Source organism: Haliotis rufescens, unplaced genomic scaffold (assembly GCF_023055435.1).
Source record: "Haliotis rufescens isolate VD_foot unplaced genomic scaffold, xgHalRufe1.0.p SCAF_11, whole genome shotgun sequence".
Taxonomy (NCBI): Eukaryota; Metazoa; Mollusca; class Gastropoda; order Lepetellida; family Haliotidae; genus Haliotis; species Haliotis rufescens.
Genome location: NW_025963791.1, coordinates 27408018 through 27480106, shown reverse-complemented (window position 1 = coordinate 27480106; position 72089 = coordinate 27408018). Strand labels below are relative to the sequence as shown.

Below are 72089 nucleotides of genomic sequence, written 5' to 3'. Positions count from 1 at the left end.
GTCAAAAGACGACTATGACGTCATACCTCGACACAGCGGGAACTATAGAACTATTTCTGTACTGTACATTGGCGGAATGTGACGTGAAGTGACGCGGGTTGCGTTGATGAGGAAACGTGCCAGTTCATCTGTTTCTTTTGTAACTGTTTTTAGTCGAGGGATTGTGCACAGGGGAGCGACACTGTGTGGAATATGTTCATTGCGTTGACTGAATCTGAACAACAGCCAGTTACCTGCCTCCACACAATACCAATCACGCTTATCTCAGTTTCTATGACAACGCCCTTTCGACCGTCAATGTCGGCTGTAGAGGAAAACGCCGGACCTGTGCCCAGCGCGCTGCAGTCGACGAGGAAAATAATGAAACAACCGACATTGACTGATAACCGAAGACATATTTTATTAGTGTCATTATTAGATAATGAGGTGTAATGCCGATTGATTATATCTCGAGTTACCTCCCTGAATGGCTGTTGTTTTTGTTTGTTCGAGGCACATGTTCACATTTGATTTCGCCTTAAGTTGTGCAGTTTGATGAAATAGTTGTCTTAAACACTGTGAATGAATAAAATTTCAACTGAGGTATGGAACAACCTATTGTATAGTATTGTTCCAACTGATAATAGAGTTACAGTATCGTCATGATTGCATCAATAACATTGTTAAAACTCCTTCAATGACATGACGAACATTGTTATAACCGCATATAATAGCATTCTAACTCAGTCAATAACACTGTTCTAAATGATACAACACCATCCCTGTGACTGCGTCGGGTAACATTGTTATAACTTCTTCAATTACATTGTGTGTTTGTTTGACGCCGCACCCAGCAATATTATGACGGCGGTCTGTAAATAATTGGGTCTGGACCAGACAATCCAGTGATTGATGCCATGAACATCGATCCACGCAACAGGGATACCAACCAAGTCAGCGAGCCTGACCTCCCGATCCCGTTAGTCGCCTTTTACGACAAGCATAGTCGCCTTTTATGGCAAGCATGGGTTCTACCCCGGATCTTCACAGGGGGTAAAGTGCATTGATATAACCGTGTCAATAACATTGTTCTAACATCGTCATTAACATTGTTTCAATCGCTAGAATAGTATTATTATGACTGCGTCAATAACATTGTAAAGCTCGCTGACTTGGTTGAATCATGTCATCGTATCCCAGTTGCGTAGATCGATGCTCATGATGTCAATCACTGGAGTCTGGTCCAGACTCGATTATTTACAAACCGCCGTCATATAGCTGGAATATTGCTGAGTGCGGCGTTAAACAACAGAAAAACAATAACATTGTAAAGATCATTGTTCTAACTCCGTCAATAACATTGTACAGAACAGTGTTCTAACTCCGTCAATAACATTGTACAGAACATTGTTCTAACTCCGTCAATAACATTGTACAGAACAATGTCAATGTTCTAACTTTTGTCAATAGATTTTTCAGCTGTCTGATAGATAACACAATATATATAATAATATACATATATTGTGTTATCTACATATAACTAAGTGAATCTCAATGTTTTTCATACTTTAGTTTCTGCAGAGTTGGTGGGGTCGGTCGGTTTAGTAGGGGAAAATGTACCCTAATTATGTTAAAAGGACAGGATGTTTAATAGTTTTGCAGTAACAGATGCATGTATCTAAAGCCAGATATATATATCTATATATATTGAAGGTTAACGGTTATCTTTTGTTAATTTTCTATGTAGTGCAGGGGTAATCGGGCAAATAGAAATAATCCTAAAGTCTTTTAGGTTTATTTTCTGATTGTGTATTTTGACTCCAGTCGGTTCTTATCCGTACAGCAAAAACGAAACTGGCCTACGTTTTGTTTCACCCGGATCAGCGTTGTTGATCTTACTTCCCATCAATAGTTACGTTTGTTGTAAAAGTACTGATGCAGTGTTGTTTTTCACGTATTTTAAAATATTTGTATTACGTGTTTTGCGTAATCTGTTATTTGCACAGCGCACCTGCCATGGTGGGTGTTGTGTTGCCGTGTATCACTGTGTTTGTATGCTCATGGCGGTTATGAACCTGACATTTGCCGAATTTTGCAAGGCGATGGGACCATTCTGTTGCTCCTTCCCAGCGCGTTATATGATCGTTACACTCATCCTATGGTATAGAGAGCTCTGCGAACGGGCTATGGCTGTGAGGAGCTAGTGTTAGTCTGTGAAGAGTTGCGTCCCTTATTAGTATTGGGCTCTGCTGGTCCTGGGGTTCTTTCTAATGTGAGTTTGTTGTTTAACGCCACACTCAGCAATATTCCAGCTATATGACGGTGGTCTGTAAATAATTGAGTCTTGACCAGACAATCCAATGATTGATATCTTGTGCATCGACCCACGCAATTGGGATACGATGACATGCATCAACAATCGACCGTTTGCCGCCTCTTAAGGCAGGGTTTTCATAATCCCTGATTGCGAACACCCAGGTCCAGAGTTAAATACTGAAACAAACCGATTCTGGCTTATGGTGATTCCTTTTTAAAAATGTACATAATTATATTCGGTCGACTTAAAGATTTAGCGAATTCATGCTGGTGTGTCAAGTTATGTTTGTTGTTAATGCAACCGGGACTGCTTCACAACATGAAGAACAGACACAAGTTTTGTTCGCAATTATGGCCAAGTTTATTTCTGATAATCAAACACTGAACAATTGTAAATTATTTATTAGACAAATTATAAACATATGCTGTCTGTAATATCAAGATATATTTTAATAAATGTGACATTATACAAAATATTTTAAATGCTCAGAGATAAACTTACATTTACTTTGCATCAACACTTAATTACATCACAAACATACTTTAACTCACATATACCTACATATGCGTATCATATACACTACATGTGGAATAGCATAACCGTGACATGATACATTTACTATCATGTATTCATACAGTATATAAGAAATATATAGAAAAACTAGTAAACCCACCAAGTGTGTGGACCTGGGTTCATCAGTCCACACACTGACAACCTCACTAGCAAAACAGCTACATCTGCACGAAAACAAAAAATGCATATATACATACATACATACATACATACATACATACATACATACATACATACATACATACACACACACACACACACACACACACACACACACACACACACACACACACACACACACACACACACACACACACACATACTGTGCAGACCAATCAAATCACAGCAATATCAATACAAACTGATACATTGTGTTATTGTTGAGTAACTTCAAACATTTCTAATATATTATACTAAAACCCTGATTCATTTATACATAACCTAGCGTCACATGTTTCACAGTCCTACTTTCATACTTCACACTACCATACATCAGCTTTATATTACTTGAAGATTTAGTTTAATAATGACATATTAGGCCTGAAATTAACAGTTAATTATGAACTACCCAATATTTACAACATGACAAAACAGCCAGATTATCGAAAGCATAAACACAATATAACTACAAATCCTAGAAATACTTACAAACTGTATCATATCAGCATGAGACTAACCTTTAGAAACGAAACTGAAAGTCCATGAATAAAACTCAAAGACTTGTCCATATGTTCAACGCTGTCAAATACTATCTATGACATCTGACAGTGACCGCAAATGTGACATAGACTGAAGTGAAACTAAATCCTTTAGACAGTAGCCTGCAAAGTGTAAGACAAAGAGGTGCACTTGGGCGGGCTATTGTGTGATGGTGCACTAGGAGATTGTGGTTGTGGCAAATTACTCATATAGTAAGCTGAAACAGTGAGTGAGTGAGATTTTACGCCGCTTTTAGCAATATTCCAGCAATAACACGGCGGGGGTCACCAGAAATGAGCTTCACACATTGTACCAATGTCGGGAATCGAACCCGGGTCTTCGGCGTGACGAGCGACCGCTTTAACCACTAGGCTACCCGACCGCCCCTAAGCTGAAACAGAGAATGAGGCGTGCTGCAGTGAGAACTATAAAAAAATTAAAACATACTTTGCTGGATATTTAATTCAGTAAAAACTAAATAAATAAAACTCCCCAAATATATACAAATATTTAATTCTGACACACAAATAATACTGTTGACTGCAAGGATTGATAAATTAATCATCCTGTACTTTTGAAAAGGAAAGGACCGATTAAGCTTCTGGAGCTTTCTTCCAATACTATTGATTGTAGATCAAATGTTTGAGTCAAGCGAATATAATTGGCGACCCACTGACGGAATACCGTTTACAAAATAAACATGCCCTCGTTGCTGTATGTTGCCCACCCAACTCTCCGTCAAATGTAGTTCGCCGCCTGTCAGGCGGTTGGTCAGATGAAATGGCGCGTTTAAGATCATTGTACTTACATTGTGTATGCATGCGCGCGCGCGCGTGTGTGTGTGTGTACACTAGTCACACGACTCACAGTACACTGATTAGGAGGCTACCAGTCCTTGTTTATACCCCCTTAATGTCGAGCACCAGACAGGGTAAGATCAAGTACCATCTTTTACGTCTTTGTATTACGTATGACGCGACCGGGGATCAAACGACTGACCTACCGCTCTCCGGGCAGACTCGCTATCCACTAGACCACGGAGGCGGCCCTCTCTGTCAGGCGCTGTTCAGTTGATGTGTTTGAATGCCAGAAGAACATGTTCCAGTGTTGGCATTTCAACGTATTTGCAGTGTATCCGTGAAAGCAAATATAACACAAGAAGAGCCCTTCATTCAGTCAGTCGCGATTGTCATCAACAGATCGGCCGTTAATTCCCTTATAACAAACCTGATCTCACGTATCTGGTTGTCTTAAAGGGTGGGGGGGTGGGGGGGGTGGGGGGGGGGGGGGGGTGGGGGGGGGAGGGTGGGGGGGTGTCTCTCTGATATCTGATTCTTTGCTTATCTGGTTGTTTCTGCATGGTATCTGCTTGTCTGAAGTATCTAGTCATACCAAATAGCTGGTTGTTTCGGGTATTTGATCATCTCAAATGTCTAGTAGTTTCTGGTATCTGGTTGTCTCAAGTAACTAGTCATATCAAATAGCTGGTTGTAAATCTGGTTGTCTCAAACATCTGGTTGTAGCAAGTATCTGTCCATCTCACGAAAGTAGCTGGCCATCCAACGTCTTGTTTCAAGTACCTTCAAGTTTACCCTGTATTTTGTACAACAGACAGACAGATTGCTTATTTGAGTCTCACCTCACAAACATATTTACATATATACATATAACAGTGACATATTAGTGAGCCACCCGTTAAGGGTTACACGAGACTTAAAATATATCACAGTATATACAGCATAAATATATTAGTGTAAAAGGGGTATATAAAATATACTACCCGTCACTAGCCATATAAAATATTTTTTCTTCGTTGGAGAATTAAAAAGCAGGTTTTGGCTGTAAAATATACATAATATTTTAAAAGTAAAATAACTTTATCAGTATTACATAACTCTAGGAAGTTGGGATAGCTGACTGGCCTTTTCGTATAAACTTTCACGCAAATCCTCTTACTCAGGGCAATCCAGCAATAAATGACATTCACCCTCAATACCTTCCTTAAACTGAAAACACACTCTTTCATTCATATTCGTATATCCACCTGTTTCCAACTTTAGAGTAGCATTACCTGATCTAAATTTGGAAAAGGCAGGGCGGTAAAAACGAGCATATACATACCTACATAACTTTCACACCCATACACATATTTTCCACCTGGCTTGCATAACAGTTCGTTCCAATCAGACACATACTTTCCAATGCATATATCATGCACACGTACAACTACACTTTTCAGCTAACATTCTCAGAAATATTCAGACCCCATTTGTTCAGCTTTGCCCTCGCAAGAAAATTCCAGTTTTTCACACGTCCACCGGCATACCGTTCAGACCACATAAAAACATACTTATTTAATCTAAGGGACATTTTTGTAAAACGACAATACTGTCTAACAATATATAATAACACCAACCTCTCATCGGTTCGTTGACCATTTCCTGTTTGTGTAACATGTTCGTGGTTAACCACTGCTGATCAAACCAAACACTAGTAATGACGCGCTAATGTATTGTATTATGCAAAGTGTATTTGTATCGTAAATGTAACTAAATACTCGCTAAAGCGACAATGACCTACAGCAAATTGAACCGACAATACCAGCTCATGGGAAGCTGTTGAAATAGTCCCCGCAGAGTTATCGTTCTTGAATGGTTTGAAAAACGAATTTAGTTGCATTCGCAACCGCACGGTTGTGCTGGGCAATGTTTAATCGTGCTAAATATATTCAATGTAACGGTATGTTTTACGAGTCTTTTATAAGTGGAAGTCTCATGTTTCACTTAGAATAATAGTTACACATCCTGTTTTTAAGACTGGGTAAAGTCCACGGCAGAAGCGGATTACAGTATATCTGTCAAGGCGTACTACGTTGCATTGCAGTGTCCTCGATCATACCTTTCGAATTTGAATCTACCGTATGTCCTCCATTAAGTGCTCGAGCCATGTCTAATGCATGTATAATGCTTGAATGGTCTGTTTGTTTTGAACATGTGTACATGTGATCGTGTGGTATTGTAATTGTCCCACCTGTGTGAGTGACCTATACTTGACAGGTATAGATGGCGTGCGTTGAATTTACATAACATGAAGCAATGAAATATAGTTTTTATTCAGAGCGTTAGCCGAGAAGTATGTGCTTGCATATAGACAACCTGCTTGCACATAATGATAGTGAATGACATGTATAATCAGGAATATAGGATAAGTTACTGCACAGTCACACATAGTGATCTTACAGAGCTTACCGAGACGCTATATCGGCGCTGTCTGACGTGGGCTGACGTCAGTCGTATACGGGATACAACTGGTTAGTGAAACAATGGTGCTCCTTATCCAGCAAAGGGGTTTACAGGTGCTGAGACAGTTATATGACTATTACTTATCATTCACTGGATGTTTCATACCCATATGTGAACATATGCACTTGCGACCTCCCTTGTTGGAATCTGGACAATAAATTAAAACAATACATATTTTCAGCACACAAATGAACATTTGGGACCGTATTTTTACACATTCTCAAAGTGCTTGGCGTGATGGTGGGGTGATCAATCAACTTGTCTTCTTAGATTTGGAGGGTACGGGTGACCATGAGCGCCGCATTTTGCTGTGCAGAGTTGCGCCCCATGGGCGTGACAGAAGCCTCTGAATCTTGGGTTCGAATCCCGTATTAGCCATGATTATGATTCTTGGTTTGTCAGCACCATATCCGTGCTCGTGGGTCTCACCAAAGTGGTTAACGTATAAGAGCTGACAAATAGACACAGTTTAAGGATAAGAAATATATTTGACTGTAATGGCGACGTTTCGTTATCATATATATTCTGTATCATATTCATTGTTCAGCCTTGCTTGACAACGGTAAAAGGATCTCTACTGAAACGGTGCCATTACAGTAAAATATAGAAGTAGTTATCCATACACTGTGTCTATTTTGCCATCAGTCAACTAAACAAAAAATGCTTATAAGGGCATCATCATCAGCTCCGAACGCCCAACTATATTAAGTAGAGACCAACCCGTTGTGTTAGGGCTGGTGTGGGCCCGATGGCTCACGGGTATAAACAATTTCAAGAATAATGTGCTCTATCTAGCTGAGCGTGTTCCTTTTAGGGATATTTATTTTTGGATTTTGATCTTCACTCGATCCCGTCAAGAGTAATATTTCCAATCGAAGCGTTCGTACAATCATACCTACCCTCCCATTTAATGTCAGTTTTGGAACTACATTAACATATATTATACCTTGTTTCACGTAATATTTGTTTGGTTTGTTTGTTGTTTAACGCCGCACTCAGAAATAGTGCTTGCAACCAATGCTTACCGCGTAAAAGACGACTATACTTGTCAGAGGCGACTAACGGGATCGGGTGGTCAGGCTGACTTGGTTGATGCATGTCATCGTATCCCAATTGCGTGGATCGATGCTCATGATGTCAACCACTGGATTGTCTGGTCCAGACTCGATTATTAACAGACCGCCGTCATATAGCTGGGATATTGCTGAGTGTGGCGTTAAACAACAAACAAACAAACAAAGCACGAATAAACATCCAAGCAAAACAGAGGATGATGATTGATGAACTGAAAAACGTTACCATGCATATTTTAAAGTTGATTATCGCTTGTAAAACACTGTTCATTTTCAAAGTGAACTTTTACACTAATACTTTTCTTCTTTTCCAAACCTTTGTCAACAATTTCTGTCAAGTTCTGTCTTTTCTTGAATGTGAAGAACCGGGTTAGAACTGACTAACGGGGCCGGGTGGTCTGGCTCGCTGACCTGGATGAAGCATATCATCGTATCCCAATTGCATAGATCGATGGATTGTTTTGTCCCGACTCGATTGTGCTCAGACCGCCGTCATACACCTGGGACATTGCAGTGTAAACAAATGTTTGTTACACCACCGAACCCCAGTTTTGGTCCAGTTACCTCCCTTCCACCATTCTTGGTCGAAAACCTGATATTGTACAAAACCACATTTTCCTTTGTGGAATTTCCAATTAGCGGAAGTCAATAATCGAGCTACTCACTCATGTAACTTCCTTTGAAGTAGTCATTGTCAGAATCTTTCTGACTCTTATACACAATAACGAGTTTATTCGTGTATAGGAAGCTAAATGCTTTTTTGCAATGTATGTAGGTCTTAATTTGATAAAGGAATCACTTTGATCCATGTTCTTTCCCACCAAACTATTGGTAAGCATTCCTTTCATGTGTGGGCAATTTACCCCCAGTAATGTTAAAGCCTGAACAATTTATGAGCCAAGAGATCATCACCAAAAGCATGCTATTGACCTTTTTCACACTTCGCTACTTCCGGTTTGAAAGCGAGGCTTCGAGAGCAGAAGGTGAAGGCTGGATAGCACATGAAACACATGGCACGCAATCGGGACAAACTGTGACAATTTAACCATCCCGGTACATTTATCGTAAGTATTGAACATTGTTCTTATTCTTATCATTGACAAACTATTCAACTGTTATCTGGTCTCCTTATCGATATAAATTTGAGTCTGGCCGTTCTGTTGTGATTTCATTTTAAAATATCCATGACCACCTGGTAACTCCCAGTGCAGTTTATGGTAGCTGAACAGACTTAATACAAATGCTACTGAGATCTTGCAAAGAATAATTCATTGTTTACACACCATTAAGCCAAACTATTTATTGTGAGTTTAAATAACTTTGCGGGTTGTATTTGATGTCGAAATATTGACCTGTTGACCATATCTAGATATATGTCAGAAACTAACTAAATTGATATGTTGATATAATGTATCAAATTGTAACCTACTGAGAATTTACAATCGTAACAATTCAGAATTTTGCATCAGTTGCGTATTTGATGTAAATTGTAATGGACTCAAATGCATTCCAATAACATATTAGACCTCTAGATCTACTTGTGCTGTCGATATTGTGAAAGTTGTTATTTTGATTCTCAATGTTGACAGATTAGATACCATGAGATGTAATATTTCAACTGAATTATTACATAAGAGGTGTTTAAATATTTGAAGTAAAGTACAGTTTGATCTGCAATTTTGTAAACAATATTTCTACCAAAATGATATTTACTTTACTGTACCAAATTAATTATGTCATGAAATGAACAAAAACCCAAATAATTAATGGGCAGTAAATGTTCAATCTACATGTGATCTTTATATAATTTACACAAACAGATAACTCTTTAACAGTTTGTATTCAAATATTTCAAATGCATAAATTGATATTGACATTACTATAAACTTAAAGTATAAACAGAATTATTTTTAATTCCAATGCGTATTGCAATCATAACTCATTTATTCTCTTTGTTTAATTGTGAAACCCATCTGGCTTTATGTCCACAAACATGTTTTGAAACTTTAAAAACAAAATGATTTCTTTTGTGTAAGCAATTGCCATGTATTATTGATTATTAATCATATCAATTTATATGTAAGAATATAGTTGTGCTTACTGTGTCATTTTGCAATAATTATATTGTTATGACGAATATTTTACTATTGTTAACAATCTTTAGAACTTTAGTTTATTTTAATCAAGTCAAGTGGTGTGATAATTTTTATAATTCAATCAAAACGAGAAATATAAAAAAATATAAATACATGGAAGAAATTTGTTTTCCTTGTCAAATAACAATGATAGCATGAATTTATCTCATCTTGTGATGTGACAAAGTTAATATTTTCAAGTCAAGATATCAACTTTAGTAAACAAGAAGAGATAAACATTATATTTGACAAAATAAATTCAAGTGATATTTCACCTGATTTTAATAAAAATCTTATTTATTTCACTCTAGCGAAAGTATGTTTTCAGCATGGTTAGACTAAACAAAGTATGTCATGATTAAATACATACCGGTAATACAAATATCAAAACGTGTTTCATTAAAACAAGAGTAAATTTCTGTGTGACATTGATATAAAGAGCTGTAGTACACTGTCATTAAATTGATGCATCTGTTGAGTTTACTGTTTACACAGAATATACTGTTTGAGTTTTAGACATATCAGATGAATTGATGCCTTCAAGATTGTTCAAAAGTTGCATGTAATGTTACACACTGTGATTAATTTTCCTTAAATTTCTCAATTTGAGATGAATGTTGTTTTCTAAATAAGCGCTTTTTTGAGAGAAGGTGAATATGCCTTGTTTATAATTTTTTTTTTATTGAAGTAGAAATATTAATACAATATTATTGAATTATTCATTTCAGGCCAGCGAGTCAACACAATGAAGTACTAGTATCCGGTGATGGATGTCTGGAGGAGCTTTCTGCTGACAGTAACACACTGGTTACAATGTGCGTCCTGTCAAAGGACGAGGAAGTGAAGAGCCATTTTCTTTCAATCAACAAATGTGCTTCCTGTCACATTTCACTTAAATAGGACGAGGAAGTGAAAAACCTTATTCACTTACAAAACAACATGGCCAATATTTATCAGACACTAAAAAAGCACATTGTACCATTTGTTTACAAGCAAGAAAATTATTTTCTCCTGGAATTTAATTAGGTGCTTTTGACTGACAAAGACACCCGGTCCATGTTAAGTTTTGAAAACTTATATTGTGAGAAATAAAGACATGAAAATTTCGGTCTGTTTTTCTTTGTTAAATATAAGAAATCCAGATTGTTCCATCAACATAATTTGTACCGATAAATATATTTTATCTTGGCTTGATTACCAATTGAAGTTGATTCTTTTTTATCTTTTGTTATTTTAACTGTACTCATATCTGATCAAGACATTTTCAAAATATTCAGGATAAATGTAATAGTAGCTTCCTTTTGATATACAATTACCTATCATCATACAGGATTAGGTGAGGGTGTTCAAGAAGTTGGTGGTTGTATCAATTCTTATATTTCTTCAATTTCATGCATTATTTATATTTATCAATTTTTAGTTTCCTTTTAACTTATTTTAAACAGTTCACACATTATTACTTTTGTCGTGCACGGTACAATCTCAATCGGCAATAATCAGTTAGGTAAGTGATGTTTGAAGAACAAGTAAAGTATCATCTGTCATTGTACACACTGAATAGAGTTATCGCCCCTTCTGAATATTTATTTTGACACACAAATTATTTTGTGAACTAATTTCATTTACATCGTAATATGTTAAGATGAAACTCATAGCAGAAAAAGTGTCTTTTGTCAACTGGACTCATGGCAAAACGATAGTGCGTTGTGCAGCAAACACCACTATGAAACGTGAAATAAACATGATCTCGAGTTCGCCAAGCCACACACTGACTGAGCAAATTTGCAAAAGTACACTGACGTGTTTCATGTTATGCGGTTCATTTGCAATACAAAACTTCTGTCATTGAATGTACTGTCACATTGTACCTATATGCCGATGAGGTTATGATAAAACAATCTATTTCTGAAATACGTATCTCGAAATGCACCTTTCGATTCACATCCGGGATCCTGACAGCAAAATGCTAATTCCAGTGTATTACAGGCATATTTTAGTTGGACCTCATGATTAAATGTGAAATATTTTCTGTATTAGATACAGAGGATACCATTTTTTGTTTGTTTGAAATGTCCATCAGAGAAATGCACAACATGCTGTCTGTTCCCTATGACCTGATGCGACTCACACTGCATGGAGCTATGCTCTCCAAGCCTCGTTTTCGATCCAAGATGGCGAAAGTGTGAAAAAGGTCAATTGCTGTATGGAGACAACCATACGCTTAAGTTCTCCATAGACAGCAGGCGGTTACATACTATACATACGAATAGTGTATAATTTACAAAGTATAAATGAAACCTCATTGCATTAGTCTGCAGAATCCACCTGGTGAAGACAACGCACTTTGATAAGTTCACTGCGAGGGATAAGCGAGACCGCCCCCAAAGAAAAAAAACACACCAAAACCCAAAAACATACCACCAATGCCCTCACTGCGAAAGCGAGATCCCCCCATCCCAAAGAAAAAAAACACCAGAAAAAACACCAAAAAAAACCCCACCAATGCCCTGTTCACATGCACATTTACTCACATAATTTTGCACCTGTAACTACATACATCTGTATACGTAAATTTACTATGCGTTCACATGTAACTTAACTAAGGTCTGTAAATAAAGTATGTAAATGTTGTAAGGCACTCATTCATGAGTTCACACTTCCACAATGAAAGGCTGTTTTCCAATCGAAGTCGAATAAGAGTTACCTTACAACAATCATCACATGAACGAACATGTTTGATATAATTTGTACACAACTCCTCGACTTCCTTGAAGTTGAAACCCAAAGAAAACACTGTCCGCCCAGCTCTGATGTCTGCATAGTTGGTATTGCTGTGTACTGAATTGCGTCAACTTCAGAATACAAAACTGTTGTCAAGTCAACTGTAAAAATGTTCACCTTGCATTAGGCAGACATGATCTTAGTCACAAACTCGTTGGTTCAGGAAATGTAAATCAAAACTTCTTTGCTTTGACTATATGAATAATGTGTAGATAGATGTCTGTAAATAAAGTATGAGAGTACCCCACAATACGTAAGACATATCCACTAAAATGCAGATAATGCGTTGAGATATTGTTTTGGTTTCATACCATTCCAAAGTTGTGGACACCAAGTATGGCATCACACATTGTACTCATTTGGGGAACCAAAGCCAAGGTCTCATGATAGTATTATGCAAATCTTTGTGATCCAAACAAAACAGGAAAAGTACTATTCCTTCCATGTGTTACTGTTCAGAAGCAAGTGGTTCATTGAAACACAGATGGAAGCCAGAGCAGTGCTCATGAACATACACTCAAATCATCTACAGGGCTTTTAGCAATATTCCAGCAATATCACGGCGGGGGACACCAGAAATGGGCTTCACACATTGTACCCAAGTCGGGAATCGAACCCGGGTCTTCGGCGTGCTAAGAAAAAGACTACACTTAGCAAAACTGACCATTCTGCAGTCATGTTACAAACAACAAGTGCAAAATACTACATGAATTTTGTTGTTTTTTAATTTAAATTTCAACACAGAAATTTTACAATTATGAATACATGCATGATTTACAACAATGTCCTGACAATTGACAAAATAATGAAAAAGGTCAAAGTTTGTAAACATAGAAGTTAATAATAATAATAATAATAATAATAATAATAAAAATGGCTATACAAGGCAATAATTACAAGGTGCTTCAACTACAGAATTTGTACACAAAGCCTTAGTGTTCATATGGGTGCGATGTCCAGTGGGTCTGAGGCCTGTATGGCTCAGTCAACAAGACATGGAGTGGACACATGGCCCAGCAAGAATTGTCAATGCAATAGTGGAGTAGAGAACACACTTAGCCAGCAGTCCAGTCTTTCAATGTATGATCAATGAAAATAACTTCATTTTTACTCAAAATATCCATTCATTGCCTTGAATTAAAAGTTTTCAACTCAATTTCATGAAGACCAATGGAAGATGCATGAATACATGATAAATTTACTCAATTTCACCCTTTAGCATTCCTCAATAGCAGCCACAGGATTGCTAAGGGGTCAACACTGTGTAACTTAAATAATCAACAGAAATTGAACGTAAAAGAATTGTACACCCAAGAGGTAAATGACACATTGTACTCGGTGGTGCAAGAATTGGAGATTTATTGTCATGCACATAAACACCAGTCTCAAAGTTTTGACGAACATTCAAAGTTTGTAAAGGGTAATTTCAATGAAAAACTTTGATAAAAGTGCAACATCTAAACTTCAATGTTTAAAAGCACAACCACACAAATCTAATGGTAGCTGTGAGTTTCTGTATCAACATCTGTCTACAGGGAGAAGCACTGTGAAGATAAAAAAAATTGTTAAAAAGTCAACTCCTCCCTGTGTAAAATCTGAGCATGATAACTTGTGAAGGATCGGGTAGGAAGGACACATTGGTCGACAATAAAGGTGGAAAGTTAAATATTATGTTGCACCAATGTTCTCACACTGTGTCAATAATATGTGCTCTTTAGCTTCAGATTTCAACACTACACCAATAGATGATTGCGCTGCATCTTAACAACTAGTACATTTGTAATAAGTAAAGTGTTGAAAATGCAATGTTCCTGTGAAAATACTAAGGGAATATACATGAAAACAAACATCAACTATTGAGTTGTGCTTCATTAATGTACTTAGCAACAACAAACTAGTTTTCAATGCATTAACAGAAAAGGCCTCAAATACTTTCAGCAAACATGTGGAATTTGTACGTAACATTTGGGAGAATGTGAGCAAAAACAAGGGGATATGTGAAAACTTGTCTTGTAATGGTAGGAAAATATTTCTTCTTAAGATGGGAATGGGAAATATATTAATAAAGTTGTACATGTACACCACTGGAAGGTTAATACCAGCCTCATTTACATAACAACAAACAGTGCCAACATTCCTGGTGAAGCAGATTCGCCCTCCACGCAATCACGAGTAGGGATATGATTAGGTATCAAACACAAACAAAACAGTTTTGTTCTTTTCAAACAGATCTATCAGTCTGGTTTTTGTGTGTTGAGGATGCTGGTAACTGTTGTAGAAACAAGGTGTTAAGAATGTCCATCTAAGTGCAATAATAATTCAATACATCATCACATAGCAAAAATCCTCCATATTTATCATCATTGTGTTCAGTAGGAGTCTTGTAAACACATTTATGTCAGTCATCAAGGTGCCCTGGAAACGATGTTCTGATGGCTGATAGACATTGTACTCCTGTAGATCGACGAGTATCAAACCGGTATATCCAATAGATCCTTATGGCAGAAGGCGTTTACGTGGCTCAAGCTGACCTTGATCCAGCTTGAAGGAATGCAGCTGGTATCCTTCCTGCAGATCACTGTAGCACACACACCCATGTATGTAAGTACGTACATCATGTGCATGTGTTCATTATTATGTCTAGTGGCACTGACAATATCCAGGGAGCCAATCCGTTGGTCCTCGTCTACACAGGCCATCTGCCATAGGTCGGGCGGGCTGGCAGCTTCATCACACAGACTGACTCAGGATCAAGTCAAAAGAGTAGGAGGTTCAATCCTCACTTTGTGAAATCATAAGAACACATTTCCTTGTCACAAAAGTTAGTTCCTCTTGCACAATGTGGAGATTGCTGTCATCTCAGGTCTGCTTTCCTTCTCATCAGAAGCAGCAGTCATGACAGCTGGCTGGCTGGCTTCAGCCATTGTTTTCAATAATCCCAGTCACTGCTAGACAGAAAGCTGTCTAACTTAACAGAGGAGGGGTGGCTGGGCATAGGAGGGCAAGGGCGAGGGATGGACAGGTGTCATCGTCGTCAGGTGTTTAAGTCTGGGACTTGACTAGAATTGAGGGTCAAGAAAGTAAACAATATCAACAAAACAAGGACAACTTTCTTGGAGAAAGACATGACTTTTTTTTTTTAAACAGTAACAAAAATAAAACAGTAATATGTGTTCATATGGACAAGAACACATATTTGTCAACTCTCATACAGATAGGATCAATAACTTACAGCCATAGGTTGAGATCAAAAGTAACAGGTCTATCTACAGTTTGAAATGTGTACAGCCATAGATTTGATTTGTTAGGAAGCCAGCTTCCTGCGACGAGTGACTGGATTAACCCCCCTGATAGGAAAGGGCAATAGACCGGTGATTCAGTGGATAATCCAGCATATTATGCCTTTTCTTTGTTGTTTTGCTGGTTTACTGCATCCTTTCTAGGTGGCATCCTCTCATTTAGTTTGTCTAAGCATTTAGCCTCCTCGAAGCCGCTGATCTTGTGAGTTGGAGAGAAACCACTCAAAGCTGAAAGAGAATATAATCAGATTAAAGACAATGTGATTGAAGCTGTTCACATGATGAACTTGCATTGTCAAGTTGCAAAATAATTTTGGAAATGATACGTAAGGACATCAGGAAGAAAGTAGGCATGCCATTTGGAAACAAGCTGCTGCTTACTGTCAGTGTAAAAAGTCAAAATGTTCGAAAGATAATTCTAGCAACCATATACATTATCAGATGAATTGTTTTGATAGGTTAAAGTAAGTAAACATATGTCAAAGCCATCATATAGGTGGAATATTGCTGCGATGTTAAACAACAAACAAACAAAACATATGTCAAAAGAATCTTAGTGAAAAAAATGGATACCATATATCCCTTATAAGACACCAGACCTCAAATACACGCTAGCATCTAATCAACGTTGGGGGGCTGGGGCATACAATGTCCATCTAATAGAGTCCAGGGTGCTGTTGTACAAAGTGTTCTTAGCACAAAGGTGATCGGAACTCCATACCTTAACACAGACTTAAGACAGTCGTAGCGCTAAGGTTGTTTTGAACAATGGCACCCAGGTCTCTAATACTGTGATATGTTGGTGATTAACATGAACCCTTTGTAGGACTTAATTTTAGGATTCGTTAAGGCAGTGAGTTACCACTGTGCCTGCATTGAACAGGAAAGACGCCAGGTCAACAGCCTGCATGAAAGTATTACATGTACGGGTGTATAATAAAGAAAATTTGGTATGTTTAACAACCAAGACAAGTTACAGTACATACCACTTTTGAGAGTATCCTTTCCTCCAGACAACGCACCAAGAGGTAACAATCCATTTGGAGTGAGACCTTTGAGTTGAAGCACGCTTTCGCTCTCTTCTCTGCAAAAAAAAAGAAATAGAAAAAAAAAAGCTATTTTTTGAGACATGGAGTTTTTGTGTGTGTTCAATATCATGTTTTTATGCTTGTTGTGTAACGCTGCACTCAGCAATATTTAAGCTTTATGAAATCAATCATGAAATAATAGAGTCTGGACCAGTCAATCCAGCAATTGATATCATGCGCATCAATCTACATATATGGGACACAGTGACATGCATCAACCAAATCAGGGAGCCGAACCATCCGATCCTGGTGGTCACCTTGAGACAAGCATTAGTTGCTGAAGACTAATACTAGCCCAGATATTCACTGTGCCTCTATATTATTATACTGGGAAGCTGTGCTATATAAAAAAAAGGAATGGTGCAGCACAATATTCTAATGCACATGATTTCACACTTAAATTCTATCAAACTTCTTAATGACACAAGCAGAAATAGAGGAGTATTGTTGTAATCTGACATTTTTTAAATGGCTGCCTTTGTTTAATGTTTAATATTGGATCAAGAATTGTGGCATTGGACGCAATAAATGGGTCTCACATGCAAACTTCCAGCAGGCCTTGTGTTCTTATGACAGATGAAAGACATGTCAAGACAAAAGCTCACATATTTGGTACAGTCGAAGGACATACAATACTTTCAGCAGATATTGTCTAAGGGAAGTACATCTTACCTCAGAACTGTGAAGACTCTGGCCATTTTGCCAATTGCCCTGATTTTGTTGCGGATCACCTCCTTTCTGGCTGCCACTAAACCCGCTATAATAATAAACAGAACACCTTAGCCTGCATTCAGTAAAACACACAAAACACAACAGTGTGCATCAATCACAAGTGAATTGTGAACCTGCATCTATTGAATTAAGAATAGCATAGAGAGAATTAAAATGATATTTAGCATTTAAAAACTTCTATAAAAAGATTTACATAAAAGTTATAGATCACATTTAAACAAGAGTTTAAGAAAAACTGAAAAAAATATATTATCAAATAAAGGCTTAAAGAACATGGTGAATGGTATTCCCAGTGGATAGGAACTGGTGGATTTCGTTTTTCGATTTCGGGATTGTTTTCAAAATCCAATTTTCACTGTGCAATTTACTTATTTGATTTGTACCATTCATCATGTAGAATTGCCAAACACTCACAAAATAAGTGCCAGAAAATGGTGAAAGGTGCGATGCAATTGGATGTCATAATGAACGTACCAAGTTTGAAATCAATCCAACATTAGATGTTTTTGAGTTGGCAATGTCCAGGTAGGGGGGGAAGAAAAAACATGAAAGAAAAAAGAAACAACAAATACAGTAATGATAATCTTCCTGCAGGAGGAGGTTGAAGCTGTGGAGATGATGAGAAGGTCAATTAGTAATGTGTAATCCGTGACTGGTGTATGCATATTACCTTCATTCCTGATCCAGTATATTAAAGACATACGGACATACAGGTTATACTGTATTTAGGCATTCAGACAATTGCTGGCATTGTAAATTATACACTCATCAGCACAACTACAACTTCTGCTTTCATTATTAAAGCGCAATTTACACTTAATAATTATGCATCATAAACAGAAGAACATGAGCTTTTGCTCAGAAATGGTTGTAGCTGAAATACCAGTTAGTCAATACACTTATTTGTTTGACAAATAAACCAGAATCCAAATATACAGGTATGTTTATAATTGTACTGAAGTTCCAAGCGTGTGTATTTTTAATAACATGCAAGTACAAATTGTAAGTGATGTTTATGACAAAATGAGTAAATGAGAAAGTCATTCTAGTAGATTAGCATTAAACCTAGGCAGCAAACTTGAGTCAAATGAAATGACAATAATGAAACACAATTTTAGCTTAGAACATATTAAGGTTAATTGAGAGATACAAAGCAAGATGAAACACAAGAAACCTCTACTTCTATATCAGTAAATGATACATATATGCCTGTAGACATCATCATTAGGCAAAATATCAGGCGAAAAAAGTTATATATGCAATGTTATCAATACTTGTCAACCTGTACATAGAACAATGTGAAGTATTCCCAAGGGTATTAATCGTTGATTCAATCTAAGGATTTTCAAGAAATCAGATAATACTTGGAAACATCCTTAGATGATCGAGTCAACCATCCCTAGAGAGATGGTAGCAAAGTGATGATGTCCACAGCAAGCCGCTGACACAGGATTAATGGGGACTGAGAAAATGAAACAATTACAATCCTCCTACAAATAATCTTGCCTCATTACAGCTGAATAAGCAAGTAAATGGAATAAATCTCAAACAGCATTTGTTTAAAAACATGATTAATTTCCTGAAAAGCACCCGCAAATGAGTAAATGCAAATACAGGCTGGCCACTATAGATTGAAGTACTGCAAGTTGAGGTGTTTAATGCCATGACACACAAAAGCAGGTGGGTGGGTTGTTTGGTTTGCCTACAAGCTGAGCCTACAGCCATGGCCGACAGAACTGGTGAGCACAAGCAGCTGGTGCCAAGCCACCACAGCAAGTCTACATACAACGTTAGGATAAACTTGTGACATCAGTAGTGGAGAGAGGCTGGGACACTGGTGTCAACACACACACACACACACACATACACCCTCAGCATCTCTCCTCCACGTTTTGTCACAAGCCATCTTTTTTAACTTACCACTCCGCTGCACTTTTTAAGCATGCAGGGATAACAAAGGTGCAACACAGGTCACCAATAGCATATCGAGGGGAGAAGAGAGAAAGAGAGAAAAAAACAGTATGAAACACTGAGTATATATTACAAGGCTAATGCCTAATAAGTTTTTTACATTATACTTTAGTTTCATATGTCAACAACACCACATGCTTATTATTTACAAAAAGAGTATTCAGGAGCTAAATTCAAAGTGGATAACAATTTAGGAAATTTGTAATTTTTACAGGAGTAACAAAATTAATGACAATTACAAAAGATTACGCAGAACAGTATTTCTTTGCTCTGAGAACAATAGATGTTTTGTTTGATACAAAATATTACTTCAAAAGCATCAAAATTACACTAATATGCAGAAATGCAGCAAAATTGTTGCAGCTCAAAACTTTAATACATTGATTTACCTGTAGATGGTAAGGGAAAAGAAAAGTCTTAGCGACTCTGAAAAGTAAGCTCAATCAAAGACAGAAGAAGCATGATGCTTTGACATGTATGATGAAGCAGACAGAAATGTGCATCCTACAGGCTTCTATTTCATACATCCAACACCAATATCAGACATTACTGGGTGGGGTGGGGTGTGCGCACATGCCTGTCTGTATTTATCACAGTTTGTGATTTTTAGAAACAAACTGATGAAAATGCCTTTGTAGTATGACAAATCAATGTTCTTCTTGGAAGCTGTCCTTGCATGAAAATGAATGTATGAATTTCTGACCAATGAAAAAGTCATCCTCTTTCTGCCTTGTCCAATATCATTGTCAACAGAGATTAGAAGTAGCTACATAGCTCAGCTATAAAAATATTAATAAAAAAAAAGAAAACAGCTACAGTCACTAGCAAAGGTATGAATGTTTTCAGTGACAATCTATTTCTAACAGAAAAAGCTGACGGCAAGACGGAACAGTAGCTGCTCATGCTAGGTCTAGGATGACAACACTACTAATGTAATAGCCAGGGAAGCGGCTAGCACACACAAAGGGGAACATATGTGAAGTGAACACCTCACCTTCTAGGGAATCATCTCCTTCAGTCATAAGCTCATCATCTGAGCATATGTTGAGGATGTTGACAAGCATTTCTGTCACTGGAAAAACAAACATGCCAGTTTATGTATTTGCAGGGGACGTAGGCTGGAGGTCTTTTGGTGTTGACAGATTGTAGATGATCTGCTTGTCTTCTCACTTGCCAGCAACTCCTGACATGCCTAGCCATTTCTGCTTACTTTATTCCATCTTCATTTTTCAGGGGGCCACTTACTTAATCTGGTATAATTTTCATTCCATGGACAAAAATGTTTCTTGCAATGATAAGATCTATGATGTAAACTATAATTTTGGCTGAAGCAAATCAAAAGAGAAACTGATCTTATCAGGTACAAAAAATCATTGTTTTACACAGGCTAAAAAAAATGACTTCAAGATTACATGGGTTACTCCAATGGTTCTGCGAAAAATAACTGAAGATGATCCAACTATTCATAGGTCTTTATTAAATATGCAACTCCTTTCTCAGAAATGTTTTAATGTCCTTATATACACTGTACATGAGACTGTCCATGAAATGTTATGTAGTACTTGTACCTTTCTCCCCTACGAATGGAAGAGACCATGTGAACACATCCATGAAGTTTGGCAACCAGTACGGGTGCGGAGAGCAGTTGAACTGTCTGATGTTCATCACATTGTTTTCATACTTCAGTATGGCAGCTGAAACATTATTGACAGTTCATTGCAAAGTATACATACATTGTATAACTGTACAACAAAAGGAATGTTTCTATCATATGTATCATATCAGGGATGGAAATTAACACTAGCCCAGACAAGTTTTGTTAAAACTATATATACTATGGGCTAGTAGAACCCCAAACATTATTTTGGTATTGCCATGTTATCAGCATTCAGGCTAGTAAAGGTTCTTGGGTAATTTCCATGCCTGCATATGATATGCATAGATGATACATATAACACACTACTAAACTTCCATTACTGATTACTAACACAAAGTTAGTTTTCTGGGATACCAAGCATACTGTCATCTAAAAGGTACTAAATTCTTTCTTTAGATAGAAGAATGTTCTTTAAATTAAAAAGTAGATACATTCATGAAAATGTGACCAGAAAAATCACTGTACTAGCATGAAATACATTAATATTCCACACAGCTTCGCAAGATTGCATTCATAAGAAAAAAACAGATTGAATCTTAGTACTTAGCACATCGTATCTAGATTCTTTGCCTGTTGAAACGGGTTCAACAGCTTTCTAAATACATGTTCGATCTTTGATACCACACACTGGGAATTACATAACAAAATACAGTAAAATCCTATGAGTCAACAACCTGCTCGCACAAGTGCCAACAGTAGCGGCCTGCTTAGGATCTTATTATTTATTGCAATTTCCACAGGTCCAACATGATAAGGATAAAATTAACACATTCACCTGAGGAAGGAAAGCTCAAGAGGTACAGGTCATACTAATTCTGTGTAGAGTTAGGGTGACGCGGTGACACAAAGCTATGGTGGGCTACTGAATAATAGAATGGCCATATAATGCACTGGATAACAGAGGATGTAAACACCACTGCAGTAACTTACCTTTATTGTTGTAAACATCCAAATAGTTTGGTGCTGAGAATATTGTTATTAATGATGGAAAACCTGTTGTCTGACTTTTCCTATACATTCTGTACCTGGAACAGAAAAAGAATCACCTTGTCACAAAAATGCAATATCAACTTCTGGTTCAGCTACTGTTTACAATTAAAAACTGAATGTTTGTAGTGTATTTCACACAGAAGCACAAAAAAGCAAGATGGATAACTGATTTTATCTGTATTTCATAATTCGGTAGCTATAAAAACAAACATCAATGATATTTAATAACTTGAATAACTAAGACTGTCCACACTCAGAAAAGTGACCATACAGACTTGAAAAATCAAATTATTGCTTACCCAGCGTCCTGTGCCTCATGTGCTCTGATTATTGACAACAAGTTGTTTTGTTGCAAAAAATCACAACATGCTGCATAGCTAAAACAAAAAGTCATATTTGTATTTGTAACTTTAATATTGAACATATCAAAGAATCTTTTAGTAACATTTTCAAATAATTTTCACTACATAATAAAAAAGACCCCTGCTTCTTGCATGTCTGGCATATCAACAATTATGTGAGATGAATAGGGTTTAACACCATGTTCAAGATTATTGCAATGATATAGTGATGTGCACACACGTGTGTTTGTGTCTGCTTGTTGTAGTCTGGCATTTGAGTCTGGACTAATGCCATTTTGGCAGTGCTAGCACAGGGAGATACCATGCCGGATTTCAACATGATTACCCCTCTCAGACATTGCATAGACTCCAAGCCAACCAGTACTTGTCTTATTCCCTTAATGCTGAGCACTAGTCTGGGTTACAAGTACCATCTCTTAACATCTTTTAGAGTGACATGGCCAGGGATCAAACCACTGATATTTCTCTCTCCTGGCAAACACTATTCACTACATCTAGGAGGCAGTAGTATATCAATGAAATGATTTCAGTGAATGAAGATTATGGTAAATATATTTACCTGTAAAAATATGAGCAACCCCTAACTGTATTATGTGTGAAATGTTCTGTTGTTTTTTCATTTCCAAAATCTTCCAATGGATCTGACCACAATATATCACACATGGGACCGAATGCTGGAGGCTCCTTGAATCTGTCCAACTAGAAAACAAACAATTCAGTTTTAAACAAAAGAATAGCTATAAACTACAAAACCAAAGGTCCCAAATAAATATTTAAAAAAAGACTGGATAGGTTGATATATTAGGTGCACAGTTTGAAAATATACATAAAAATATTTCAATGGCAATTCTCAAGAATCAATTGCTTTATATGGAAGAAGTGTTAATGCTGAAACCAAACACTAGTTGCAAATAGACATTAATCTTGATAGTAAATGCATGAACAATATTCCACTTGCCTTTCGGATATCTTCCAAATTGTGAATTTCTGGTGAAAGCCCCCCATGGACACAGAGAAACTGCTGATTCATTAAAGCTGCTAGTGGCAGACAGTCAAAGGACTCCATGCAGGCATCATATACCCTTTCTGTGTACTTTATTTTACCTAGAATATAAGTTACCATGAAGTATGTTTAACATGCCATTACAAATGAATGTTTGGATAGTTTGAGATTTTGATCGTTACCGGAAAAATGTTATCACAATTGCACAGAGCAGATATTTCATGGAACATAGATCCGTTTAGATCAGTTTGCATGTAACCATGGTTAATATAATATTAACTTAATTTTTTTTGCCATTCACAAATTAAAATTTAACAATAAAATAAGGATATTGATCTACTTACATTCTTGTTTAAATGTGAAATACTCTGTTAGATGCCTACATTCGTGGTTTCCTCGTAAGAGGAAAAATGTGTTTGGATACAATATTTTCAAAGCCCACAGGTATAATACACACTGAAACAGAAAAAAATATCAAATTAATAACATACCAGCCAACAAAACATTTGGTAATCTTTACACTTCACAAAGAGCTTCTGCAAACACCAAAGTAGCTCTTTATGACTACACACGTCGCAGAACAGATCACATTGAATAGACAACTGGTCCACACCAACTAATCTACAGCTCATTTCAGACTAGCGGTTTATGAAACATAACTAGATTTTGGGAGAAAACAAATAACCCGTTAAGATTTTCACTTGTCTTGCTTGGTCTAGTGGCTAGGGCTGTAAAGACAGACAAAATGATACATCAAAACATGTGGAAATGAAAAGTAGCCCAACAGGACTCCAGACCTGTTTCATATTTAAGTTAGAGTTGTGATTTTACAATTGATGTTCATACCATGTCACCCTCATATACTTATTTTGTAACAGTACTTGACCTACCAGTAGGCTCTTGATTAGGTATGTTTGGGGCACTTTACGTGATGCACCAAATGTTCGGTTGATCATTACACCTCTACTAGTGGTCAATACCAACACAGAATACCACTTTTCAGTTCACATGTCACTATATTGCTGGGTTCATGCATATGCTTGTTTGTGAGAGATGCAGAAAAACTAAGTTTGTGATGAGGAAACAGATAATGACACTAAACATACAGATCTAATCACTCAATTATCAACATAACCCAACACCATATGGTCATATCCAAACATTTATCATTTATAATATGTGCAGTATGCAAAAATGGTAACAACTGTATAATTTATTAGTAATTAATTTCCTTGGTTACTGACTCGAAACACATTTTAATCACATTTAATAAACTGTTTGTGTTGCTGCAGTTTGTATTTTTCTAATGAAACGTGCTGAAATTAGATAATACAAAGCACATGATGAAATGAGAAAATGTCAACACATCAAATTACACAGCTAGTTAACAGTTATAAATAAAACAACTGTACCCTGACATTTGTTCAGATGAAATACTGAATACAGTTCTCGTTCTGCTTTGGCACTAACCATCACTGCCTCAGTTGATGTCCAAATTACAGCCATTACAATGCAAACATACTAAAAATTCATATGAAACCATATCAATACTAATTCAACATCTGTGCAAACTTTGTCCTGGGGACCTATTAAACAGATGATGAATTTTGTTCCGGAAATGAGTGAGTATTGTTTTATGCCGCTTTTAGCAATATTCCAGCAATATCACGGCGGGGTACACCAGAAATGGGCTTCACACATAGTACCCATGTCAGGAATCGAACCCGGGTCTTTGGCGGGACGGGCGAACGCTTTAACCACAAGGCTCCCCGACCGCCCTGTTCCGGAAATGAACAGATCAACACATATGGACAAATAATGTCCACCCCTCCCCAAACCCCCAAATTAATATGGGCAATAAATATACAAAATGAAAATGAGTTCTTTTCGTGAGAGTACTACTTTTTGCATTGCCATATTTCTGGGGGTATAATTGTAAGATTTCAGCATTCAATCACTCAGGGAGAGATAATATGCAATGTTAGAAATTGGCACTAGTCCTGTAAAAACTGCAAAACGGCCCAATAGTTCAGGTATCATAAGGACTAGTAGTTTTGTCTCTATGTTATCATCATAAGGACTAGTAGAGTAAAAATGTTAGTTTCTACAGCTGATCTGCAATTCCCTGTAGCTTGTTGGTATTTTCTTTAAATAGATAATGAAAATATCTGAACAATAGATTCCTTAAAGATTATGGTATGAGATAACATGGACAGGATACATCAATAACCGACATTCAATTGTGACCCACAAAATCCAACAATAAAGCCAAGGACAAGACATCAGTACAGCCAAGGAAAACATGGAGAAAAGCAGCTTAAATAGTGGCAGGACTGAATCATATCTATGGAAGCACTGCCAGAGAGCTAAGTATAGATTACAACTCCCACACTTCTGGCAGCACCTACTAATCAATGCTAATATTGACCTTGACAAGGGAAAATATCCTCTGCTGCACACAGAGCCTTGCTAGTGGCCATCTCATTAAATGCTGTTTTGTGTGCATCTTTTGCTTTTCTTGAAACATGATTAGTACCAATTCCAATAAACTGTCTTCTCTGCCAAGCCTTCAGACATTATCACTTTCCTTGCATTCAGGCCAACGCATAGTTAGCTCATGAAATGAGTGGGTTGCTGCATTCTGTGGATATCACCATGGGAAACCAGGACTACATAAACTGGTAGTTAACGGACTGCAGTGTGCTCAATCATTCACCAGAACACAGGAGTAAATACAAGGGCACCGACTCTACATGCATAAAGTCTATTTAATGAGTTTTTCATATACTTTTGGTATGTTTTTCAGAAGCTGATAATTTCAAACTGACAAGTGCGTAGTAGGTGAAGTTGGGAATCCGTATTTATATAGTCAGACATAGTCAGACTGACCCTACTGGCAATGTTCTGTTCATCCTGTTCTACTCTATGCCTGGAATGTAAAGTGTTTGCACAACATATGTACCAACAAAATGTTGCCAGTTACTGCCTGTCTTAACTTAATTGACGATATATTCAACTTTTGAGAATTATTGCTCACAATCTTTTGAAAATAAATCTTAATGCTATATACAAGGGTCTTTTGACAACAGTTGATCACTGTTGATAATAATCATCACATTCATGTTAGTGCAACACCTAAACTTCATTGTTTTAAGCCAAAAGCATCCCAGTACTGTTCATTTTTTTATTCTTAATGTTTTTAATCTACTACAGGATATACACAGCATACAAAGAATTCTTTTTCACATAAATACAAACAAAAATGCAAAATAAGAAAATTCTAAAATAAACTGATAAATGAGACCTGCGCGAGGAGATTTTATGTTTCTAACACAGTAGCTACCTAATTGTTCAGTTGTTCTGCAAAGGCTTCAGACTAGGGATGTCAAAAATTCAGAATTTTAGTGTTGATATATCGTCTCAAAATTATCATACTGATCTATAATAAAATTCTAAAATGTATATCTATGCACACTCAAAAGAATGTTCCATGATTCCCTGCACAAAATTTTCAGATTGATGTATGCTTAATTTTTTTTCATGAAATCTATATCTAAGAGTAAGACGTTATTAGTTTGTAACAAAATCATGTCTGATGTCTGATGTCTCTGATATGTTCACAACATGACAGCTTAATGTGGGAGGAAAGCCCAAAGTGATGCAGGTCTCAGATGTTACAACTGGTGAAACCTACGAGCATGGGTATGGCGCTGACAAAAGCTAGGAAATAAGGGAAACTGGGATCTAAACCCACACTCATAGGTTTCTGGCGCAAAGGATGCAACTCTGTACAGCAAACAGCAGTGCCTTAGATGAATGGGCCACCCATGCCCCCTTAAAGTTAAAGTAAATTGTTCCATATTGGCAAAGTGAACCATAGCAACATGCCATATCAAGGCATATATTTCTGCCTTGATTTAAAAAATTTAGGGATTTGTTTTGATCTTTCATTCCGTCTTTAACCCCAAACCACTCCCATGAAACTTGGGTGTAACGGTCAATCTGTAACACTTTTATGTGTGTGTTTCAGTCAGTCAGCATGAAGTAAAATAATAATGCTCAGAAATGAATTACTGAAAATGGATCCCTATGGATCATATTTCAATCTTTTTCGATCATTTTCTGTTCTATTGTCAGACAAAGTTGGCACTGTATACTTTAGCTATATGTATGGTCCCACATAATTGAACTGCTATATAGCATATACATAGAAAAGGGGAGCACATCTGAACATTGAGTAAATGAGTCTCAAAGACAGTCAAACTGAAGATTTTCAATGAAGAACCGATGAGAAAAGGATAAGATATGACAACAAATGACGGTTAGTCACAACTTCAAATATTCCTCTGTCTCTTTCCACCATGAAACATCAAGATCATAACACGTATATTATCAACAGGTTTGTCACTCCTTTCAAAGTGAGTGAGTTTGGTTTAAGATAGCATTTTACAGTAATTCAGTTATACCACAGCACATCATCTTCATGTGGGAGGAAAACCAAACCCAAGTTTTGCAGATGTTTACGACATTATGGTACATGATAACTAGGTTAGAGGTACAGCCACTTCTCAAAAGTACCATCCAAACCGTAGCCAGTTTGGTCACTCATCCCACATTTTAGCTGCATCCTAAAACAAGCACTTAGCAGTGGAGGTCTTTCTGGTTTCAGGTCTCTACTAAGGATATGAAGACATATACAAAAAGCTGGAAAAGGTACCGGTATAATCACTCTCATGTATAACCCAAAATGAAACTAATATATTTTTTTTTTATGAAATGAATTGTAAGACATAATATTTATAAGAAATATAAAAATAAATGACCAGTGATGGAATCTGTTGAGATTAAATAAAAAACACATCTAAAATAATGTTGTACTCCACTGATAGACTTCTACCATAGTCAATTAGCAACTTTTTAAAGTTAAAGGATTATGTTTGACTTATTTATGAAACATTTTGGCCCTGAAGATTTTCTTGGCAATTCAACTGTAATCATTTCCCAACCAACCATTTAGAATTCTTATTATTAATTGCCAGACTGACATTGTCCATTCAAACATCAACTATTGTCAGAACATCACTATATGCCTTTCCATTTCTAGCAAAAAGAACCTCGAGAGCCCATGTTCCCATATAGACGACTTGCGTTAATTCAATTTACTACAAAAATATGGCCAATTTTATGTTAGTCCATCGCTGTTTTGTCCTTAAATCTAGTTATGTCACTACTGCACAAGTCTTAAATGAGCTGTGAACTAGTATGCAACCCGTGTTCTTATGGATTCCTGGTTGAATCTTTAATCGAGAACCAAGAATTCTATCCATATAGACTGATGATTTGGGAATAAAAAATTCAACTGTTAAAAACATGTGAAGTTATATCAAACACAATTCATAAATATATTGCCATATGGCAATTCATTTTAAAGCTATCTTTGGTGTGCACAGATCTTCTGATGATGTCCAACTGTGTATTGTCAATTCATGAACTTATAATAAAGATTTACATCAATTCTTATTCAAATATTGTACTGATATAACAGTCTGACTTTAGCCACTAGGTCGAAGCCTGAGCCTAGTGAAAAGTCTTTTGGTCTAGTATGATCACCTTTTTTCTAGTCTACATGGTAAGGCTAAATTTTACTGACAAAGCCAAAATACATATTCAGACAAGATGACTCAAATAGCACAGACAGTATAATGTATAGCAGTATAGGCTCAAGCACTGACATGTACTGATGTTGAGAAAACTGTTGTAACAACTAACAACAAAACTTGACCTAAAAAGACATTTTAGAAGCAATACTAACCTCTATGCTAAAATATCCTCTGTCTACATAGTCTCCTAGGAAGAGGTAGCGTGTTGTTGCTGGTGGGCCACCCACTTCAAATAATTTCATAAGGTCATAAAATTGACCATGTATGTCCCCGCACACTGAAAAAAGAAAATGAAAGAAACATTACTTGACAATTACAATGTACAATACATAACAAGATTTTACTTGACACATAATATTGCATCCCATCTGCTTAAAGTATGCATGTAACCCGATTCAAGCCTTATGCAAAAGAGTATGGGTGTTTGAATGACTGAAACTCATTAAAACCAATCAATGTTCAACTGTTTTCACTTAACCACTAGGTTATGATACCCACAAAGAATACCCAACTATAACAAGCATGAAATACGCATAACCCCCCGCCAATATGACATGTCTGGTTGTGTGCAAGGCATCCGCCCCTGTGAACTATGTTCACTGGACCTTTTTGTAAATGGCATAATTGGAAGCACTTAAAAAGTGATTACTGGTGTTTCTTGCCATCTGCAGTTATGAAAGAACATGAAACTGTGTCTGTAATGAGTTGTGTTATTACTTAAACAATAATCAGAAACTAACATTTTTGGTCCACTAGTCCTTATAAAGATAATATACAGCAAAACCCTTAAAAATGGCAAATTTCTATTAGTCCTTATGATACCTCAACTATTGGGCAGTTTGGCAAGGACTATAGGACTAGTGCCAATTTCTAACCCTGACCAATCATCTTATGATTTGAGTAGTCTGGATGCCACAGCACTTGTATGATCAGTAAACAACAAGTCTAGTGTAGCTCCAAGACAGTGAATTGGAGAGGGAATGAGTTGTCATTTTCTGCACATTAAAGATATCTTCATGTTTCAATTTTTCACTCAGATCATAGTTGAAATCCCGAGTAACTAGGACATGTTCACATTCATGCTGCTCGGAGAGATCCTGACGTTTCTGCATGAAATCAGTAAGCGAATGTGACAAACATGTCCAAGACACTTTTGGAGGTACATATACACAAGCAATGAAGAACTTGCCAACAAGAAAGGAAATATATTCAATACTGCAAGATGACATTACATCACATAGCTGGACAATGTTCTTGAAACTTGTCGAAACATACATGACAATACCATGTGTAATGTCTCCTGTATAGACTTGATATCCTTGGAGGACTCTTTCACTGTAATCACTGATGTGTTTCTTTGAAACACAAAACATGAACCACACCAGAAAACTTATGATTCTTCACATCTTCAAAATGAGCATTGAGTGATCGAACATTCCCGTGAGCCTCCTTAAGTCCATCACCATGACTGCTCTCTACATGGTGCATCCAGGTGAACAGTCTTTCATTCATTCTAGTCATCTCATCCAATGCTTTTTGTTTACAATTTCGTGTTCATAAGGGCTTTCCTTGATTTGACCCTACTGAGCATTGTACACACTTAACAAGGCTAGGCTTTAAATTTACTTCCTTGTGTAATTGTCATGTTCCCAATGATCTGCTTGTAGGAGCTACTTTGAGACTTGTTGACTGAGACCCCATTCTGGATACTGTTTTCTTTCAACCATGACAGATTTAGCATTGTCAGACACAGAGAATGAGGCTGTTACAGCAGCAATTGGTACTGCGTGTTTCAAATTGACAGGACTTCACTTTCTTGCTTCAAGACAAACCTTTGAAACATCAAACAGGACAAAGATTGTTCCCTTCAGTGGTCTGGTGATGTCGATTTCTATGTGAACGATAGTTCCTGTAGCACCATTAACCAGTATGTCTGATATGTCAGTATTTTTGGTTTGCTGATACCATGTATACCTGGCACCTACAGTAAGATGATTTTCAGTAATTCACCTGTTCTTTAGGGTTCATGCGTATCACAAGTACAGAGGCTCGTCTTGTGGTCAGGTCCTTCTGAGAATCAACAGCTGTAACCTGAATGATGGCATTGTCTACTTATTAAAGTTAAATGTTGTTGTAATCATCAACTTGTGTATTGGTGAAGAAAAGGGAAAGTCACGAGGAAGTAAACTTGGGGAACCTTCAGCAATTTGATGTCTCTTGAAGTGATCTCCAACTCAGTCTCTGCAATAGGCGTATTATCTGTTTGAGTTCATAGAGGAGAAAAGATCCTGCCATTAAGAGCTCTTTAGTTCCCATAACCTGTTGCAAAAACTGGTCAATCTCATAAGTAATGCAGGATAGGCAAACCTGTGTTGTCCATTGGAAAATGTAATCATGAACTTCTCTCTGTTCTGCATTTAAGTCCCTACGTGGCTGTGTTGCAGTTATAACACCTTTCTCTTCCTCAATGCCAGTTTCTATGTCAGGATTCAGTACACCTCTTGCAATGGGTTCATTGTCATCCCCCCTCTGCCATGTTTAACTTCTGGTGCTAAATGATCCCAGATTTCATGACCTACCTTGTCTTGATCAAAATTTTCAACTACATCTTCAACTTTTTCAATATATGGCTCAAATAATTTCATTTCCAATTCCACTTGGGTAAAGGTTTCCTCATAACTACCTTCTGAGGAAAGTTTATGTGCTAGGTTTGGTGAAGGCATTTTGTATGTTTTTCAAGATCTGCTCCAGAAACGAGCACTACTGTCTTTTTCAGTCTCAAAGTCAATGCCATGGAAAAATATTTTTTTTAAATATCCCAATGTTTCAAAAGGCACCAGTTCACCACTGAACATGTCTATGTGCCAAGTTTGGTTAAGATATCTCTCATGGATTTTGAGTTCTGCTCTGGAAGAACTAATGGAAGGACAGCACCCATTCCCAAAACCCCCTTCCACTTTGCTCTTCACGATATGGCTGAAATATTGACGTAAAGCATTAACTCACCCTTCCACTTCGTGACAGGGGATAAATAAGCATAAAGAATCATACATACTGTATTTAAATTGCTGTCTACAATTGCATTAAAAACATTGGTCATGGAAATGTAGAATTATCTTTCTCCTCTCCTCCCCTTAACTCCCCCAAACCCCCAAGATTTTATTTCAGAGATCATTTATAAGTAAGTCCAATACCAAACATGGATTTTATCACTATTCTTTCAGTTGATCGAGTATATGCAATTCAAAGACATTCTGACACTTGATTCTTGAGATGATTATTGGAAAGAATATCCAATTCACTTGGATCATCATGGCATATCCAGAGAACTTTTGATTCTTGAACAAATTTGTTATCAGTATTTTAGGGATTCTCCAGATGAACAAGTCCAGCAGTATTCAAAACACAGACATACATTATTTTGCTGATGAGAGGAGCTATTTTATTGCATACACTTGTCATATCCATCAGTGTTTCCTCCCATTCATGTGACAGCATTGGTTGAGCTAGAGGCTGGCACCAGCTTTCCAAATGAAGGTAGGCAGCTCCACCAGACAAGATCAATAACTAGGTCAGATGCCTTTCCCTCGTCACTGAGGCTGTCACAACAGAACTAGCCACTTTGGGTGAAATCTTTGCCTAACCATGAAACATTCTCCAGCTTACACAACATTCCACTGAAAATGTAGTTTAACTTCTCTATCGGCAGTAGTTGTTAATAACTCTTCCTTTGTACCAACAGAAACCATCCGCTAAACTTTGAACAAGATTAATGCGTTCATAAAAAAAAGCTTCCATCGTCTTGACAAAAAGGTGTCTTCTACAGACAAGGCAGTACTTCCTGTATCAGCAGGTCTGTCATGAATTTCAGTTCAAAACACCAACATTATGGAAGTCAACAAGGATGTTCCACACCAATTTGAAGGCCTCAACAATGCATATTTGGGTTTGATGATAACTAAAATGCACTGATTTGCAAAGGTTAAGGTATCCTTCCACAAAGGAAGACAACAGAATATTTGACAGGTCTTGTTAAAAGTTAACACATAAATAGCAGTACTAATATTAAGAGGATAGAACTTAAAACTACATGTAGTTCCAAAACCAGCAAACAAGACAAAAAAGTGCAAACATAAAAAATATCCCCAATTTATGTTATTATACTCTTTGTGTCCTTTGTATTACACTGATAACTTATAAAGAGGAGGCTTTACTGGTTTGTTTCCTCTTCATTGCAATTAATGTAATGGTAACTACAATAGGAAATGGGAACTATAAAACAAACAAAAAACACAAATAATGGACTTTTTCCTATTTGGAATCCTAAATACATCCATGACAGGGTCCAGGGGACTGTTAGTAATACATTTGGGGGATCCAACATGGGGTGGGTTACAGACTGGCGACTTGGCATGCTTCATTTCCAGGAATGTTAATGATGTCATATTGCAGATGCTCAGAAGCTTATAGATGGGGATGTCAGATTGAAGAAAATCAAACTTTCAGTATATCTCTTGCAAAAATAGAAACATCAGTTGTCTACAGGGTGTCTTTTTTACATATTATGTACTGCTGCTGAAGATCATGCAGTAAGGGTGTATAAATACATATAATAACTCATCCCCGACCTACAATTAAGTTCCCTGCAAAGATACCTCAAGACAAACTACTCAGAAATTCCTGAGATAAAACAAGTCTTAGGTATTTCATAAGCAAACGTGACCAGCAATAAATGATACCACTTCTTGTTAGAACCTTATGATGAACTTTACCTTTGACAGACATGCCACATACATAAGTTATGAGGTAGGTCATGCCAAGATACATGCTGAGCATTGTAATCATTCTCACAAGAGAGCCTCTGACAACTGCAGTGGAACACAAGATGTGTGTTCATTCTAAAGCCTACCATGTCTATTTCAATTATTATGCAACTTTCCATCTACAAGCAGCAGATGGGCACATGGTTTTAAATGCAACTGTAATCTCATTTCGAAAACATACCACACACTTGTAATAAAGCCATTCAATTTGCTGGAAAGGAGCAGTATGTACAAGACATCCCATTGCTGATTGCAGGTATCTCATGTGCAACAGGCTTTCTGATTGGCGCATAGAAAAATTGACAAAGCTCATGTCTGATAATCAACAGCTTAGTTAATAGTAGTGGCAAGAGTTTAACAACACTTTTGAGTAAACAAGTTAAGCAAAATATTGTTGAGTGCCAGTCAAGTCAATGATTTCCATTCATAATTCTGAAAACCAGCAGTCCTGTTTGTTGTGCAACACCGCACTATATTCCAGTTATACCATGGCCTCTTGTACACAATCTAATCTTGACCATACAATCCACTGATTAATATCGCAAGCAATGATGATCCACACCATCAGGGTATAATGATACCAAGTCGCCAAGCCTGACCACCCCGATCATTTAACATGATTTAATCGCCTCTCACTTTTTACAACCAGCACAGTATGCTGGGGACCTATTCTTACCCGAAAGACCCATGGGGGATCAGTACATCTATACAAACAGAAGCAGCCAATGACAGCTATGCTGACACTATGAATCTGACTTTATCTCGGACTGGCGGTTTCAAGAATGTCCTTGTCTTTTGCAACCTCTCTGTCACATTTTTAGCAACTGGAATGAATGCACAAAAAATCTGTCTCTGACTAGTAAACTCCAGGAACGACTAGTGACATTTCTTTTGCCATTAAGTATATGTCAACTCGTGAGGATCATTTTGCGGACTAGAGGAATTACAAAATATTCCTAACCTTGCAATAATTAGACATTGACAGTGACCTTTATAATCTTGATCAAAAACATTTCAATTTCAAGCCTTGGTCCCATTCTAGATGAGGCACATACATATGCTGTGTTTGAAAGGCATTAATATTTCCTTAGCAAGTGTAACCGCAAACCTTTAACAGAACACTTCTTAATCATGTAGAATCCTTGAAATTTGACAAGACATATGTGCAAAAACAATTATTTGATGGAAGAAGACCAAGAAAGAATACCCTCTAGAGTCAATCCGTAGACCCCCCATGGCCCTATTAAGTTGGCTTAATATTAATGTATTTTTACAGTTATCAAGCCATGTGCCATGTTATATGCGCACAAGAAATGATATTCTCAAAATCAGAAAACTTGTTGAAATAAAATCCACCTTATTTGAATTGCCAACAAACAAATTCTTACTTAACAGATGATAGACTTTTTAAAACTTCCTTTACCTGTGACGGGTGCTTCTATGTCTATCATGGTCTTTTCTTGCCTGAGCAAGGCAGCACCTTCGTTGATAATCCGTAAAGCTACATCTTCAGTCACTCTTCCTTCCAGGATGAAATGTTGTTTCAGGACATCTGGTTTTGGTTTGCCTTTTGCATCAAACACTTCACTCATTGTAAGCCTATGACTGGGCGGAAAGGGCACACCTGAAAAAACACATTATCAATACAATCTAGGTATGTCTACTTCAAGTACTTGTCTGATTTTGTGTTTTATGTCACCATCCGACATATTTCAAGTCAACCTATCACTGTTTCAATGTAAAACTGCTTTAAAACAACCATCAAATGTTCAAATACATAAACAAGTAAGAGAATACAAACAAATTCAACAAAACTGCACCAATAGTGCACAATTAAATAGCGCCACAACCTTCATTTAGCATAATATTGTAACACTCAATTGTAACTTATTCTGCCATTACATGACAAAATAGCACTTTAATGATGTCATTTATTGATTCAATACATTTAGCACGGCTAGATCGGAAAATATAAAAAATGAACTCATATACTTTCAATGATTTGATTGTGCAACATTGTTGACATGAAGTAGATTATGTCACTCAGTGGCATCTTTTTCTCCTTATTAGCCACTGGATAAAATAACAGAACATCATTTTCAATTAAACTTAACTGCTGCAACTAGTGGACAGGCAAAATCATCTAGACGTTTTTGAGAGAGAATTGCACATAGTATCACTCAATAGTTTTCATAAAGGGCTTACATTTTTGCACATGCTACATGTATATGAATCGGGTATTATCCTAATTTTCTATCCTTCAGATAAGCATCATAACCAACAGCAGCACAGAAAACCACACATCTAAAGCAGGGAAGTGTATCCCCAAGTAGTATTATTAAAGGATTGTGTTGAGGTGTAATGTGGGCAAGATGTGTTGACGACTAATGGTTCATCAAACTATCCTTTTTTCTGCATGTGAATTGCTGACCACAGTTTGGTTAGAAACATACATGTTTTATTCAAATCTGTTCAAGAAGTCTTCCATTTTGTAGTGGGTGAACCTGAGACTTTATATTCACAACTACTGTTTGTATTGTCCCAAGTGCCAATTCATACTAACAAGTTAACTTTTACTCACGATTTGGTCACCAATCACTTCTAATGTAAGCATTTATGGCAAACAAGGGGTACTGAGAAACAATTCCATTTCATGCTTGAAGACTAAATACTGACATTGAAGCAATCAAAAAAGGGGACACAAAGATTTTTTATTTCTTTTTTAATGCCGCACTCAGCAACATTCCAGCTATATGACGGTAGTCTGTAAATAATCAAGACTGGTCCAGACAATCCAATGGTTGATATCATGAGCATCGATCCGTGCAATTGGGATATGACAACATGCATCAACCAAGTCAAGTGAGCCTGACCACCCAATCTTGTCGGTCGCCTCTTACAACAAGCATAGTCGCTTCTTAAGGCAAGCATGGGTTGCTGATGACATATTCTACCCCGGATCATCGTGGGTACTTGTTTCTATTGCTACCCATGTGGTGCCTCATCCTGGTTATCTTGCACCAAATCCAAAAATTACTCCATTTTGTAATTGGATTACTTGCTGCTCAATATTCAGATCACCAAGATAAATGACACTCTTGATTGAGAAAGACCATATTACCATATATTCTGAAAATTGTAATAGTGGATTTGCAACCCTGTTGCAGATCAAACAACATTTTATCTGTGTGTCTTGGCGTGAGTGAGTCGGGTTTAACACTGCTTTGAACAGTATTCCAGTTATATCAGTTTTCAGCTCACTGTGGGAGTGATGCATATCTTAGACAGTTATCACTATGCTAAAACCCACAAGCATGGGTATGGTGCCAACAAACCTTAAAACTATCATGGGAAAATGGGCTCTGCCTTGGAAGAACAATTTTGGGAAAATAACATAGCATCGATTTAACTTTTGGTAGTCTAAAGAATACTTTCAACAATATATTGACTTATTTAACTGGTAGCATGTATATGTATAAGAAATCATCAATAGTGAACTGAAGCAGGTGTGAAAATGTTTTTTTTCTAGCTTTCAACTAGTGGTTAAATGCACCAGCTGTGAATACAGCAATCTAATGTACCCAAAGCATGTAAACAGCTGCAATATGATAATGCACACTGATGCAGGTGTGGATAGATTAAGTAATTCGCCTTTGCATTACATTGGAAAAATATTAGTAATAATGCTTCTACGACCATAGATGTTACCTTGTTCATCTATTTCAACATTGTCTCATTAAAAAGGGAGTGCAGATTAGGAAACCCATGAATGCAGTACTTTCCTTTGATGAAAATTATTTTTTTTAAAAACCCCACAAAATTAATGAAAGTAAAATTCGAACATCCCACACATCAACAAACATGAAACATTGGCATCAAATTTCAACGTTTAGCAAAAGTGTAATTTCTTTGGCAGTGACAGTGACTTGCTGCCCAAACCCAGGGCACCTGTCAGACCAAGGAAGCCACAGATGTTATGACATTTGAAGAAGGAAGTGCTGTATTTCCATGCATAACATTTACGAACGAATGCAATTATACGAGTATATGTTGTTCAAAGTATAACATAATTAACATGAATTGTGATAATAATGAATGTTTCACGGTATTTCTAGATCTCGATGGCAATGGTGTTAGTTCCAAGTCAAACCAAATCTGTCCTTTTATGGTCTGTTGTTGGAGAACGGCGATTTGCAAAATATCTCGTGCCGCAATAACGTAGATATCACATACAATATACACATAACATTCAGCAAAAGGTTATTAGCAAAAACGTTACAATAACAGTGCACCAAACGTACCGTTACTACGGATATTATACGGACACATCTGCAAGCAAAATATATTTTACTCTGCGATGACAGAGCTGTCAAAATCAGAAAGCAAAATTCTGCAATGGCAAACAACTGTTTAGAGAAAATCTGCGTAGATAGTCAAAGCGTAACACCGGCAAGCCAGTTTCGCGTGCTGAAAAATTTGACAACACTAGCGTCCTAGCGTTTATGCTTATGATAATGGCCGACATTACTATCATGGCGGGGGAAGGGAACCGCAGAAGACTTCTCACATTATGAAACTTACTTTTCACAACCCTCTCCGTCGTCGACAGCTTACCATCGGTCGTAGCCATCTTTAGGCCCACCAATTACAAGCAATAGGTGTGAGTGCCTTCGATGGCACTCGGTTGGATTGATATCTCTACGATAACCCTACCACTCTCCCAGATACGATTCAAGATGGCGTTCACAACATACTATTTGCATTTAGAGATGTCCTAGTGCGCATTTCTCTGCGCAACCTTGCCATCGCCCTGGGAGTCGAGTTAGGCGATACTAAAGGATAAATTTTCTATGCGCTATTTTGAAATTTATTTTGCGTTGGGCGATATAACCTCCCAGAAATGTAAAATAAATGCATGTTTCAAAATAGTTGGATTAGAAAATACAACGCTTTCCATAAATACGACTGGGGATAAATTAATATTGATTTCACTGTGAACAGACCTGACACAAAAAGCTCGTCTATTGCATGTAAATAATCAATAAACATAAATAATTGAGGGACAGGTTGATACATGCTTATCATAATCTGATAGACAGATCAAATGAGGATGAATGAAACCATCACAGGGACTATTACGCAACAACGCATTTTCAAATCTGGAAAATGGAAGCCTCATTGTCATAACTATCTCTCTCATTATAGAAGTCAAGGCAAATTTAATGCACTTCAATTTCCAAATTCAAATCACCAATAGACTAACTACATCACATTATATATGCTTGCACATATTAAACGAAGTACCCTGGCCCTGCACTGAAAGTGATTTAAAGTTTATATTTACAAAAGATCCAAAGAAATTGTGCTGAACTAGATCATATATGACCTTGTTGTAACAATATAAAATACCATATAGAAAAATAATGTCTCATTTAATAGTTTTATGACCGCACTCAGGCTTATAAGCGGAGCAGCGTCATTTGCGAAAGCATTCTTTACAAGTTCACGCGGGACCTGAGCTGGGGACGAGAGTGAGTGAGTTGGGTTCAACGCCGCTTTCAACAGTGTTTTAGTTTTTATCACGGCGTGCTATCTGTCTGAAGTGATGTAGGTCTTACGTAGTTCCCTGGTTGATGCATGTCTTCGTATCCCAAATGTGTGGATCCATGATCATGCTGTCAATCACTGGATTGCCTAGTCCATACTCGTTTATTTACAGACCGCCGTCGTATAGCTGGAATATTGCTGAGTGGGACGTTAAACAACAACAACAACAACAACAACTTAAAAACAACAAAACATAACAAACCCAAACAAAACATGGTTCCCACTTTCCATGGTGAATCCAACAAGTACTGTTATGATGCAAACCTAGAAACGGAATCAACGCGAACCGGGATTCGAACCCGCCAGCAGGGTTTCTGGCACGCCTAATAACTCTGCACATTGTACCTATGTTTGGAATCGAACCCGGGTCTTCGGCGTGACGAGCAAACGCTTTAACCACTAGGCTACCCGACCGCCCTATTTATATCATTAATATAGTAAAACATCTTTAACGGTTGTGCAATGTTCCAGTGATAAAAATATGGGGGTGTTTACGTTTGATGATGTTACTGGAGACATACTTTCATCAGTTGACCCAGATAACTCTTCATCGTCTCTCTTTAATAGTTATATTTTAAGTCGTCAAAACACCATGTAAACGTGTTTATTTTCAGTGTGGTTCAAAATAAGTGAGTTGATATATATATTCATACGAAATCATGTTTAATAATGCGAAATGTTATCCACGAGTATATTTTATTTGCAAATGTACGTTTTAGCGTTTCTCGGTGCTAATTTGCTCATTTGAAGCGATGTGATGTCAAACAGCTTCACTGTAGCGAACAAACCGATATGATGTAATCCATTGATACTGACGTCACAAGTACATATAGATTACTATACTAGCATATGTGTCATACCGATTTTACAAAACGAGTGGCAGAATTCTTGCATTTCCCGAGCGAGAGCGAGGGTAATACACAAGTTCTTACACGATTTTTGTAAAATCAGTATGACACACATGCGAGTGTAATATTTTCTTTATTACCCAATATTTCGCAATCCCTTTGAGTCCCCGAAAAATACACTGATCACGACAGCCCTGTTACAAAATACAATTGTCGAATGATATCAATAATCTCCATCTATGACGTCGTTTGTAGTGTGACGTCAAGCCTACCTTACATCACAATAAGATTCCAATGATGTCGTCGGGATGACGTTAACACTGGTTCGCGCGAAGTGATATTTGCACAAGTGCACATACGATGTTTATGAACTCGGTTATTTCAAAGCCTGTGGGTAATAAATAACATTACGTCACATGACACGAACTAAAGGCTGACCACTGATATTTCCCTGACAGTTTCAGAGGTGGTCGGGTAGCCTTGTGGTTAAAGCGTACGCTCTATTTCATTTTTCAATGAGAATGAGTAATGTATAGAAAAATCAACTGGGAATTGCGGATTATTTGTCACACTTGGAGGAATGCCCACCAAAGGTGCCACAAAAGGTGACTATGCTTGTGGTAAGAGGCGACTAACGGGATCGGGTGGTCAGGCTCGCTGACGTGGTTGATGCACGTCATCGATCCCAATTGCATGGGTCGATGCTCATTATATCAATCACTGGATTGTCTGGTCCAGACTCGATTATTTACAGACTGCCGTCATTTAGCGGGAATATTGCTGAGTATGGCGTAAAACAACAAACCAACCAACCAACCAAAGGCTAGCGACTTACCATATTCATTCACTCGTAAACAGGTACTCCGTAATTTCTCGTAGCTAAGTGCATTCTTGCATATTTTGATTGCCTTCTTGGAAACAAACATATCCCTCTTGTGAAAATATGATTTTATGCTAATTAACCAACGACTGTGAGCAGGGCTTCATCCCGCCATAACAATCTCAACGTGGAGCACCGACATGGGAACAATGTATGAAAACCATGACTGGTGTCCCCCGCCGTTATATTGCAGGAATATTGATAAAAACGGCGTAAAACCATACTCATTCACTCACTCACTCAACGTGGAGCACGGTTCTTGTAGATTATAATCGGGCTGAATTGAATCTGGAACTGACCGCACAGCCAGACATACATGTACTTTGAATATTATAGTAACCGACAATTACGTCATTACAAACGGAACAACGAAATGGCGTCACTATCATATCATTTGCTATGGAGCAACGACTTGACGTCGCCATCACGTCATCACCCGCCGGGTCCACTTGCACAAAGCGATCTTAGCGCTACAACGATTGTAAGCCTATGTTAAAGTATGGGAGTTAAGATCATCTTAGCGCTAAGATCGCTTTGTGCAAGTGGACCCCGGTGCAACAATGACATGACGTCAGACGTCACTGTACAATCGGATGAAGTTAGTATGAACGTTTTCAGGATGAGATACTCTGACGTAAGATTTCTTTTCGTTTAAAATAATATCTACGTAATTTTATCTAATAGTATGTTTTCCCATCGTGTGTACTCAAAAGGATCACCATAACATAACTCAATTTTCAAAGTAGACGATGATGTATATATCTAGACAATAACCTAGATTATCCCTCCCGAATTTATAAATGTAGTAAGTTCCTCGCCAATACAAGGGTCAGATTATCTGTGGGGGCAAGGGTGGCCCAGTCGTCTAAGGCGCCGCGATTCGCTGTGCAGAGTTGCGTCCCTTGGGGACGCCAGAAACCTATGATTGTGGGTTCGAATGCCGGTTCGCCCTGATTATGTTTCTAGGTTTGTCAGCACCATACCCGTGCTCGTGGGTTTCACTGAAGTGGTAAACGTCGAAGACCTGCATCACTTCGGGCTTTCCTCCAACATTAAGCTGACACGCCGCGATATAACTGGAATACTGTTAAAAGCGGCGTTAAACCCAACTCACTCACTCACTCAGATTATCTGTTACTGTCGCGTGTGTAGTCTGTATTTAGTAGTAGCGAAGACGTAGTTTTATCGAGTTGGCAAATATAATCCCGAAGCTAGCGTTTGACCTTGACTTTGTGTCAGTTGACGTCACAATTTCTAAAAGTCAGAATGTGGGCTTGGCATTAAGGGGATAAAACAAGGACTGGTAGGTTCGGAGTCAGTATACTGTGTCTGAGTAGGGTGTTTGGCATGGTATCTCAGTAGGCTAGCTAACACAATAAAACCGGCATACGTATGGACCAGTACACGCAGCCACACACACACACACACGTGCATGCACGTCGCTATATAAGTGAAACAATTTTGAACTCCCCCAAAAAGTTGAAACCCCATTTCACCCACCTATTCAACGAATCGGAAAACAGTCTGGCGCAGTGATGACGTCACACTACTGCCACAAGCTAATTTGCATAGCACGTGACCAGGCAATCGCCCTGATGCTGAAATCATAGTATAAGTAGTCAGTGATGACGGAAGTCTTTGAGTGCGACTAGTATGTCTCACAGTCCCCGAACCATATTAATTTCCCTTCCGCCTAAGCCTTTCTGTAAGAGAAAAAAACCCTAAATGAAGTAGGTCTAGATTTTCCACAGTTTCTGAATCTCCCTTCTCACTGGGGCGCCTTTTCCATTTCAATGGCGTGTCTTGTTTCTATCAAATTATATATTTTCAGAGATTAAGTGTTAGTCTACTGTGCGACCTTCAGATTGTTTTCCATAATAATTAAGATATCCTACTGCAACAGCGACAATGAAGAGTGTGACAATATATCTTGACACATCGAAGTGACTGGATCCCTTCAACCATTGTAAGCAAAGGATAAATATTTGAAGACTTCTAACGTTTTATGATATTTCTCAGTGAAAGCTTGCTATTTCATGACGAGCGTGTGGACTATTTACAAGTGAAAGACCCGTGAAGATCCGGGTTAGAATAGGTCTTCAGCAACCTTTGCTTGTCGTAAGAGGCGACTATGCTTGTCTTAAGAGGCGACTAACGGGGTCGGGGTAGGAGAGTGGGTTCGAATGTTTAAACCGACACGGTGGTGCCATTTCTGTAAGAACAATGACATGTGGGCTCAGGTTTTAATACTAGTAACCACAGAGCATAAGGTTTCAAGTATGTAATCTCCGTCCCCACAAGGTCAATAGTCTGACATTAGGCTGCAAACTGAAGGCTGCATTGATATAAAGTTCGTTTTATCCTTTTCGATGAATTATTTACATCTTTCGAATTGCCGCTTACACGTGGCATAAATCGGACATTGTGGTTGGATATAGGCAGATGTAATCATGCTATTTTTACATTTTGACTAAAAGCAAATAATGTGTTTTTACTTTAAAGATCTCGATATGAAAAAACCCCTGAGCATTCAACTTTTATTTGAGATAGTATTTTTTTCTGTAAGAGCCTCAAAAATAGAATTCTCCGAAAGCCAAATACATTTCGGGAACGGGTTAGTCTTTCTCTCTAAAACAGCCCATGTCATGCATCAGGTTATAAAACCACTGTGGAATAAAACTGCTTACATAGTTTCAAAATAACGGACGCATTATGTAGGAGTTAACCTTTTATCCAAGATGAACATGAATAATAATTCATATTCTGAATAATTCTTCTGTCGGTAATTGGTCAATTCAGTATTACTTACATTAAACAACGTATGGCACCTGAAAGCAGTGAAGGTACATGTACATGTCATGTGACAAATAACGAGAAGTAGCGATTCGCCTCCATATGTCACATGGTAGTGACCTTTAGCGGGTAGAAGTCATCAACACTCATGTTTTAACGTATTCTGTACATAATGGGCAGTGGAAGTAGGGAGTTGGTAGTGGATATGTATTCTCTTGTGGGTAGTGGAGCTATATGCGGGTAGTGGTCATTAGATGAAATGTCTTCTCTTGAGAGTTGTGGAGCTTTAAGCGGGTAGTGGTCATCAGAAGTCACGAAATGTCTTCTCTTGAGAGTAGTGGAGCTTTAAGCGGGTAGTGGTAATTAGATGTCACGAAATGTCTTCTCTTGAGAGTAGTGGAACTTTAAGCAGGCAGTGGTCATCAGAAGTCATGGAATGTCTTCTCTTGAGAGTAGTGGAGCTTTAAGCGGGTAGTGGTCATCAGTAGCGATGACAATTTATTTGTGGGTAGCAGAGATATGCGGGTAGTAGTCAACAGAGCTATTAAATAATATTTCTTCACGTGTAGTGCAGAAAAAACTAATTAATATCTCCCATCAGAATCAATCACCAATTTAGCATCATAACATATGCAGTAAATTATCATGTACAGGTGTTTCTGGCAACCCACGTTTTACATTACCCTGGACAAAATTGCACCTATATCACCACACTAGTTTGTTTGTTGTTTAACGCCGCACTCAGCAATATTCCAGCTATATGACGCCGGTCTGTAAATAATCGAGTATGGACCAGACAATCCAGTGATTGACATCATGAGCATCGATCCACGCAATTGGGATCGATGACATGCATCAACCAAGTCAGCGAGCCTGACAACCCGATCCCGTTAGTCGCCTCTTACGACAAGCATAGTCACCTTTTACGGCAAGTAAGGGTTGCTGAAGACCTATTCTACCCCGGATCTTCACGGGTCATGTAGTAGTAGTAGTAGTAGTAGTAGTAGTAGTAGTAGTAGTAGTAGAGTAGCAGCAACAGTATATGTGGTACTGGAAGTATATGTAGTGGTATAGTAGTTTTTGGTTGTTTGTTTGTTGTTTAACGCCGCACTCAGCAATATTCCAGCTGTATGACGGCGGTCTGTAAATAACCGAGTATGGACCACACAATCCAGTGATTGATACCATAAGCACCGATCCACGCAATTCAGAATACGATGACATGCATCAACCAAGTCAGCGAGCCTGACCACCCGATCCCGTTCGTCGCCTCTTACGACAAGCACAGTCACCTTTTACTGCAAGCATGGTAGAAGCAGTAGTAGCAGTGTGTGTGGTTATACACCAATAGTAGCAGAAGCCGCAGTAGTAGTAGTAGTAGTAAACGTTGTAGCAGCAGCAGCAGAAGCAGCAGCAGCAGCAGTAGTAGTAGTAGTAGTAGTAGTAGTAGCAGCAGTAGCACCAGCGGTAGTATAAGTATTATTATAAGTAGTAGTAGTAGTAGTAGTAGTAGTAGTAGTAGAAGTAGAAGGAGTAGTGTTATAAGTAGTAATAGTACCATCATCATACGTAGTTGTAAAAGTGGTAGCAGCATCAGCATTAGTAGAATGTCTGTTATGATTCTGTAAATCAATTAGTGAAATCATCTTCCTGTGCATGGGCGAGACAGTTGGTCAAACCACACAAACAACTGGCGTCTCGCATTAATTATATATATTCGAAATAATCACCACCCTGTTCTCATTAACTTATAGTGACAAATATGAACACTATACTCGTGTGTACAAGCCACATTATCTCTCAATAGCAAACAACACTCCCAGCCACTAAGTCACCACAACCTCGCCACTGTCCTGTCCAACTCAGTCAGTCGGCGCAAGTACGTTTCCGAGTCGACGGCCCAGTTTAACGCCAAACAAGAGACAGCCTATTTACATGTGTATCAAGTAGCTACCTTCTCTAATATCGGGTAGTACTGACTTCTAAATGTTAATGTACTCGCTTTGTGATAAAGGTATGGTTACTTGTAGTGGTTATCTAGTTACATACACATAAGCCCCCACATCTGTCATGACTAGGAAGAGAAGATTTGTGTTGATATTGAGTGGGAAAGTAAATATTGAGAAACTGTCTTATCTGTAGGGGAAGGATGTGCGTAGATTGTATCAACAGGTAAACACATATTGCATCCTCAGCTAAGTGCACAGTCATGACTATTCTTAATAAATTTGTAATTTCATTTTTTTAAACGAATGATAACGTAGTGTTTTGACATTTTGTTGTGCCTGAGAGTGGGTAGACCGCGTTGTGTGGAGTTTCATTAGAAAACTCTTTACTGAGTATTACAAAACAATGCTACATCATTTCAACCACAAAAAAACATTTAAAAAATCGTTAAAAGATCGATGTTCATATAATGCTTCATATAATGCTTCTGAACATTAGTAGTTAGTAAGAGAAAAACGACAATCATGTTTAATTTTTAAAAGTAGAGATGGAAAATATATGTGACTGATTACGAAAAGTATTTCTTTAAACACAGAAGATGACATTATGCTGTAATCCACACCCTTCACGACAATGAAGTATATATGAATTTGAAACGCCATTCTTTTCGTGTAAATCCGATTAGTGTGAATTTATTTGGGTGTGGTTGTGCAAATAATAAATGTATTTCTTAAACCAAACCGCTGCCTGTGTTAAGATCAAGGAAAGCTATATACACTGACAGGCAAAAGAAAGTATACACTTGAAAATTGGATTTGACCGAAACTGTACAAACGTTACCAAAACGTTACCAGACTGAAAACAATCGCCCAAAACACCAAACTAATGTCAAAAAGAACGACTATGATACCCTTTTGAAATACATCACCATCGAACAACATTTTTGTTTTTGTTTCATTTTAGCCACCATCAAATACGGTTGCATACTTTCTTTTGCAAGGCATGTTGTTAGAAATCCTCATGCATTGCTTTGAAAACAACTTCATAAACTTGTGAGTGAGTCTTGTTTTACACCGGTTTTAGCAATCGTCTTGTCATTACCCACCAGCATACGTGGATCAAGGAACTTAAGGATGGCAATAATAAATTAACGGGGTAAACCTATGTATGTAATTTCTGTTAAAATACCATTAAACATATATCTAAGGTGAATTCGTATCGTTAACAAAATCAACAGAAATCCGATTTCCAAGTGGACTTTCACATTTTATTTCCTTTTTGAATTGTAATTCTGTTCTTAGTTTTCTAAACTAAGGCTAACCCATTGAGCATCAGATATCATACGACGACTCATTTGAATGCCAAAAAGTTTTAATTACTGTCATGCTTAGATATTTCATGACACAAATGTCCTTTACTTAAATAATATTTTAATGACCAGGAATTGTTAGCAATGAAATCGTAACAGTTTATCAAGTAGCTACAATAAATTACTACATTTCGTTCGATTTAATATTCCACGAAAAGGTCAAAGTCAGACAGCTAAATACAATTGAAAGCATATGAGCTGGGTACATGTAATATGCATGGTAGACCCCGGTTGAGTGAAATAGTTTCAAGTTCCATGAAAATGTGCAAGAAGTCTTTGCTGATTATTTTAAACTATTATCTTTCCATTGTCACCGAGTAGATTGCTAAACCACAAGATGTAACCAATACTTTTGAAAGATTGGTTGGTTGGTTTTTTGTTTAACGCCGCACTCAGCAATATTCCAGCTATATGACGGCGGTCTGTAAATAATCGAGTATGGACCAGACAATCCAGTGATTAATATCATGAGCATCGATCCACACAATTGGGATCGATGACATGCATCAACCAAGTCAGCGAGCCTGACCACCCGATCCCTTTAGTCGCCTTTTACGACAAGTATAGTCACCTTTTACGGCAACCATGGGTTGCTGAAGACCTATTCTACCCCGGAATCTTCAGGGGTCACTTTTGAAATAAACTTGTGTATGAGTTGGTCTGACAATAAACGTCTCCTTGTCACTGTAGAACTGTTTTCTAATACCCATTGATCACGAGGTACGTCATTTTGACCCAGATTATGAAAACTTGATGTGTGATAGAATGATAGATACCAACATATTGTCATATTGACTCGGTTATTACATGGGGACGCCTGATTAATAAATAGGTTATTGATATATTATCATATTTGTCAGTGGCATAAACAAAGTTTATTTTCAGCCTCAGCATGTTCTGTCATTTAAACGAAGCCGGTTCCAAATGAAAATTCCGGACATCATAAAAAATATTTTAACTTACGGTTATCGATTATTAAAGATCGTAGCAAGAATTATTATTTTGGAATTATCACGATGTATTTTAACTGGAAGGACCCATTTGTACACGATATCGAATTAGTAAGAGAAAAGAGGATGGTACACTGTTGACGAAACACTATTACGTTAAAGACAAGAAACCGCCCCATTTCAAAAACAGATCCTTCCTATCGTTTCAACACACCAATCAAGGCTGTAAAACACAAATAAACCTTATTTGCCATATCAAACGACCTCGCACGAGTGAAAGATATGCGAGGTACTGCCTTTGTTTAATCAGTTCACGTTGAACGGCCCATAGTCCCGTGATGTGTACGTGAAAGCTCGTGACTAGAATACCCATCGACTGTAAGCTGCTAGTTGGACGGCCTGGCAAATAGTCCGTAACATTTTAAAGGACTACGATCGATTTAAAGCATATCGTGGCATTTGATGTTGAACAGTTCTATTTGGGGATCAAAACTAATGTCTCGTGATGGTAAACCTTGATATATCTCTCACTCCGAACGCTGTATCCGTAACCATGACAACGGCTTCACTGGGTTTCCTATGTTCGAAAGGGCAACTTTGATATAACCGACATATCGAGATAGCGGAGTTTACAGGAACAAAGAGCAGTGGGATGTAGAGTATACCTACTTGTATATGACGTGTTCTGTGGACAAATACGACGTCTTTCTAACCTCCTCTACCGCGGGGGAGGAGAGCTGGTATTGTCAGCATGGGACTTAAGCGAATTCCTAATACTGGCAATGACATGTGTGTGTGTCATACTCAATGTACGAAACGAGAGTCGTAAATACACACACACGCACGCGCGCACACACACGCACACGCACACGCACGCACACGCACGCACACACTATAGTGTTAAAGTTTATTATCCACACTTCATGGTTAGCAATATTGAAATCGTGTCGCGAAGTGTCAAGAGTGACGTCTGTTGTATACTTAAGAATATATACGTTAGTTTCGCGACCTCTCGTCCAGTGGAAAAGCCGTATATAATGTAAACGTCACATAAAAAAACATTGACGTCAACGGCGACAGCGGAATAACGGAAAAAATGCTGTTCGCCGTTGAAAACACCACCACTAATATATGCATAATGAAAACAACAATTCATACTATACTTATAAATACTTTAAACAAAAAATCCAAATATTCTTATAATAACGATTTCTCTCTTGCTACTGTGAATTACTCTACTACTAATACTGCTGCTACTACTACTACTACTATTACAGCTACACACACTACTACTACTACTACTACTACTACTACTATTACTACTACTGCACCTACTACTACTACTACTGCTACTACTACTACTACTACTGCTGCTACTACTTCTACCACTACTACTACTACTACTTCTGCTACTACTACTACTACTACTACTACTGCTGCTGCTGCTGCTGCTGCTGCTTCTACTACTACTACTACTGACCCGTGAAGATCCGGGGTAGAATAGGTCTTCAGCAACCCATGCTTGCCGTAAAAGGCGAATATGCTTTTCGTAAGAGGCGACTAACAGGATCGGGTGGTCAGGCTGACTGACTTGGTTGATGCATGTCATCGATCCCAATTTGCGCGGATCAGTGTTTATAGTATCAATCACTGGATTATACTGTTGCTTCTGCTGCTGCTACTAGTGCCGTAATGCGTAGATCGATGCTCATGATGTCAACCACTGGATTGTCTGGTCCGGACTCGATTACTTTTCAGACCGCCGTCATATAGCTGGAATAACAACCAACCAACCAACCAACCAACTACTACTACTACTACTACTACTACTACTACTACTACTACTACTACTACTACTACTGCTGCTGCTGCCACTACTGCTGCTACAACTACTATCATTACTACTACTACTACTACTACTACTGTTACTACTACTACTACTACTACTACTACTACTACTACAGCTACACCCATTACTACTACACTATTACTGCGGCTACTACTACTAATATTACCGCTTCTACTACTACTACTACTACTACTACTACTACTACTACTACTACTACCACCACCACTACTACTACTTCTAGTATATATGCCACTATACTACTGTTGCCGAGATATACCAGTATATATTAGTTATACATAACATACAGCTGACTGGGGCGTAAAATGACATACACTCACGCGCTACTACCACCACTACTGACAAAGCTACTATCGCGACAACTACAGTTATTGTAGCAATACTGTACCTGTTTTAAAAATAATTTATGCACATACCCCCCAAACAGAGATTGTCGAAATCGAGTAAGCAATAGAACTGCCATCTTACGCTCAGGCCTGCCTGGGTATGCAGGTATGACAGGAGACGAAACGACAACTGTGAAATATGAACTTGAACCCACTGAAATGTGGGAAACATAAGTATTTATGGGAAACACATCTGCCGAACCAACATGTGTTACTGGATATTATTTCACAAATGATTGTGTGACATGACATTTTGGAAGCTGCATTATTACATTGTCATACAATGGGCGCCGGCTTGTGAAAATGATACCGAGTGAGTATTGTTTTACGCGCTTTTAGCAATATTCCAGCAATATCATGGTGGGGACACCAGAAATGGGCTTCACACATTCTACCCACGCGGGGAATCGAACGCGGGTCTTTGGCGTGACGAGGGAACACTTTAACAACTAGGCTACCGCACCGCCCGAAATTGATACTGAAAAATGCACATGCAGGTGTTTGGATGATAATGAATCACACGTGACAAATATTTTCTGTCAGTAGGGCCACTAAGTATGCATAACGATAATCTACTCTGAAAGATATGAATGTATATTGGTGGCCTTTACTCGGCGATAGATCAGATCATTAAGCTACCCTGGACGACATGTGATAATATTTCTTACCTAAGCAATCCGCTATATATATCAGTGTGTGAGTTATTGCTAACCTCAATAAGCCGCTATGTGAGTATATAAATGTGTGAGTTTTTGCTAACCTCAATAAGCTGCTATGTGAGTATATCAATGTGTGAGTAATTGCTAACCTCAATAAGCTGCTATGTGAGTATATCAATGTGTGAGTTATTGCTTACCTCAATAAGCTGCTATGTGAGTATATCAGTGTGTGAGTTACTGCTAATCTCGACGAGTGTGTGTGTGTGTGTGGTGGTGGTGGTGGTGTGTGTGTGTGTGGGGGGGGGGGGGGGGGGGGGGGGGGGGGGGGGGGGGGGGGGCGGGGGGTATGGTACAGGTCTCAGACGTTCACACTTTCGTGAAACCCACGAGCATGGGTATAGTGCCGTCAAACCCAGAAACATAATAGGGGTGAACCGGGATTCGAACCCACAAAGGTTTCTAACGTGCTGAAGGGAGGCAACTCTGCACATTGCGGCGCCTTAGACTACTGGACCATCTATGCTCCGTTAGTGTTTATTCCCCAAGCAGGATATGGATAACCTCTAACCACCTCATGTGTATATCGGAGCACAGTCGAAACTCCCTCCACCCAGCTATATTTTCCAGACCAAGAAGGAAATATCACCTTGTCAGCCTGCTTTGTATCAAGCTTCACGTCACCGAATGTTCCAACAGCAACAACATAGATCAGAAGGGAGCACAGACTTCAAGAGGACGATTTGTCTCAATGATTTCCCCAGCATAGTTTCCTAGAATTGACAAATCCAAATAACATTGAATTGTGGACCAAGAAAAGTCGAAACCAAATGACAAACCCCGATCCATCAGGGCATGTAATCAACTTCAAACCATTTACCAAACTGAAAACACCTTACAATGTACATATGTCACACATCAAAGTTCAAATTCAAACATATTCAAATTGAACATCCATTTTGGCCATCAGATCCTCATTTTAAGCACGTTTGTTACTGCGTGCACTGGACCTATTCAAAAAGTCCTCATGGGAGGTATATAAATCAAAACATCGTTTAAAAAAACAAAATCAGTATTATCACACTGTTTATCAAACTGACCAACATTGGAAGGCGAAGCCACACCCATATCTCGTCTCAGTGGAACAATTCCTTTGTGAAATCATCTACTTATCTAACTTCCCCACAATACTTAAGGGACATACCTGGGTGTCAAATAGCTGTTTCCCAGAGACCGACATATCTGTACAAAGTCCATTGAAAACATCAACAGAACCCTATCACGTACAACAGCGCGAACCCCAGGGGCTCGAGATGGGTTTCCGCCGACCCTTCCTGGAACGAGTGACGACCTACTAGCCTACCGGCCCACTTTAATGAAGCGATAACTGGAAATCTCAAGCTCTAAGCATACCGCCATCATATTCTTATGGTATTCCGGCCTTATATGAACATGGAACTCCTAACACCCCGTTGATACTTTAAATACATCCATGAAGTGTGAGCCCTAACTGTACCTCTTACATATGTGAGGCAATGGTTACACCGTTCCGCAATCTATTGTATCTCTTTCATATCTTGTTTGTTTGTTGTTAAACGTCGCAATCAGCAATATCCAAGCTATATGTCGGCGGTTCGTAAGTAATCGAGTCTGGACCAGGCAATCCAGTGATTGACATCATGAGCATCGATCCACACAATTGGGATACGATGACATGCATAAACCAAGTCAGCGAGCATGACCACCCAATCCCGTTAGTCGCCTCTTACGACAAGCATAGTCGACTTTCACGACAAGCATGGGTTGCTGAAGACCTATTCTTCCCCGGATAATCACGGGTTTTTTAATATCATAACAGAATTTTAATGAACACAAGACAAGGGTCACATTGTATCACTTTCATTTTATAATATGTGAGACACAATGAACACCAGGTGTTTTCGTCTCAGTAGCCGTTTCTTGTAAGGGATGGGTCATTCATTATAATAGGTGTGTGGGTGTGGGTGTTTGTGTGTGTGTGTGTGTGTGTGTGTGGGGGGGGGGGGGGGGGGGGGGGTGGGTGGGTGTGTGTGTGTGGGGGGGGGGGGGGGGTGGTGGTGTTGGGGGACACACAATAAATGAAGGGTCTCATCAAAATGTATCACAACATTTGTAAAAAAAGTGACACTTCTATATTTTCAAATAAATATATTATAGAAAGTTGTATATAATTTAGGGACTGGTCATTTATTATAGGATGGGGGGTCATGAAAATGACGAGGCCCCAATATGACTTCGCCTTTTCCACTACCACGCATTTACTTCGCAAAATGGTTGCAGGAGAAAGAAGCGTATCGTATTTCATGAGCAGAGTGAATGTTTTATATCTACGACTGGCTTCATATTCAGGGGCTCAGTCTGACATTTATATATCCCATGTCGACATGGTGCAGGTATGCAGAGACGCCGAGTGGGGCTATTGATTGGTTGACACAGAGGCCTGCACGCGGTGAAGAAATGTGGCATACGAACGTATAAGTATATGTATGAGGGTCCATGATAATTATCTGTACGGATATACATTGACGGCCAAAAGAAACTTTACCACCTTAAAAATATAATTGCAAAATTTCAAAAGATATGTTCACACTAAATCAAAGCAAAACAAAACGTCCAAACACAACAATGCTCTATGCAGAAAGTGAAAAACGTCCACGACACGTTTTCTTTTGTAGAAAACGGGAAAAAGTGAAAAAGAAACCATGTACCGCTTGTGCAGACGAAACTACACGTGCAGTAGGGTATATGATACGGACGGCATGTCACACTCACACGGATAAAGGAAAACACCACAGAAACGCCACGACTGACACCCGAACAACGTGAGCGGGCCTGGGTATCACACAGGCGGAAGCCACTAATGCCCACATTGCTAGAGGTTTTGGTTGCTCCCGTGTTGCTGTAACTAACCTGATGCAACGTTACAGGTAGACGGTGCAGACATCACCAAGAACAGGCAGCCTCATGGTAACTACACCCAGTGAAGACCGGTACTTGCGTACTTTGCATCTCCGGAATCGATTCCTGACAGTGACGTCATCAGCTGCGAATGCCTTAGGGCTATTCGACAAACAGTGGCAAGGCGACCAAGGGCTCAAGGAATTACTAAACAGGTCTTGACCTAGCCTACCGATAGGCGCGAGACCCTTTCTTATTTGAAGTAAAGGGTCTGGAAATCCGGATGTTATACCATGTACTAAATACCTCGTCATATGCATGCTTTTATTTCACGGTGATCGATTTGAAGAAATGTTTCAGTTCATCCAACTTTGTCCTTATGCGGCCACAATGTTTTTTGTTTTTTTAACGCCGCTATATGCCAGCTATAGACGGCGGCCTGTAAATAATAGAGTCTGGCCCACACAATCTAGTGGTTGATATCCTGAATAACCTCGGGGTACCTTGAAACGCCATCAACCAAGTCACCGAGCCTGACCAGCAGGCATCCATTTAGTATTCTCGTACGACCAGCATAGGTTGCTGGCGACAAATTCTAACCCGGATTCGGGGGTCAAATATAATTTGATCACATTATTTATGCACAATATGACTTTTTCACAAAGCGCCTTATTGTATCTAATCGTAAGCAATAATTAAATACCCTTCAAGGGACAAAGCCAAACATCAATACAGCAAAGTTAATATTAATGCGACTGTAAGAGAGACAGACATACTGGCGGTGTCCTACTAACCGCCCAGGATGCCATCTGAGCAACTTGTCACCTGCTGTGGCTATTACTCATTGTCCGTCCACTATAGAACTACTTTAAGCGCAACAGGTAACCTACGATATATTGATCAACGCGACAGGTATCGACTGCCTTTCAGCTGTGCCCATGTTCGATCTAATGTTATTGGAGGTTCCGTTTATACTCCCTGTGTTAGTTAACGCAACAATTGTCCCATTCACTTGTAGCTCTGTCAAGGGGGTTTTAGTGCGCACAGCCTGTACTACTTATATGAGACGTGTGGTGTGCATATTAATTTAGACAAACATCATGGTGAGTATAATGTAAGAAACTTTTGATATAAATATTCAAATGAATTCAGATGCTGTGTAAAGAAATATATCGAAAATTGACTTAAATATAGTCGTCAATAACATGTCCCGAACTGTGGTAATGAAGGTCGACCACGAGTATAACACTTCCCGAACTGTGGTAATGAAGGTCGACCACGAGTATAACGCTTCCCGAACTGTGGTAATGAAGGTCGACCACGACTACAAGATGTACCGAACTGTGGTAATGAAGGTCGACCACGAGTATAACACTTCCCGAACTGTGGTAATGAAGGTCGACCACGAGTATAACACTTCCCGAACTGTGGTAATGAAGATCGACCACGAGTATAACACTTCCCGAACTGTGGTAATGAAGGTCGACCACGAGTATAACGCTTCCCGAACTGTGGTAATGAAGGTCGACCACGAGTATAACGCTTCCCGAACTGTGGTAATGAAGGTCGACCACGAGTATAACGCTTCCCGAACTGTGGTAATGAAGGTCGACCACGAGTATAACACTTCCCGAACTGTGGTAATGAAGGTCGACCACGAGTATAACACTTCCCGAACTCTGGTAATGAAGGTCGACCACGACTACAAGATGTACCGAACTGTGGTAATGAAGGTCGACCACGAGTATAACACTTCCCGAACTGTGGTAATGAAGGTCGACCACGAGTATAACACTTTTCGAACTGTGGTAATGAAGGTCGACCACGAGTATAACACTTCCCGAACTGTGGTAATGAAGGTCGACCACGAGTATAACACTTCCCGAACTATGGTAATGAAGGTCGACCACGAGTATAACACTTCCCGAACTATGGTAATGAAGGTCGACCACGAGTATAACACTTCCCGAACTGTGGTAATGAAGGTCGACCACGAGTATAACACTTCCCGAACTGTGGTAATGAAGGTCGACCACGAGTATAACACTTCCCGAACTCTGGTAATGAAGGTCGACCACGACTACAAGATGTACCGAACTGTGGTAATGAAGGTCGACCACGAGTATAACACTTCCCGAACTGTGGTAATGAAGGTCGACCACGAGTATAACACTTTTCGAACTGTGGTAATGAAGGTCGACCACGAGTATAACACTTCCCGAACTGTGGTAATGAAGGTCGACCACGAGTATAACACTTCCCGAACTATGGTAATGAAGGTCGACCACGAGTATAACACTTCCCGAACTATGGTAATGAAGGTCGACCACGAGGACAAGATATACCGAACTGTGGTAATGAAGGTCGACAACGAGTATAACTCTTCCCTAACTGTGGTAATGAAGGTCAACCACGAGTATAACACTTCCCGAACTATGGTAATGAAGGTCGACCACGAGTATAACATGTCCCGAACTGTGGTAATGAAGGTCGAACACGAGTATAACATGTCCCGAACTGTGGTAATGAAGGTCGAACACGAGTATAACATGTCCCGAACTGTGGTAATGAAGGTCGGAACCACAACATGTTTTTGCCAAGACATCCAGGCAACATTTATTCCTTGTTTACAAAAGTCCAAAGTATCCCCCGACGCCGACATACACCACCCCATACAATACCAGTGCGCTGTCCCCCATGTACAGGTAAGGTTCCAAATCAACACAATTTATCAGTAAACACAAACTTCATTTCATGTTCATAAATAAACTCGAAACATATGGAGAAGTATGTCCGTTAAGAAGAGATGTTTCCAATACTAACCAATTAATGACACAACTGCCAATCAGTCAAGTGTTACCACACTTTATTCTTATCACGATATCACGTGATTTCCAAACTTTACGCGCCAATCCTCCACGAGACAAATGGTGCATCTCAAGTCATGGATCTATGACGTCACATGTGATGAGTATCGGTTCACATAACATACCAGTATGTTCGTTTGTGCATCAACCAATCTAATACCTCTTGAATATGAGTTTGTCTCCACCTATTAACCAACATGAATGGTTTTCGCGTTTCTTTTGGTGGGGAATGGTCTCTTTACTCCGAGAGAGGAACAAACATAGTTTCAGTACATTTCTTATATTGTCCCATAGAGTCCTAAGCATTTATGCCCAAACCTTTTCAATGTTGTACAAGCAAAGCCATTAAGTCAGATAATTGGGTAGTGATAGCAGGCGAGTGTCGCTTTTAAAAAGTCAGTGGATTAAATATTCCCTGGAATTAGCTGCAGTTATGTGTTATGGTAAAATATAAACAGAGCATGGTCAACATTAAACACTAAACATCAAATATTCTTTCAAAAAGGTGTAGTTTTTGCATAAATTTCGTTGAAAAATACCCAACCCAAGGTGTATGCTTACCAAAACAGCAAGTTTAGCGTGGCATGGAAAGCGCTCAAGGGGCTGATTAGAGTGCTAATTAATTCATGAAGCGTTAAATATTTCAACTTCAAACTTTGTAAAAGTATTCTTTAATGAATTATGAATGCTAAAATTTTGTATGGATTGAAGAATAATCCAATCTTGCTACCAAATATTTTCGATGTCTTTAATTTTACATCATTGAAAAGGTTTGGACATAAACACTTGGAATTCGAAAACTATAGGAAAATGCTTTACTGAAACGAAGTTTGTTCTCTCGCAGAGGAAAGAGTTCACTACGCCTGTGGAAAGATCGCCTGCCGAACACGATCACAGGGTCTGTGCTCATTCGTCACCACTCGCATCTTTCCGTAACCTTGTCCCGGAAAGGCACGAGTTGGTCACGAATGGGAGTGAGCTTATACTCGGGGTAAAACGCTCAGTCAGAGTTTACCAACAATATGCGTCTCTTGATATATGCTGATCAGCACAATCTGGTTTCAGAGAGTAGGGAATCATCGGACAAACTCGCAGGGGAAATTTTCATAATGGAAGGACGACGCCACCGCCCTATCATGCTAAGTGCTGCTCCGTATCGCGAATAGAACTGTATGTTTCTAACTTCGGTTGATATTCACGAAACCCCGTCAAACTTTAACTTTGACGTCATGCATTTTGTTTCGGCACACTGAAAAAAGAACTCTCAACTCCAGGTACCACGACACTACACCTTGCACCCTACAGCTCTATCAACGTCTTCCCTGTACGCCCAACTCCCCACCCCCAGGTACCACGACACTGCACCTTGCACCCTGCAGCTCTATCGACGTCTTCCCTGTAAGCCCGACTCCCCACCCCGACACTACACCTTGCACCCTGCAGCTCTATCGACGTCTTCCTTGTACGCCCAACTCCCCACCCCGACACTACACCTTGCACCCTGCAGCTCTATCGACGTCTTCCCTGTACGCCCAACTCCCCACCCCTAGGTACCACGACACTACACCTTGCACCCTGCAGCTCTATCGACGTCTTCCCTGTACGCCCAACTCCCCACCCCGACACTACACCTTGCACCCTGCAGCTCTATCGACGTCTTCCCTGTACGCCCAACTCCCCACCCCGACACTACACCTTGCACCCCGCAGCTCTATCGACGTCTTCCTTGTATGCCCAACTCCCCACCCCGACACTACACCTTGCACCCTGCAGCTCTATCGACGTCTTCCTTGTATGCCCAACTCCCCACCCCGACACTACACCTTGCACCCTGCAGCTCTATCGACGTCTTCCCTGTACGCCCAACTCCCCACCCCGACACTACACCTTGCATCCTGCAGCTCTATCGACGTCTTCCTTGTACGCCCAACTCCCCACCCCGACACTACACCTTGCACCCTGCAGCTCTATCGACGTCTTCCTTGTACGCCCAACTCCCCACCCCGACACTACACCTTGCACCCTGCAGCTCTATCGACGTCTTCCTTGTACGCCCAACTCCCCACCCCGACACTACACCTTGCACCCTGCAGCTCTATCGACGTCTTCCCTGTACGCCCAACTCCCCACCCCGACACTACACCTTGCACCCTGCAGCTCTATCGACGTCTTCCTTGTACGCCCAACTCCCCACCCCGACACTACACCTTGCATCCTGCAGCTCTATCGACGTTTTCCCTGTACGCCCAACTCCCCACCCCGACACTACACCTTGCATCCTGCAGCTCTATTGACGTCTCCCCTGTACGCCCAACTCCCCACCCCGACACTACACCTTGCACCCTGCAGCTCTATCGACGTCTTCCTTGTACGCCCAACTCCCCACCCCGACACTACACCTTGCACCCTGCAGCTCTATCGACGTCTTCCTTGTACGCCCAACTCCCCACCCCCAGGTACCACGACACTACACCTTGCATCCTGCAGCTCTATTGACGTCTCCCCTGTACGCCCAACTCCCCACCCCGACACTACACCTTGCACCCTGCAGCTCTATCGACGTCTTCCCTGTACGCCCAACTCCCCACCCCGACACTACACCTTGCATCCTGCAGCTCTATTGACGTCTCCCCTGTACGCCCAACTCCCCACCCCGACACTACACCTTGCACCCTGCAGCTCTATCGACGTCTTCCCTGTACGCCCAACTCCCCACCCCGACCCTACACCTTGCACCCTGCAGCTCTATCGACGTCTTCCTTGTACGCCCAACTCCCCACCCCGACACTACACCTTGCATCCTGCAGCTCTATCGACGTCTTTCTTGTACGCCCAACTCCCCACCCCGACACTACACCTTGCACCCTGCAGCTCTATCGACGTCTTCCTTGTACGCCCAACTCCCCACCCCGACACTACACCTTGCACCATGCAGCTCTATCGACGTCTTCCTTGTACGCCCAACTCCCCACCCCGACACTACACCTTGCACCCTGCAGCTCTATCGACGTTTATCTGGTACGCCCAACTCCCCACCCCGACACTACACCTTGCACCCTGCAGCTCTATCGACGTCTTCCTTGTACGCCCAAGTCCCCACCCGGACACTACACCTTGCACCCTGCAGCTCTATCGACGTCTTCCCTGTACGCCCAACTCCCCACCCCGACACTACACCTTGCACCCTTCAGCTCTATCGATGTCTTCCTTGTACGCCCAACTCCCCACCCCCAAATACCACGACCCTACACCTTGCACCCTGCAGCTCTATCAACGTCTTCCCACTACGCCCAACTCCCCACCCCCAGGTACCACGACACTACACCTTGCACCCTATATATTTTATCAACGTCATTCCTGCGTGAACACACAGCTGTGTCTTGAAGCGGATAACTCAATATAACGATTCACTGTATCAAAAACTATACGTGATTAAACGACAAACTACACCGTTAAAACATTTATTCCACAATTTATATCGATCCCAAAATAATTAGGACAGATCGATAGAGTTAGTATTGCGCCCGTGAGGTTTTGTGTCTTTCACGTAACCCCCCACGACGTACGTCACCAGAGCATGTCGGGAAGGATTAGTACGGCAGTGAGTTTAATGGACGTGGACTATTAAAGAATAGTATTCAATACAGGCATAAAAGACTCGTCCATGGCAAGGGCATGTAACTAAGATAGAAACACCCTGATCGTGGATACGTATGATTTTGCAGACAGTAGGGTTCCCCTGGGCGAGTCAAGCCGTTATCGGAGGATGATCAATTATTGGTATTTGTGTCAAATCAATTTCTTACATGTATTTGTTGTATGGCAGTGTCTGTTTTAGTTCACAGCTTATTTTACGAAAACAATAAGTCATACAATAAATCAGCCTATATTAAACATGGACACAAACGTTCTCAAGCCAATTTACAAGTATAGTCTAGGCACGAAGCATTAACGTGTTTTCCATGTGTATTGCACATCACGGTTTAGCAATTGGTTACACAGATATATATGGTGTTTTATACCCAAAGGTGGCTGTATAAAGAGGTGCAGTTGGTTACACAGATATATGATGTGTTCTATACCCACAGGTGGCTGTATAAAGAGGTGCAGCTGGTTACACAGATATGTGTAGTGTTCTATACCCAAAGGTGGCTGTATAAAGAGGTGCAGCTGGTTACACAGATATATGTTGTGTTCTATACCCACAGGTGGCTGTATAAAGAGGTGCAGCTGGTTACACAGATATATGTTGTGTTCTATACCCACAGGTGGCTGTATAAAGAGGTGCAGTTGGTTACACAGATATACGTGGTGTTCTATACCCACAGGTGGCTGTATAAAGAGGTGCAGCTGGTTACACAGATATATGTTGTGTTCTATACCCACAGGTGGCTGTATAAAGAGGTGCAGCTGGTTACACAGATATGTGTTGTGTTCTCTACCCACAGGTGGCTGTATAAAGAGGTGCAGCTGGTTACACAGATATGTGTTGTGTTCTCTACCCACAGGTGGCTGTATAAAGAGGTGCAGCTGGTTACACAGATATGTGTTGTGTTCTCTACTGACAGGTGGCTGTATAAAGAGGTGCAGCTGGTTACACAGATATGTGTTGTGTTCTATACCGACAGGTGGCTGTATAAAGAGGTGCAGCTGGTTACACAGATATGTGTTGTGTTCTCTACCGACAGGTGGCTGTATAAAGAGGTGCAGCTGGTTACACAGATATGTGTTGTGTTCTCTACCCACAGGTGGCTGTATAAAGAGGTGCAGCTGGTTACACAGATATGTGTTGTGTTCTATACCGACAGGTGGCTGTATAAAGAGGTGCAGCTGGTTACACAGATATGTGTTGTGTTCTATACCGACAGGTGGCTGTATAAAGAGGTGCAGCTGGTTACACAGATATGTGTTGTGTTCTCTACCGACAGGTGGCTGTATAAAGAGGTGCAGCTGGTTACACAGATATGTGTTGTGTTCTATACCGACAGGTGGCTGTATAAAGAGGTACAGCTGGTTACACAGATATGTGTAGTGTTCAAAACCCACAGGTGGCTGTATAAAGAGGTGCAGCTGGTTACACAGATATGTGTTGTGTTCTCTACCGACAGGTGGCTGTATAAAGAGGTGCAGCTGGTTACACAGATATGTGTTGTGTTCTATACCGACAGGTGGCTGTATAAAGAGGTACAGCTGGTTACACAGATATGTGTAGTGTTCAAAACCCACAGGTGGCTGTATAAAGAGTACAATAATCCACGCCGGCGGGGTACGATGACACCACACAATTACAATGTACAGGTCACACACAAAACATACCACCACATCATCACACACCATGCATACCACCACATCATCGCACAAAGACACATCATCGCACACCACCACGCCACCACATCATCGCACACCACCACATCATCGCACACCACCACATCATCGCACAAAACCACACCATGCACACCACCACATCATCGCACAACACCACATCATCGCACAACACCACATCATTGCACAACACCACACCATGCACACCACCACACCATGCACACTACCACACCATCGCACACCAGCACACCATGCACACCACAACATCATCGCACAACCCCACACCATGCACACCACCACATCATCGCACACAAACCACACCATGCACACAACTACATCATCACATCATCGCACACCATCACATCATCGCACACCACCACACCATGCACACCACCACACCATGCACACCACCACACCATCGCACACCACCACATCATCGCACAAAAACCACACCATGCACACAATCACATCATCGCACACCACATCATCGCACACCACCACACCATCGCACACCATCACATCATCGCACACCACCACACGATGCACACCCCCACACCATGCAAACTACCACACCATGCACACCACCACATCATCACACACCACCACACCATACACACCACCACATCATCGCACACCACCATACCATGCACATCACATCATCGCACACCACCACACCATGCACACCACCACATCATCGCACACAACCACACCACCACATCATCGCACACCACATCATCGCACACCACCATACCACCACACCTTCACATCATCGCACACCACCACACCAATTCACACCACCACATCATCGCACACCACCACACCATGCACACCACCACACCATGCACACAACCACACCACCACACACCACCACATCATCGCACACCACATCATCGCACACCACCACACCATGCACACCACCACATCATCGCACACCACCACATCATCACACACCATAACACCATGCACACAACCACACCACCACACACCACCACATCATCGCACACCACCACATCATCGCACACCACCACATCATCGCTCACCACCACATCATCACACACCACAGCAACATCACACACCACCACATCATCGCTCACCACCACATCATCGCTCACCACCACATCATCGCTCACCACCACATCCTCACACAACACCACATCATCACACACCACCACATCCTCACACACCACCACATCATCGCACACCATGCACAGATGATACCTTCATGTTTGCCTGAATTGCTGCACTAAAGTATTTTTTAAATGACCAGTTCAACCAATACTCTCTCAACTCTCATAACTCCTGCTTGATGACCGTTTTTTCAGTATTTCTGAAAATAAACGATCATCAAACCGGAATTATTAAAACTGGTTTCCCCCAAATGCGTTCAAAAAAATCATAATATATTTGAAGACATTATTATATTCTTGAATTAAATACAGAAAATGTACTTTTGTTTTTCGACCTTAAATATCCCTGACTTTTCCTGGAATATTGGAAATCTGCCAATGTATGTATACCCCTACTGGTTAAAAACCAATGCATGCCACATGCCCTAGTTGGAGTTGCGTTCCAGTATTGTTGAGTATATGTCTTTTGACAGTTCATTTCCAACGCGTAAACAACATGAATATACGAACCGGCACTTTACAATCCGTCCAAATCAGTTGTATTACGCGAGGTGGAAAGATCAATACATTAACACACGTCTTCTATTGCTATTGAACGTAACTGCAAATATCGTCACATTCATACGGTTAATGTACATAAATGTACATAATACGCCCTTTCAACAGACTTCACAATTATACAATGACAAACATATCATTATGGTTTATAGTCACGTGTAATACATTATTACTTTGTATGTCACACACCCGTGGAGATACTTAGGCAAAAGTAAAGCAATTCTTTTTTACGTTAATGGCAGTAATAAATGCGAAATCACCCGAGCACATGAAGCATGATTTAGGCAGGGTTTTAGCCATCTTAATTGATATTTTGAACTAAATCAAACTTCTGGACCATGATCGTCATCGTATTTATGTACAACACTCAATAAAAAGTTCGATATTTTTATCTCTACTTTGATCTGGCAACGAGTCGAAACTAGGTGCTTTTAGGCGGAAAATATGACATAATTAATTCATACTAGCGTACTTTTGTTTCAATTTTCGTTTTAGTAGGTTATTTTAGGATTTGTATCAATGTTTAACCTTTGTGTGATAAATAAATTCTAAGATATTAAAGAAAACAAAAGTGTACGAGTTGATGGTACTTTGCTGCGTTAACACATGTACTGTCAAGGTTGTTGAAATAGCACTGTCTAGTATTATTTGGGTAGTTAGTATGAGGATGTTACATTGGACAGATTACACAGTAGGGACATTGATGAAAAGTGTTCTTGCTGAAGACACTTTTGGACGTTTTGTTAGTAATTGTATTCCCTCATTATTTCAACTGTCTTGTGTTTGACCGCGAATAGCTGCAAACTTCCTCTGTGGCGTTATGAAATAACGCATTAAGTCTCTTGTTGAATAAAAGCAAAAAAAGTAACATTTCAAGGATCATAAAAATATCTTCTGAAAGGAGAGCTCATCTTACGATTCCGACTATATCATAAGCAAGTGTTTATGAATCAGTATCAAATAGCGATGGGGGCGGTCGGGTAGCCTAGTGGTTAAAGCGTTCGCACGCCACGCCGAAGACCCGGGTTCGATTCCCGACATGGGTACAATGTGTGAAGCCCATTTCTGATGTCCCCCGCCGTGATATTGCTGGAATATTGCTAAAAGTGGTGTAAAACCATACTCACTCACTAACTCAAATAGCGATGATGCCTGGTGTTAGCCAAAAGCTGAGCGTATCCTGCTCCAATGGTGGCACCCGTCACATACACATGCAAAGGCAACTCAAAATAGGGAATTGCATTGGACATCAATTTGTCACTGAGGTGTCAAATTGTGCAATATGCTCCATATGTCTCAACTTTGTGCAAAAGTTGTATGGCGCTCTTTAAAATCTTCGAAGAAAGAGCATACTTGTCATATTGCCATGTGGACAGTTTTTTGTCACTCAGAATTTTTATGCATAGATTTAAATATGAAACAGACGCGTCAGTTTCACTGGTCTCTTCTATTTCTAAATCAGTGGCTGTTCGACCATTAATGAGGGGAGGTGAAATGGGGGTTTAACGTCGCGTCCAAGGTGATTGTACTTATATAGCGACGTGCATGTGTGTATGTGTGTGTGTGTGTGTGTGTGTGTGTGTGTGTGTGTGGCTGCTTGTATTGGACTTATGGTGATTTATAGTGCAAGCTCACTGAGATACTATGCCGCAGTTTAACATGAATACCCCGAGCCGACCAGTCCTTATTTTAGCCCCTTAATGCCGAGCGCCATACAGGGTAACAACAAGTACAATCTCTTAATGTCTTTTGGTCTGACGAGGCCGGGGATCGAACCCCGGACCTTCTACCACTTGACCACGGAGGCGGTCCTCAGAAGATAAGGTTATACATAGATACATATACTAAAATAGCCCAATAAAGTTTAAATTGACACAACGTACGATAGTAAGAATTAATAATGCCGTGTTCCCGCTGCTAAGGACCTAGTTTTCGACAAAGTTAAGATAACAATATCGAACTTATTTAGTGTCGTATATAAATACCACAATGATTATTGCCCGAAAGCCCTCAGCGCATTGTATATGTTAGATTAAATTCAAAATATTTTTTAAAAGCTAAAAACTTGTCTCAATCATGCTTCATGTGTTCGGGTGAAAATCGCATTGTTTTCTGCCCTGCGAGAAAATGGTAGTCGTTTCCTACCAACTTCCGCTTTGGCACAAACAGCGCTTACCCGCACGGGGCACCGTGCTTACAAAACCACGTCAAACTCATGGCATGCCACACGTATTTTAAAAACTTGGTTTACGATTCCACCGACTCCAAAGAACTGAGATGTGAAAAAAAGGGAAAAACAGTTGTCTTTTTATTCCGCAGACCAGAAATAAGAAAAATGTTTAAAAACCTTCAGTTGGTACCGAGATTTTTTTAGCTAGAGGCTATAAAACCAGATATTTAAATCTACGAGCCTGAATTATTTTAATGAGAAACACTTCACAACACTGTTATTTTTGCTGCAGCAATTTCTTTTTTATCAAGAGTAAGAAGCATTATTACTTTTTTCAAGAATGTTCGGTGACAATATGTTTTTTTCGATAAAATCCCAGCATCATTATCCACCAACCCCCATGGGTACAATGTGTGAAGCCCATTTCTGGTGTTCCCGCCGTGATATTGCTGGAATATTGCTAAAAGCGGCGTAAAACCATACTCACTCACTCACTCACTGAATATAAAGTGGTCGGTCCCTAACGTGGCGGCCAGGAAAAAACGATTCTGAACAAGGCGAACCAGTAACTAAGACCCTTAGCAACGATCATCAGGGCACGATGACGCGCGATTGCTAGTCCTACTAAGAGAACACCCATGTGCTATTCAGATATAACCAAGCCCCTGTTTTAACGGAGGAAAACATTACAGGTGGACTAACATAATGTGCCCTTTTCTTGCAGACAAAAAAATATAATGAGCACCTGTAGATAGTGAAAAACACAACTTAGCTCCTGAACATAGGGAAAAATGCCCTTCTCAAACCAAACCACCACATTTACCTCGACTGAATTGAATATCCGAATTGCAGAGGACTGGAAGAATTATATTAAGCTCATTAACGCGTACATAAAATTGTGGGTTTTAAGTTTATTTTGTCAGTGAAAAATAGAGGTAATGTAGTTTTAGTCACATGTCATTTATCAACGGCATTTTTTGTATCAGAATAAATGGTAGCACAATCTGTTGTTGGCGACGGCTGTTAGGTGCTTTATCTATACGGCTACACGCTGCCTTCATCATACAATGTCAAAATGCATGATCTATCATCACTTTGTGGCATGGACGTACAGAAGAACATGGATATAACGACTTACAAGGGACCGGTGAAATCAGTTCGTTATATACCTTGTTCATTATATACGTTTTCACACCCGCCATCTTGGATAAAACAACAGACACTTTGATTGGTCGGATGAAGGGTCGTTCTGACATGACCCGTGATGAGATTGCACAATACACATAAGTGCAGCGTTCATTTGTATTAGCAGTGATCACTTCATAGCATTCAATTGATAACCTTTCATAACATTCATTTAATAACATTTAATTCGTAACATTTTTAGAACATTGTTTATCAAATACATGTACATATTTAGCATTTCACGATTTACATACGGGGAGATGTGTACTCGGTGATGTTGCTCTGGCCTCGTTTTGCTGACTGCATTCGTGAAACCGCATCGTTGAGATGAGAGAAACTGTCAAATCATGTCATCTCTTTTGAATTTTTGTTTGTTTTAAACCTTCAGTGTCACACTAACCGTGTTAAGCTATTTTCACCAAATGCAAAACAGGTCAAGCTACAGGGCTGCTAATAGTTCTCCATGACTCACTGAGGTCACTGTGGTAGGTCGTCATTGTGACGATTGATGAACCATACATACCAGATAAACACCTCACAGATTTTTTGGCAACATAACGCTGGGCGGGTGATGTGAGTTGTTGTCATTTTTAAGTCGCTGATGATTTATCCTGTTAAGCATTACATCATGCCATGCCATTCACTTTGTGTTGGGGGCCATTTACGAAGATGCCAAGAGTCTTCTTGACGCGAAGGGGGCACGGGTCTATAGGAGTTGCGTCCCTTTGGCGTGTCAGGATCCTATGGTCGTCGGTTCATATCTCAGATTTGCTCTCATTATGTTTCTAGGTTTCAGCACCATACCCCTGCTCGTGGGTTTCATCAAAGTGGTAAACGTCTAATACTAGTATCTGCATCACTATACTTCGGGCTTTCCTCCCATATCAAGCTGACACGCCGTGATATAACTGGAATATTGTCCAAAGTCGCGTAAAACCAACTTCACTTATATTCGAAGTGGATTGGAACTCCAGAGTAATTCATATCACATTTTCGATTCGTACCCGCAATCTCAAATCATAGCATCAGTACTATGTGGTTTCACAAATGCTTCATGAGGGTGTATGGTTTTATGCCACTTTTTGCAATATTCCAGCAAGAAAACACAGCGGGGAAAACAGAAATTGGCATCATATATTGTACCCATGTGGGGAATAGAACCCGGGTCTTTGGTGTGACGACGAACGCTTTAACCAGTAGGCAAGTAGGCTACCACACCTCCCCAAATGCATCATGAGCGGGTTGACATCCGGAACACATGGCGCCATTCTTCGTCTTTCTACAGTCATCAGCCACCCCTCATCATTGTAAGTTTTATGTTCACAAAACCCACTCAAGAACATGTTTGGAGATTTCGTGTTTTCTTACTGACTGACTGAGTATTTTCTTACGCCGCTTTTAGCAATATTCCAGCAATATCACGGCGGGGGACACCAGAAATGGGCTTTACACATTGTACCCATGTGGGGAATCGAACCCGGGTCTTCGGCGTGACGAGCGAACGCTTTAACCACTAGGCTACCCGACCGCCCCCGTGTTTTCTTAGATTTGATGTAGTGATTTCACCTGTTGTAACATTATTCCAACTCTATCACGGTGGAGGACACCAAGAACAAACTGGACCAATTTATGGATACAAACTCGGACCTTTTCCTGTTTTAACTACATGGCCAACCGCCGCCATGTTGATTCATAATTAAAATGCAAACCACAATGTTCAGTGTAGTGACTGACACCAGTGCACTCGACATTAAACAGGGGAGGCGACTCCAAATAATATATGTTGCTATGGACAACCACAGCATTCCTTTAAGTCAATGTACACCTCAGTTAGGTTCTACTATTCCTAATGAAAAAAGACACACACAATAAAGATTCCCAGATTGTTATCGCGACGTCGATATTGAGCGTGAATAATTATTTTCTTAATACACTCTGTAGCCTTGACGGTCGTGGAATGTACACATCTCCCAACACAACAAAACACATACATCGGTTCCCATGTGTCTGTTTGTCAAGGGTCCAACGTTCCACACGTGCACTTGTATCAAATATCACAGGCGCGGTATAACGGGGTTACCTACGATATAACGCGGCGAGGAGCAGATGCGTGTACTGACAATGGTAGCTGGTACAACTATACTATAAAACATCACACACAGCTAATGGCTTTGACTGCAGTAATCCGCCTAAAGTACAGTACAGTTGATTAAAAAATACACTTGTGGCGGTTGTCGCAATGTTAGTGGATCATTTGCCTCCACAACGCTCATTTAACTGTGACAAACAAATGACGTACACTAACCAAAAAATCACATAAAACCGGGTTACTTATCTCCAAAAGTGTCGTTAATATATTTACTTCAATGACGTTAAAACAAAAATGTCGTCTGCTGAATGTATCAGCGGCCATCTTGAATTCGACGCCATCTTGCAAAACGAAACTAACATTCCATCAAACTTTATCAAATCTCTCTCCCTCCTTATGCAAGTCACCTGTACATCGTTTAAAGCTGAAAAGCAGATAAACAAACACAAATAGCATACACAAGCAACAAAAAGAAACAGCTACGCTTCCCGAAACACCATATATAGCGATGAAAGTCCTTGTCAACAGGTGCTATGCGCATCTGTCCCATAGTTCACCAACGCTAATGACAGAAGCAAGTTTTGAAACATTCCAACCTACCTTCAGTTTCGTCCTTTTCATCTTTTTCAGTTGGCGTATCTTTCTTGCCCGTTGCCATGGTGGAATGTCCGATAGTAAGTAAAGCTGTGACCGCAACTACTCCGTGTTGGGTACTGTCTGTCTGCTGCTAATGTGGAGGTCGTCTCACGCACACTCCCGCCTGCAGTACATCTGCTATTAGTCACATTGTGGTATGATATAATTTCTTGCAGCCCCCTCCAAGTAATTGACAAGTGGGTCACGTGACTACTTGGCAGTTTGTCCCGAATCCTGTTAGTTCCACAACAATACTGCCATCATTCAGTTGACATTTCCAAACGCCAAGGTTAAGTGGCAACACTGAGATTAACTTTTAAAATATGCATCGATGGGGCTTGGAAAAACGTCATAAAAATGCTTTGACATTTTTGGTATGTAAGATATGTGTACATGGTTTGAATGTTTTTGGCTCATCGGAAATTGTTCTGATAAATAAATCGTACGCATTTCTACTTTTTATAATGGTAGATGCATTCACTTATCTGATCGTGAATTCCTATCCCAGATTGGACTCTAGTATGATTAGAGGCGACTAATGGGATCGGGTGGTCAGGCTCACTGACTTGGTTGATGCATGTCATGGTATCCCAATTGCGTGGATCGATGCTCATGATATCAATCAAGGGATTTGTCTGGTCCGGAATCGATTATATACAGACCGCCGTCATATAGCTGGAATAATGCTGAGTGCGGCGTAAAACAACAAACAAACATCTAGTATGATAAATATTTTGATACACACACTAGTCATTAATAGTCATATATCGATGCCTAAGTAATATAAAACAGGTGTCCAGTTAACATGTGTAACTTCAGAAACCAATGTGTAAATAGTGATACGGTCCTATCGATAGTCCGTGTGATGAACACTGCAAGGTATTTAAATACGATAAAACTGCTGCATGACAGTACTGATGTGTCTAGGTCAACTGACTTGACACAACATATACATGCAGGGGGATGATACTGTCACCAGCAGTACTGATGTGTCTAGGTCAACCAACTTGACACAACATATACATGCAGGGGGATGATACTGTCACCAGCAGTACTTGGTGTGTCTAGGTCATCCAACTTGACACACCATATACATGCACAGGGATGATACTGTCACCAGCAGTACTGGTGTGTCTAGGTCAACCAACTTGGGACAACATTTACATGCACGGGGGATGATACTGACGCCAGCAGTACTGATGTGTCTAGACCAACCAACTTGAGACAACATGTACATGCACGGGGATGATACTGTCACTAGCAGTACTGATGTGTCTAGGTCAACCAACTTGACACAACATATACATGCAGGGGGATGATACTGTCACCAGCAGTACTTGGTGTGTCTAGGACAACCAACTTGACACACCATATACATGCACGGGGATGATACTGTCACCAGCAGTACTGATGTGTCTAGGTCAACCAACTTGACACAACATATACATGCA

The 72089-nt window shown here is 39.6% G+C and overlaps 1 protein-coding gene across 10 annotated transcripts; it reads right to left on the bottom strand.

Annotated features, from left to right (window-relative positions):
• Positions 1-13566: 13566 nt before the first annotated feature.
• On the bottom strand, positions 13567-70761 carry LOC124149331 (serine/threonine-protein phosphatase 2B catalytic subunit alpha isoform-like). 10 transcript variants are annotated; one of them, XM_046520837.2, is made up of 14 exons: positions 70603-70761; positions 35868-36068; positions 29774-29898; positions 24306-24417; positions 23917-24062; positions 23518-23657; positions 22896-22973; positions 22537-22631; positions 21518-21643; positions 20944-21021; positions 19899-19910; positions 17919-18003; positions 17145-17242; positions 13567-16386 (listed from the first exon to the last, which is right to left on the bottom strand). In XM_046520837.2, the coding sequence occupies exons 1-14, from the start codon at positions 70658-70660 to the stop codon at positions 16256-16258; spliced, it is 1485 nt and encodes a 494-aa protein (XP_046376793.1). In that variant the 5' UTR covers positions 70661-70761; the 3' UTR covers positions 13567-16255. The 10 variants fall into 10 exon arrangements, with proteins under 10 accessions (XP_046376793.1, XP_046376802.1, XP_046376803.1 ...); XM_046520846.2 differs by having other exon boundaries at positions 19899-19905; XM_046520847.2 differs by having other exon boundaries at positions 17919-17994; positions 19899-19905.
• Positions 70762-72089: the final 1328 nt, after the last annotated feature.

Excerpts from the sequence above, each read along its gene's own strand:
- LOC124149331 (XM_046520837.2), bottom strand. The coding sequence starts at position 70,660 with ATGGCAACGGGCAAGAAAGATACGCCAACTGAAAAAGATGAAAAGGAC. Across the intron at positions 36,069-70,602 it reads TGAAAAGGACGAAACTGAAG|GTGTGCCCTTTCCGCCCAGT; the intron begins GTAGGTTGGAAT and ends GTGTTTTTTCAG. Across the intron at positions 22,632-22,895 it reads CATGAGGCACAGGACGCTGG|GTACAGAATGTATAGGAAAA; the intron begins GTAAGCAATAAT and ends TTTCTGTTCCAG.